The sequence below is a fragment of the Amblyomma maculatum genome, chromosome 9, assembly GCF_055883805.1.
Source record: "Amblyomma maculatum isolate TAMU_Amacu chromosome 9, ASM5588380v1, whole genome shotgun sequence".
NCBI lineage: Eukaryota > Metazoa > Arthropoda > Arachnida > Ixodida > Ixodidae > Amblyomma > Amblyomma maculatum.
Genome location: NC_139352.1, coordinates 80,026,710 through 80,098,798, shown reverse-complemented (window position 1 = coordinate 80,098,798; position 72,089 = coordinate 80,026,710). Strand labels below are relative to the sequence as shown.

General features: G+C 43.9%; 1 protein-coding gene across 1 annotated transcript; it reads left to right on the top strand.

Moving 5' to 3' along the window:
• The first annotated feature begins 36,079 nt into the window (after positions 1-36,079).
• Positions 36,080-50,462, top strand: LOC146179548 (uncharacterized). The gene is made up of 5 exons (XM_084580208.1): positions 36,080-36,098; positions 37,445-37,664; positions 40,622-40,767; positions 43,867-44,002; positions 44,868-50,462. The coding sequence occupies exons 1-5, from the start codon at positions 36,080-36,082 to the stop codon at positions 45,106-45,108; spliced, it is 762 nt and encodes a 253-aa protein (XP_084436334.1). The 3' UTR covers positions 45,109-50,462.
• Positions 50,463-72,089: the final 21,627 nt, after the last annotated feature.

Below are 72,089 nucleotides of genomic sequence, written 5' to 3'. Positions count from 1 at the left end.
TCCATATCAGTTCGGGTTTTTTAAAATCAATAACAATCTCTGGGATTCCGTCCATACGCACTCAGAAAAATAAGAGAGCTGCCAGGAGTGGCTGCGGCAGCGCTTACGCTGACTGGCCGCGATATCAAAGGACTGAGCCGTCTTCGCCCTCCACAGAGCGTAATACTTCGGATTACGATGGTTCTGCTTGGGGATCTTAGTGCTGCCTTGTGTTTTTTCTTTAATAACGTTTTTTATTACCACCGGGCATACAGAAATATGTAGAAAGAAAACTATACGGGCAATAAAATTCTTGACAGAACTTCACGCTGCGCGAGCCCCGTATGCAATTGCGTCTGAGCGGTTTCCATAGCAACGCGCCATCGGCCCGAACCATTCGTTGCACAGGCGCTGACCATCGGTTCAAGATAAGCAGAGTGGCGTTTCTGAATGCGTTTGTAGCCTTATCGCGGGGCTCCACCGGTGATTATACGCGGCACGATTACTCAAAATTTTCTTCGTTCGAGGCTTGATAACGCGCCCGGCTGCGCTACCTGTGGTTTCGATGGAAATGAGAACATACCAGAGTCGGTCGGTTTAAAGCTTTCAAAATAAAACGTTTTTTTTCCTATGATCAAGCAAGGGAAGAAAAAATGCCCCCTCAAGCCTGATCTGAGGTGCAGTGATATCAATGTCATTAGAAATAATAACAGTTCTATCCATTTTGACAATATGCTCTGTCTACGAGAATCGTCGTAATGGTTGGATACGGTATGCCCGCCACTTACCGCGCTTCCATAAGCCACTGCGTGCTCCACTTCAGTTATATGGAAATTACAGAGTGACGCCAGCGCTAAAATTCTGCACAAGATGTCCCTGTAAAAACGATTAACCGGCGAACCCATCAACATAGGTACAGAGAACGACGAAGTATACATAAAGCAACTAAAACAAAATAGTTTGCTTCCCGGCAGGCGTGTGAGTACAATGGGCAATTAAACAGCTGAGTCCTAAGTAAAATTAACAGCGCACACAAGACAGAGACAAGAAAGACAACACCACCCTGTCTTGTGTGCGCTGTAAATTTTCTCGGATGCTTTACCAACTAGCTCGTATGTCAGTTTTTCTAAATAAAAACTATTTTTCCACTCGCGATGTATTTATTGCCTATTTTTTTTTTTTTACCTGCACCAATACCTAATTCCATGCATCCGTGTCACCTCTACAGAGGTGACTGGTTTCTTCAGCTTACACTGTCTTTATTTACGTTAATGACACACATTCTTAATCTGTATTTTCTATCGATTCCCCTTGCTATTGATAGTTTTGCTGTCTTTTCGCTTATAATTTTGTTTATTTCGGTTTGTCCTATTGCCCCGTGTTTCCCGCTAAATTCAGTAACCTTCAAAGCGATGCGTGTGCAGCTGAAACGCAGTAAAGGCTATCCCCCGGCACGTCCCCCGTTTTTGCTCTGACTTCGGGATGCTCTCTCTTCTTGTTTTCCTTGTGATTATTATTATGCTTAGTTATTCATCTGTTTATATGCTGTACGGTCGAATGCTCTCTGTAGCGGTGACGAAACGCGAAATTTGTTCCAGCAGAAGAATAGCTTCTCTTTCCAGCGTGTACGTGATCACTGAGATAATGAGGAAAGCTTAGCAGTCAGTGTTTCGTACTTAATCTGAGGGTCCCCCTCCGTGTTGTTTTTCCTTTCTTGTTTTTTTTTTTTTTTTGCAGACAAAAAAGAAAAAAAGAAAACAAACTCCTACGTCAAGGCGAGCACAAGTTTTAGTAAATATCTTAGCCCGAAGACCCGTGTGCCCCTTGTAACCCAAAAAGTCATTACAAATGCTACATGATTGGTTAGCGAAGTTAATTTCGGAATCGAAAAATGCTGCGTTAGCGGATACTGTTTCTGAAAACTGGGTTGCTTTCTGTTTAGCGTCCTGGGGCGCAGTACTGTAGTTGATCTCAGTATTTAACTTAGCGAAAAAGAAACCTTATATTCGACAGAAATGAGCAAATATATTTATACCTATGCGGCAGCACTTCCCAAATGTGATAATTATTTCCCATCAACAAATATTACCATATAGCACCTGTTTGTGAAGCGCTCAACTTTAGGAAATACGTACAACAGTTGGGAGAGAAAACTCTCTCTCCAAGACGCAAAATCATATAGCCGCCGTTATTTCCTCGTTTAAACGTTGGCGACTGCCACTTATTAATATTGCATAGCATGCATCATGACATACCCCACGACGCCTACAGTAACATGCCAAACAGATCTACCGGCGCGAGATGTACCGTTCGTAAGACTTGTCACAACTTAACCCAGAATGAAGTTTAATCTATATTTCTGAATTTGGAATAAATTCACGATGGATGTATTCTATTGAAACCAAGGTCTACATTGAACTCTTCTTGTGAACATTTTGTGCAAAAAAAAAAAATTCCCAAAAAAGCCATGGCTTTTTAAGAACAGCATGGTGTATCTTTGTTGAGTCAGAGTCTCATAGTCTGGCTTACACCTCGGGTGGGAAGTGTGCATCTGAGGAGCACGTTTGGTTTCTAGTTCAAAACGTTTCTGTTAAAACCATTTCTTTTTTGAAGGGCACTTTTACATTAAATTGGTATTCCATGATTAGCTCATAAAATTAATTTTGAACCGAGTACTCATTTATGCACTTGATTTCCACAGTACGACAGAGTTCACTGACTGTGGCTTCACCAGTCAACTCTAAAGCATACAGTGAAGCAATTCATATGACTATCGCTCTTCGTAAACCAAAATGTTGGCACCGAAGGCCGATGCGTCTAGTTTTTTTCTCACTGTTTATTTTAGCTGGAAGGAGTGAAGTCGCTTTTCTCAAGCCGGAAAAAATTCTCAGCCCTTCCCATTGACTAACACAAGGTCTGAATCGAGCTGCTCTTTTTAGCTTCCCAGCTGGTTCACTTTCACCATCGCCGTGCTCACCGAGATCCAGAATGCCATGATTAACGTTTCATCTGATACCACAATGCTTTAAAGCTGCCTTCTTTGTGTTAATATGACAAGCTTTGCGTATGTATTTGACAAACTTTGTGTATATGACAACTAATATGTATTTGCAGCCGGGAAAGCCTTTCCTCTGGGTAGCAGGCATCGCATCACGCTCTAATAGAAGCCTCTAAAGGCGCTGGTGCGAGTTAAGGAGCAATAGAACTCGTTGCGGTAACGGTATCGTTGTCGAAAACTTTTAAACTTGAAAAAGTGAGAACCTAGTAGAGGATTTACGCTCTTATTGTTAGTCGTTTCCATTGTGCCTCATATGCGGGCTTTTTTATATACGCCACTATTGTTTCCCAGGAGATGTATAAAAGCGGAGGGCGGCACTTCTCAAAAAGAATATGAAACAAAATATTCAAATAAAACTATCATGAGCTACGTCACTAAAACCTATCATGAGCTAAAACCGAGCGTGTAAAAGCCACGCCAGGCTATCCAATACCAAGTTAAGAAGAAGACCATGATAAAGGAGCCCTCATAACTTCATTTAATAGTCACATGTATCCATAAGAGCTTCAAACATGCTGTAAGCAGAATTGTTGTACTAACTTTTGTCGAACCACGATGTATCATCGCCCATATAGCGCATTGAAAGCACAGAGCTCTGTTATTTTGCTTGTAAAACAATGAACATTTCAAGATATGCATAACTTTGGGTCTAGGTTCACACTGTTTCGTATTTAACGTTGTCCTGACAGATATTAGAAACTTGGAGAAAAAGTTGTCCAAAATCATAAAGTCGAGAGTCATATGCTACGGTCTGCTCCAAGAAGCTTACAGCTCCCTCTGGTCCTTTCTGTTTTGAAAGCAAAAGCGTCTGCAATGTGCACGAAAGCCTCAGACAAAAAGTTTGTTCGTTCCAAAGCAGACGCACGTAGCGCCGGTGGAGAGGATTATGAAAATGCGCGGACACGTGTGCTCCTTTCTCCAAGACAGAAGTGATTACTTCTGACCTGTCGCCTGCGTTTGCCGTATCTGTCAACAACCAGTTGCTTCTCTTTTTGGCTCCATGCATAATGAAGTAGAGGGCCTCTATATCACGTGGCTCGCGTTTCATCTGATTGAAAGCTCAGGAGAGCGCGCAAAGCTCTCTAGCATAAACACCGTCGTTTCTGGCGCTAGTCAGGTCTGCCTTGTCTCTGGAGCCCCGCGTTTGCAAGTCACTGCATATTCAAAGGCTTCCGACACAGCCCAGGGCTGTTCCATGGTTGTTGCAATTCACCCCCGTACGCGTTGAGGCTGTAGAACATCAGACGCTACATTCTTAAATGTTGGAAATGGTACAGTAATGCTTTTATATAAAACTGGAGGTATGCTGGCCGCTTGAGCATATAAAAATAATCTATATTCTCTCTTTCCCCAGGCTCGCTGCTTTAATATTAGTACGAAATGTCTACTATCCATGTACAACCTGTCACTGACTCGGGGCATTATTGAAAGAAAACCACCATCAAAACTAGGACACACCTCAAAACTAACAATGTACCTAAATGTACAGTGGTTTATAGAAAAAAAATGTGCAAACAGCACCACATTTCTCAGTAGACCTGAATCGCGCCTTAAGGAAAGGGAGAAAGGTGGAAAAGAAAGAAGGGAGAGATAGAAAGAGGGGCTGTAGTAAAGGACTCCGGAGTAATTTCGACCACGCGGAAGTTAATGTGCACTGACACCGCACAGTAGACAGACACCATTGTGTTTGGCATCCATCGAAATGCGGTCGCCACTGCAGGGTTCGAACCTGGGTGTTCCTGTTCAGTAGCGGAGCGCCTGAACAGCTGAACCACCGCGAAGGGCTCTTTCGCTCACTGTAGCAAGGTATAAACAGGTTTAAGTAGCGATGAACCTCCTCCTCATTTCTTTGTTTGTTTTTTATTTGGTTACTTTGTGATACAATCATGAGCTCTGCTAAGCAGTGCGCCTCATTTGATCCGACCACTTCTTTTTTAGGCGCTGATCCAGTCAGACTCAACCTGGTCGTGAAGGAAAGCCGGCGTTTGGTATTGCGTTGCGGACGTTGTCACAGGTGGTAGAACCACCTGCCACGAATGAAAAGTTGCCAAATTGAAAAAAAAAAAAAGATGCCCTTCTCCCCTTGCAAAATAGTAGGAGGAGGTGCCGGAACGTTGCGAAACGTCGCAAATATTATTGTAGAATCTATAATGATTGAAAATGACTGATTATGACTGTGTAAGTAACAAACCACTGTTTCTCCTCTGTTTGATGAGCGAATGTTGGCAACGAACGTGTGACGGGAGGGGGGGGGGGGGGGGGAGTGTGGAAGAGTATTAACAAACTGTAAGACGTGACAAGAAATTTAAGGAAAGTATTTACAAGCCACGACTGATTGTAATGTTCACTTATTGCCATCACGCATTATGGTATTAAGCGCATCGATCATTCTCTTAACTGGTCTCTGCAGTTTGAGTCACAAGAGAGGCCAGCGTTTTTTCCGAGATCACAGTGATCATCTTGTTGGTGCGGAGCGCATAAAACCAGTTTGCATTAGGCTAGACGGCTTGGATGCAGATAATTTTCAGTCAGTCACACACTTACAGTCATAATTTTTTTGTATGCTCACAAAAAAGAAAACTGCAATAAATTGGACCTTAATGAGAGCAAACCAGTGAAAAAAAAGAAAGCGGTTCTTGAATGCGGCAACATATTTCTCTTTTTGCCCTTGCGTTTGCGTACTTTAAACAAAATCTCGGTTTCCATTGTTTCTCTGGTAATTGTCTATTATTGTTGTATAGTCCTGCAGATATTATTCCTAGCAATTATTTCCATTGCATTTCCGTTATTCTGAATGTCACCCTGTAATGCATGCAACCCCTGGATAGTCAGCTCTTCGAGCTGAAAAGTCCTCGCGCGCCCATTGCGTCCTTGCACAACCCGAAGAAAAACGAAAACATGCGCAGTTGCTCTCCTGCTTCAGAAACGACAAGCACGACACACTGGTAGCTACTGCTGTGAATATGCGAGCTGCAGACTCCACCCAGCATGTGTAGGGCCAACGGCAACAGTAGCAGCACAACCAAGCAGCTATGCCTGACGGTGCTAACTCTGCACGCACCCTCTGTCTTCTGGAGCAAGCTCTTATTTATGACGCTGCTCTTCCCCGCTGAGATTTGCTTTTGTTTCACTCTTTTACGCTACTTCGCTCCATATTTCTCTCCCTCTCTCACTGCTAGATGCCTTCGATTCGTTTGCTTTCTGCACCTTTGCCGCGCATCGTGTGACCGCATTTCTTTTACATCTGCGTGTGCCTGTGGATAGGCAAAATAGAGCTTGCAAGAGGTGTATTGTTTTCAGTTTCTTATCAAATATCCTCAACTTAACTCTTCTTTTCCTGGATACTGAAACTGACGGGGCTAAACAATACGCATGCTTCCACCCATGACCGGGAAGTACCTTTCAGTTTCAATGCATTACCACGAGCACAAGCTCTTTGTTTTCTTTGCCTAATATTCCACACACTGGACCTCATAGATTTGTCACTGAATGAACGATACTGGTCAGCATATGTTAGCTCGTATGCTTACGTGATCGTGCTTTCTGCTGCGCGAAGACGTACGTCTGCAGAGGATGCATTTTCACCGTCTTTTTTTTGCCATTGTGTCTGATAATTATTTGCGGGCGTTTGCCGGGTACGCAGAATAAAACGACAAATGGGCACGTCGTTGGAGAAAAACTTGCTGGTGTTCTACCCGGCTGAACCAGGTTTGCAGAGTGGAAGCTCGATTAAGCATGGCCAGACATGGTTAGCTGTGGTTTAACGCCTCCATGGCACTCTGCGAATGTCGAAGGCACCACAGCCGGGTATAGACGGCATGATTGTGTCGACGACATTTTTAAGGTAGGGTGTCCCAGGAGGGGCGAACGAGATTGACAGCCTAGGCGCGGAAGGAAAGGGAAGGCAGGGAACGGAAGACTGTGTGGCATCGCGTCAGGTATTATTGAATATTTGCGGAGATATGCACCGATACGAATAGTTTGGCAGGTGAGTTAATGAGAAGAAGAAGCAATTGCAGCAGGTGTGCGAAGTAGACGAAGCGAAGCAGAGGAAGAAGCCAATGGCGCCGGCTCCTAACGCTGCACCTGAGGTCAAATACCCGCGCCAGATGGCCTTCACGAAAGACAGCTGATGAGCTAAGGCTTCTCGCTTAAGGACCGCTTTTGCGATTGCAATACAATGTTTTTCGAAAGAAATGAAATTTTCTTACATTACCTATGACGATGGATAGATTTCCATCGCTTATATAAGCCTGCCATGAAGAGCTGACCATTGAACGCGAGGTATTTGTGACCTCACGTATTTTGACAGTACATAACTTTTCGTACGCCTTTATTTATTTGTTTATTTTATTTGCAATGTACTGGAAGGCCTTTCGTGGGTCCTAGGAGGAGGGGCGACAATAGCAATATTACACACAAAATCAAAGAAAAAATATTTCTACACAGAACACAATAATCACAGAAGCCAGGGATTGAATAACCGAACACGTTCAGCAATAATCGCAGGAAATACGTTAAGGGATACAGCAGTGGAAGAAAAAAAAAATTCTTTGTTTCAAACACACAGGAATACCATTTAAAACATCAACATTCCAGCTGGTTAGTCCCATAATTTACGATTCAGTTAGATCAATCAAGTCGATACTATTTCTTAGGCGAGGTGACAGTCGGTGCCATTCTTCTATTGCGCAAGGAAAGAAGGAATATTTAGATGCATCTACTCTGGAATTGTAAGGAGTTGACGTTCGTGGCGATTCCTTGTTGGACGGCTGGTAAATGGTTTCAGATAGGGCGCGTAGTTAGTTTACAATTTATTGTGCTTCAGAAAGAACAAAAGTTTAAATCTCTGAATCATTATTCGTATTTGGGGTGTTCGGATGTTATGTTGCTTCAATATTTCGGTTGGTGTTTTCGTTACTGGATATTTGAAAGAAAAAATAATATAATGAACACATCTACGCAGAAATGTTTCGATTGCGTGTGTGTTGGGTTTTGTGTACGTGTTCCAAGCAGTGGAGGCCTATCCAAGATTGGGTGTTATGATTTATGAGTATGCTAACAGTTTTATATTAGGCAAGGCTTGCTTCAGCAGACAGTAGGCAGTGATCTAGAGGAACATACAGGCTAGGACATTCCCAAACCTAGAAAAGTATCACAATCTGGCCCGAAAAATTCAAAAAGAACACATGCACTGCATGCGGTGAAGTCTCGGACATCCTTCACCTTATATGGAACTGCAAAGAGCAATTAGAGAAATATAAAGCTCGAGTGCTCAGCCAAGCTGAGTGGGAGGCAAAGCTGGCCCACACGGGTCTCTCTGAGCAGCGCAGCCTGTTCACCAGGGCCCGGGAGACAGCCCAGGCCAATGGTATCCTGGACTGAGGAAACAACCCACGCTATTCTGGTAAACAATTAAAGTTTACTCTGTCTTTCTTGCTTTAGTTTGTATCGTAAAAGAAGAAGCTTCTAAAATGAGGATGCGCATATGTTACAAACATGCCAGTTTCAATTAGGTTTATTAGTTGTAGCGGCTGCCAACGTATTTGTATACGTTGACTTTAGTTAAAGGCTGCGACGGAAGGCTTTACTGAAATGAATCTGTGATTAGCCTGCTTGTTATTTTTATGAACACGGTTTTATCTATGTTCAGCTTCATACCCCATTCACTGCATCATTCGTGAATTCTACTGAGGCTGTAGCTAGGCTACGGCGATTAATGTCATGAAAAAGAACGCAATTGTCTGGAAAGAGCCATATTAGAACTGAGTCAGCTATTGCATTGATAATATTTATTGTTAATGCATATCAGGAACAACATAGAGCCTAGCACACTACCCTATGTCACTCCTGATATTACTGGAACTGGGTGAGATAAATGATCACCAATATATAAAAACTTGAGTTTGGTTAATCACATTTGAAGACCTCCAGCTAATTATGAAGTTAGAAATGCAATTCAGATGAAATTTTTGAATTAGCTTACGGTGTGAAAGTAGGTAAAATGGCTTACTAAATTCTAAAAATATAACATAAATATGGCCTGGTTTATTAAAAACGCTTGCAAACCTATACACAATAAAATCAGTTTAGATAGCAGAAAAACATTTCCTTAATCTGTGATGAGAAAAAGAAAGGACATTACTTTCACTTAGCAATTTATTAATTAAATTGGCGATAATGTGTTCAATTACTCTGCAGCAACTCTTGAAGTAATGGAAATCGACGCAAGATTCGCGCACTCAAATTGTTTCAGCGCAAAGCTGTTCGTTTGATCTTTCCAATTATCGGAAAACGGGCTCACCAAACGAAATAATGAAGAAACTTATCACACCAACACTCTAATCACGTTGAAATATTAACACATAAAAAAAGGCAGAACTAAAGTGCGTAATGAAGACAAAACACAGGCGATGTGTTTCGTCCTGTGTGTTTCTTTTGGTTGATGTGTGTTTTGGGCTAATCAATAATATGCAATGATTGAAAGCTAGCTAGCCGCTCAGTGAACTTTTTTGAAATAAATTATGATGTAGTGATTACAATGCGAAATATTGTTAGAGTATTCCTTATAAATTACCATTGGGGCACTTACATTTACATGTATTGTGCAATAGTACGTGTTAATTAATTGAAATATCGCAGTGTTAAAAAAGATTTGAAACCATATACTGGAGTGATGACAATAACATAACGAGCAGTAACTAGTGTTATTTTATATTTGTAGTAAAATTATACTTCCCATCAGCAATGGAGGGAAGGAATAATATAAAGCTTTCGAATGAGTTTCTCCCGATGCCTAGAATTCTCACCTCCGAAGAGATATTTTCTACTGCTTCGTTATTTCGGACCTTTTCTGTTCTCGAGAAAAAAAAGAGATAAAGGAACCACAAGAATGGTAACACTAAAATAGTGTAAAAAAGATAGAAGCAGTAAACTTGATCGATTGAAGCTTCATTGCAAAAAACAAACAATTTTAATGGAGTTTTTACCACTGCAGTCTCTATATCTGAATACACGCATTGCTCCAAAAGCTTCGCCTTGGAATGAGCTGCGGTTCAGGTTTTTACACGTTAATACCTTTTTTTTTTTCTTCGATTGCTTACGCTGGCTATAAAGAGTTCAAACACCTTCGCGCACACGTGTCATCCCACAAGCTGGACCTTAGCAGTTATTCCAGAAAGATAATTTCAGGATTCGGGGCAAGATGTTCGGGACAAGATGACTAGCGCCATTATGACAAGACAGCGCACATTCTGCTGCGCGCATATACATCCATCTAGGCTCCGAACTCCTTTTGCGTGTGGATCCATTGACCCTTGAATCACGGCGCAAGTTCCAGTAAAGATGGAGGGAAGCACCTCGCTGATAAAACGGTGATAGAGGCTTTGCAGATGTTTCGAGGATGTTTGGGTGATGAAAAAAGGGCCTGGGTAATGACCGAAGCGATGAGCGCACAACCTATGCCCGATTTCGGGAGTAATAAGCGGTATTTGGAATGTCCATAATGGCCCAAAAGAAGAACATTGCCGGCTGGTTTAGCCATGCGTAGCACGTGCGCATAACGACGGAGTGAATGGTTTCAGTGGCTTGACCATTAACCACACGCGTGTCTTTGCATCAACAAATGCTATTCGCTAACACGAAGGATCTGCGGGCTTTATGATTCTAAAATACAGCAATGGCGCAGGAACGAGAGTGCCACCGATAAAAAGGTTTATGATGATTTCACGTGTGGGTCGATACGCTTTGTGGAATCACCCGCTTTGCATACTTTCGTGCAGTGAGAAATATTTCTCTCCGTTTGCGAGAGGAGAATGTGTTGGCACTTCGCAAGGTGAATGTTCTCTCTTGAGTGGCACGAACTGTTTATTTCCTATTCAAATTAGGTGCTCCAAAGAAAAAAACATTCTGCCAGTTAAGTGAGCAGAGAATTATTTCAATTCGTATTGCTTATATTGGTACACCAGCTGAACGCCATATAAGAATTGCGTTGAGTGCGTTGATCAATCACTTCGGTACCTTATTTCAACGAATTGTTTCTATATCTTCATAAAAATTAGTGTCTGGTTTATTCAGCTCTGTCTAGTTTTAAATAATCGCGCTATGACAACCCTCGTAATTTCGAAAAACAAAATCTTTATACATTCTAGCGTGCAACATATTTGTTTAGCGCACAACACCGCATGTCATCAATACAAACATGTCTTGTAACTACAAGAGCATCTACACAAACAGTGCCACTCCCTGTTCGTGCGCAGTACTGTGGAGCTCAGTCCTCTGTGATCTTACATCTTTGCTAATTGTCCTGCCCGAATAAAGCTCAGTTTACTTTATTCTCTGTCAAACAGAAAGGTGACAGAACACGGCTGACACTTAATGATTATGACCCTGTCTACGTATTTAATGGTTCCCGTTGGCCGACTCCTCTTGCGGAAACTCGTTCGCCAACGTGTACCTTGCTTATCGATAAATAACTAATACCTTCATTAGATACCCTATATACTTTAAGCATACAACCACAAGCTATCACAATTTGTGAAGGCAACCAATTCATGCGATCGTGCGAGCGTGGCCTACGAGTAGCCTGTCTGACTCGGTATTCAAGGGTCCTGGGCGGTTCCATTATTTTCACATCTTATTTCAAAGCAGCAGCAGCTATCTTTGTCACGTCACATAGTCTCGTGACGTCACACAACCCGCCGACCAATCAGCGCCGAGCTCCTGATTTTTCGCTCATGCCGACAACGCCGACACCGGACTTCCTGCGGAACGGGGCCTTTAATGTAGTTGCGTTAAAGCAGGAAGCTCAAAGCCTTTAAGAAATATATAAAACATCTAAGCATCGGCATAACAGACTGGCGATCGACGACGTTTGGGGCTTTAAGTTTTAAGAAATCACCTGCTCAACAATGCGCTGTTTTTACGCCTATGAACACTGATAATATGTATTCTGCTTTCCTCTTATTTTGAAGCTCCTTCTATGCTGCACCTTATAGTGGTTACAAACCAGAGTGTCGTTATACATAGTCTTTTTAATCGTTGTTTTTTTGGCTCCGTAAACGCCGCTATAAATGTCTTCCGGCAGAGAGTGTTTATGAGTATTGGGAGCCGCTTATCCAGCAATCTTTAACGAGGTTTCTCCGTTTCGTTATATATTTTCGTAGCCGCACTTAAGAACATGCCATCATCCCAACTCTCGTAAAATTTCTCTTTCTCCGTTAATTGTAACGCACCAAATTGTGTTTTGTTTTGAATGATAGTTGTTAGATAGCCTTGTTTACATGCATTGCTTTCTGTCTGGTGTTTTTCAGTGGCTGTTCTTCTTTACAATTGTGTTTTTGTGTGTTGCGCATTTATTCAGGTTTTATGTTTCTGATTTTTTGAGCCTGAAAGCATCCTTAAACACGTAATATCCACATGGATAAAGAATTTCGCATGGAGTGATTAGCAGCTCTATGCACGACATCCCGCTATCATGACTCCCTCATTTCAAATGCTCTCAGATTCCCGACATGCCCAACTCGCTTCTTGGTTCAATTCTGCGATGTCACGCTTCTATCTTCCACCAAAGAAGAAACACAGGCTGCCTGCTCTGAAAAAAAAAAAAAAAAAAAAAAAAACTCAATGCCGGTTCTGTTCGGTGAGTTTTAATAAGCTGAGCGAAAAGAAGCGGCATTGAGTTTTTTTAGCATCTATCAACGTCCATAGCGAGGACTTGACACCCCGAGATTTCCTGCCAGCTTTAGGGCGTCGTGCGAAAATCCTTCTCACGTGATTATCTTCTATGCTTTCAGCATCACGTGGCTGCCATGAGGGAATCACTTCAAAGATGAGAAATGTGAAACTAATGGCCTGAAGCATCCAGGAAATATGCGTCGGGCCCGCTTTAGAGCGAGATTACAGACAAGTTAAGCCAAGCTATTTACTTAGTGAATACTTATCAAATCCCCTCTTCTATTTTTTGTCGTTCTGTTTCCAATCCTGTTCTTGAAATAATTTCTCTTATATCCCTATCGAAGGGAATTGAGGAGGAATATCATATTTTCAGCATTAGATCTTAATATTTAGGAAATGGATGATTTTAGCTCGCATCCTTCGGCGTTTCTTTCGCAAGTTTGAACTAAAACTTGCCTCATACTCCATGTTTCGGTCGCTGATGAAACTGTTTTCCGATGTTTCTTAAAACGTCTCTTGGAGGATTGTTTTCGTTCGAGAACCTGCTCATGCCTGGCCGGCTTCCGCTAAATACTGCCCCGATTTCTAGAAACAGTTTTTCCCCACGCGATAATCCTTCATAAGAAGTGCATGCTTAAGTTTCCAGAGATGCTTAACACCGGATTTGCTTATGTACTGAGTAGCTGTGTTTTTGTTGTCACTCACAAGTGCTCGATCTGCTAAATCTACAGCTGTTGCAGGTTTCTTGGCCGAACGGCAGAGCGAACACTGATATCTTATTTTATTCTAGCAAGACACGCAGGGCAGGGCTTAGGCGCTTTAGGCAGCGCTTGGGCGTAAGGGCAAACTGCGTATGTACTTCACTACGCTGCACTGTTGATGCCGGCGTCAGATTCCCGCTTCAATGAAGTGAAGCTCAGTGGGTGGTTTTCATTGGAACTTGAGTGCAATTTACGATACCTGCGGGGTGACGTAGAGGTTAAAGACATAGGCAAATGCACAACACCGGATAACGAGTAGCCTGCTCTTTAATATATACTAATAACAGGCTGCCCCGCCGTGTTGATATAATGGTTAGGGCGCTCAATTTCTTAGCTCAAGGATGCAGGATCGAATCAAGGCCGCGGAGGCCGCTTTTCTCTTGGAGTGAAACAAAGAGGCGTCCGGTACTGTGTGATGTGAGTGCACGTTAAAGAACCCCAGGGGGTCGAATTTTCCGGAGCCCTCCACTCATAGCCTGAGTCTCTCATAGCCTGAGTTGCTTGGGGACGTTAAACCCCACAAACCAAACCAAACTAATGACAAGCTGATGTGTACACTGTTCTTTCTTTCTTTAGACCGAGGAAAACAAAATTAGCCAGGCTTCATTTCGTTTAAACTGATTGAGGCGTGTCGAATGGATGTTTGACTAGGTTTCGCATTATGTTTCTTAGCGGTTGTTAGCATTGAGAGATTGCCTCAAAGTTTGGTAATGTATTGCACACCGTGACTGAAAAAAAAAAAGTAAATTGATTTATAGGAAAGCGAAGGCGCAATAATAATAATAATAATAATAATAATAATAATAATAATAATAATAATAATAATAATAATAATAATAATAATAATAATAATAATAATAATAATAATAATAATAATAATAATAATAATAATTGGTTCACAGGAAGGGAAAGGCGCAGTATCTGTCACACTTGATCTGTGGACACCTGAACTGCGCCGTAAGGGAAGGGAGGGAGGTGGGAGAGAAAGTGGAAAGAGAGAAAGGGGGCCATAGTGGAGGGGTACGGAGTAATTTCGACCACCTGGGGATCTTTATAGGGCAACTCCGGGGGTTTTTTGATATTCGAATATTGTAGTGAAACTTTTACCACAGGTTCTTCTCTCCGTCCTGACGCATTCTACAAAATTTGGGTGCCGTACGATAATTCGTTCACGCGCAATACGGCTTTAAAATATGCCGTTTTCATAGCTTAAGTTGAGAGTATTTCTGCGGGCAACACTGAGTTTCTGACGTCACAAACAGTATACAGACGTTAATGCCTACTTCCCGCGTGATTATGAAATGGTGAGGTTTATATTGAACTACCTCAGACATTTTATGCAGTGCGGCATGATTTCCATACTTTATTTTCACCATCCAACGCACGTACGAGTGTTTTTCTAATACTGAGTGTGACGTCACCATTTCGTCAAATGTGACGTCATTTCTGGCCGTGAAATCAGTTTCGGTTTCGATTTGCTGTTTTTCTTTTTTAAAAATACTTCTAATTGGAATTTTGGAAAACGGTTTTTTGTGTTGGAGTCAGGACGTGCCGAGGAATGTAATTCAATTAAAAACACAAAATGATGAAAAAACCACCGGAGTTGCCCTTTAACGTGCGCTGACATCGCACAGCACACGGACGCCACTTCGTTTCGCCTCCATCGAAGGCGCAGTAGCTGTCACAATTCTGGGTGGACGCCTAAACTGCGCCGTGAGGAAAGGGCGGAAGGAGGGAATGAAAGGATAAAAAGAGGAAGAGGTGCCGAATTGCGGAACAATTTCACCGTCTAGAGATCCTTAATGTGGACTGACATAGCACAGCAGACGGACGCATTTTCGTGTCCCTCCAACGAAACGCGGCTGCCGCGGTCGAATTCGAACATGGGTACTCCAGTTCAGTTGCCAAGCGTTTAAGCCATCCTGGCAGGTTTGGTTGGTTTAGGTTTTAGGGAAAGGAAAGCGCAGTATCAGCCTCACTTCTCTGTAGATACCTGCACTTATAATGAACAGCATACAATTGAGGGTACAAATATGTCGTCGGTTCGAATCCTTACGACTAACTAGCATCCAACATGACTAGCAGATTGAGCTTAAATGGGGAGCGGAATGCTATGACACCATCCTTCCTGAACGCTGTATAAAGAAAGGTTGCATCAAATTTTTGACGCGAAATCACATGCATCATTTTTCTCATGCGTCTTCTTTTTTTGGTTCCTATATATGGCGACCACGACGCCATTTCGACCGAATGAGTTGTCTGGGCTATTACGAAAAAACGAATTGTGCAAACTCCGCATGAACGTATTCAAGTGCAAAAATAATGCTTCACGCGAAGGATAACAAGATGCACATAGAGAAAACAGCACATGAGAAACTCCGTGATGATGCTAAAAGGCAGAACCTGGCAGTGCCTCATGCCTTAGAGTGCACGCCGCGGTGAGGCGTGCAGGCGGTATTTTTTACCACAGCTCCAGAAGTTTCCAGATGTTCGGCGGCTCCTAGCCTATTGCGCATGAGATGTTCTTAGGAACACAAATTTAAATATAGAGAGTACAAAGAAAGGCTGGGAAAAGTAGCAGATTAATGGCGAAAAAAAGGTGTGTCATGAAAGCGGTACAAGGAGAACGATGCACAAGAGGTCAGACCACGCTCCTGATCGATCCATCTATCGGTTTCTTCCTTTGATTTTCTTGGAAATTGCCTGTGTTTCTCTCTAAGATGATCGAGCTATCGTGTGCGTGAAGCGAAACATCCAAGGTTATGCTGAAGCGACGTTTGGTGCAACGAAGGGAAAAACGGATTCGGCGGCCGATGTATAGCCTCACTTGGCGGAGAAGCGTGAAACAAAATTAAACAACTGTCAGAAGCACTGGACGCTGTGGCCTTGTGTGAGAAGAAACACCTGTCAGACGTTGTGCTGCGTTGCGATAGCTTACTTCAAGATTACTGCAGTCATCAACTAGCGGTAATTATCGAAAGATTTCACAAGGTTTTGAGACAGACAAGCTAAAACTAAGCTCGGGTGAAAAGAAGTGGCAGCGCAAGCACGAACACTGTAGTGTTGAGCACAGCGGTGGGGAGTAGTGTTGTTTGACCTTTCGTGTTGTTCCTCCTTTGTAATTTTGCGTCCCAAAATGATCTCGGCAACGGAGAATGAGCGTACCTGATGTCAAATTAGAAATTTATGGAAGCGGGTCGTAAGTTTTCAAACACAGCCGAAACTAAACTAATAACGTCTTTCGCAGGAAGAAGCCGACCGTGAACTTGTCCGTTCGCAAACTTGAGTGCCACCGCCGCGTTTTCAGACCGTTGTGTAAAGCCATATATGCAGAGCATACGTGTGTGCCGTAGTGTCTTAGTGAAAAAGCTCGCGCGTACGTAAATATATAAAATCACTACAATACAAAATACCAAAGGCTATCCAGAAGCGAGGCACAGAAGAAGACTCGGGAGAAAATTTTGAAGTTACATTTCGGTGTCCATGAGGCACCGTTGTGCATACTAAAGTCTTCAAGCACGGAACACTGCATAACCTAGACATCCTGCGTGTAGCGGCTACAGATTCCCAGTGTTGCAATTCAGGACGTGCACTGTCCGCATACCAACGAGTCGATATACACTCACTATGTTGCATTCTATTCTTCTCTAAGCATACCGGCTGTGTGTAGCCGTTAGTGCAGCCTCCAAGTGCTTTCCAAAACATGCGCCCTTTCTGAACTACTTGATTCCTACGAACACTCGATTGAACTTTCGAAGTTTTAAGACACATCGATAAGTATAAATGATAATTGACCACGCGCGGTCACAAGCACAGCATATGGTACAGTTTTCTTTTTTAGGGTGGCTACCTTGTTTAGCACTGTTCAAAGCTCAATATCAAGCCTTTTCGTGAGTATCCTAGCTTAGGAAGTCGACTTTGTGCCAACATACTAGGCACCCTAATCCTAGGCATGGGTTCTCTTTACGGGTTTGGTCACCGGTGAGTCACGTTTCAGAGACCGAATTGGACCACGCGTGTTTATTTCGCCATCCTACCTCGGCGTTGCTTCCTGTGATGCGTTTGTCTTCATTTGGGCAATGAGCTCGAGACCTCCTAGTCGGGAGTGCTACAGTAGCGTGTTTGCGTCGTTAGCTCTAGGCGATTACCGCAATGATTTCCTAATCGGCAAATAAATAGTCAATAGACATGGACCGCAGATGCCTCTTAGGGAGTGCGAGAGCAATTTTAGCCGTCTGTGAGAGAATGCGGATGTGACATCGTTGGATAAAGTGACACTACTTCACCAGTACTATCCTGCGGGACGCTGAAGGAGCGAGCGAACATGGGAAATAAAGAAAATGTTAATAGCGCAAAAAGACACTCACAAATAGACATACAGGATCGGCGCCGGTCCTGTGTGTCTATTTGTGCCTATTTGTGAGTGTCTTTTCGCGCTATTAACCTTTCTTTAATGTGACTATGCACCAACTATCCCAGCAATCAGTTTTAATGGGAAATAAAATCTGTGCCGTACCAGGGGAGCATTCTTACTCTAAACCTTGCATATGAGTTTCAAGTACGGAATTGAGGGAATGATTGTTGTAATATATTGATACGTGGCAATGTTAGTCCAGGATGGCACAGCACACAAAACACAGAAACACAGCAGCGTCGACCTTCTAGCATCGACCGTTGCTACCACTTCGTTTTCTTCTGTGTCACTGTTGCTGATCGTTGTCTTCTTCAACGTCCAGCGATGCAGGTCATATATGTCACAATATTTAAAGTATTTATGACGCTCCGTGCTCTCAGTTAACTTGCACCATAACTTCCATATCATTTGAATCTTTTATTTCAGGTTGATCTTGAGATACCGAAGTACTAGGTGAGGATGAAAATGCTTTACTATAGTTGTCAAGATGCGTGTAAGCAAGCTTTACTCTCCAGCCGTATATTTAAATAACAGTTACAACAGCTTTTCCGTATGCATCAGAAGTTTGTCCTTGGTGCAGTCGATTGCGGACTGATGTTTTTGTCATGCAATAGAGCTTTTATTGCGTCGCAGATGCCAAAAATGTCCATCCGTTAGATGAGTTCGCGTCTGCTTCTTCCCCCTTGCGACATGCTCCTCCCATGCTAAAGTTAAATCTTGTGGGTTAAAGAACTATAGACTCCTAATTCTTGGATTTCTGTTTTATCATTTGTAATAATGCCTACGACATTACTGTGCAAAGATTACCACGTCACATTCGTAAACCACTGCTGAATAATTTATAATCGAATTTCTTTTCTCACCTGTTTAGGTTTCGTTTTCAACTGCCGAGCGATGGCTGTGACGTCACAGTCAAATCTAGGTCACACGAGGGAAGAAAATACAGCAACATAATCAGTGCTGTGTCATTTTAATTCACTACAATGATGAAGCCAGCCTGCCTCAAGAAAACGAATCCCTACAAGTTAAGAATGAGCGATTATATTGAGGTGTTTTCATGCCGTGCATCAAGACATTACTGTGACGTCACAGCCATCTCTCGGGTGTCGAAACCGAAGCTGGTGAGGAAAGAAAATCCAATTATAAATCATTTAGTGGTCGTAGGCGAAAACTGCGTGTGGATTGATATACGGCAATAACTTACGCATCATTAACAAGAAGAAAAATGCCACCAAAATTTGGTGTCTACAGTCCTTTAAAACATTTATGCGACGTGCTACTATTTGCTCAAAGTCTTCGACGACCTCCAGTGCTGCATGGTTATACACAAACACATTACACACACAAGAAAATTAAACCAAGACGTTCACACAGATGATGCGCTCGCTACCAACTGCCTGTTTTTGTAGTACGAAGAAGAATGCATCACAAAAAACGTAGGTTTAGAATAAGAAGAAGAAGTAAACAAAAGATTCAGAAACAAAAATGCGAAGAAATTCAGAATGAAAAATTTAAATGAAAATAAAACGAAAATAATGAGAAATTACGTCTAACAATTCTTGTCACATTGTCTAAGCGGAGAAGTATCACCTCCTTGCTGTTGAGCGCCACCGACGGAACACTCACGCGTTCCCCTTTTTCCTCCGAAATCGTATTGAATGCTTCGATAATCTGTCTTTTAAAATTGTCTTTTGCGCCTGCCAGCACCTTGGTTTCGGTGAACCTTGGTACACAATGGGTGCCCCTCAAGTCTTGTTGATCGTCTTCCGTTTTACAATGAGAGCAATGGGTCCACAGGTTTCCTGGAGCAGACAATGCGGCACACGAATTTCTGTGTTCCCTTAGCCTTTCATTGGTGCATCGCTCTGTTTGCCCCCCATAGGCCTTCCCACATATCAGGGGATCTTGTACACGACACCCGTACGACATTTGACAAAGCGTTCCCTGTGCAGTACTCCGCATCCTTCCTTAGTCTCTCTCGTTCAGCACAACCATTAGTGCTGGAAGCATGGAAAGTAAAAGCAGCCTTCTTAATCAGTAAGATCTAGCGTCGGCTTTGTGTGGTCGCTACACTACCGAGAATGACGACGGCAAGTCTAACTCGAAACCTGAAGAGCCAACGGTAGCCCAAGTAGCCTACAGCAAGGCAGAACAACGCCGTACAAAATTTCAATAAAACTATAACATAAAACCACAACCAAAACCATAACAAAAATTATAACGAAAACTAAGACAGTCCAGTTAACATTGCTTTTTTTTTTCTCTGCCGGAAAGACCATTTTTGAAGTTTTATGCTCACAAATGTCTCGTACTAACAGAAAACTAAAAAAAAAAAATTACGAGGGATTTTAGCAACGAAGTAGTGAAAGGCGAAAGCCATAGTGCCGCATTCTGTTACGCAACTGGTACTAAGTAGTAATTATTAGTCATTATTTAAGTAGTAACTGAGAATACAATTACTCAATTGATTAGTTAATTAATGAATTACTTAACTAGTCATTAATTATTACTTGATAATTGATTGGCATATGGCCATATAAGACACACATTCGCGCAAACTGTGGTGGTGCTCTGTGATTGGTCGAGACCTCTATGACGTCATCTCGCCTCGGCCAATCAGAACTGCCGCAAAACCGGGACACATTTTGTCCACGATAGCATGAGACGTTAAAGGCTTTCGCCTTAAAAAGAAGCGCTGATATTTGCCACAAAGAGGCGCATCGCGACAGTGGATTGCATTCGTCTCACGTTCTCGAAAGACAATATTGACTTTCCGCCGTCTATAAAGCAGTCCGCCGGTCAGAAAGGGTTGATGCGTGCTTCTTTAATTCCGCGAACGATGAGAGGCGAAGAAACCACTTTGCAAGTATAAGCTCGGGCTTAAGTATCGCAAGCAGTGCGGCACAACAGGCGAGAGGCTGGAATAAGCTGTCGCTTAATCTTGGCGTTTTGGCCGACTCAGGCCATCACGGGAAGAAAAATAAACCCAGGAAAAGCCAGACACTCGGCGCTTGAGGGAAACAATCAGTGTGCGCTAGTATACTCTACATTTTCGAGTTTAGGAGTTGTTTTTGTGTATATCAAGTACTGGGCACTTAACTCGCAGTAACCCACACTTTAACACTCCTGAAATCAATAAATATAAAATGACGTTTTGACAGTAGTTTAAACCAATTAACTCACACAGTCTAGTCCTTTATTTTACTTTAATTTTTTATGATGTAATCATGTGCAGTGTGACCGGATAACGAATAAAGTTTGCGGCAAGCTCACCGCAGTAGTGATTATGTTTCTCTGTAGAAAATGATAGGTATCACAAATGTCTTTACTGGCTCTCCCTGGAGTACGCCTTGCTAAAAAAAAGGGGGGAAAAAGTATGGAACAATCAAGCATCTGATGTGAGAAGTCCGTTAATCTCAATGCTTAATCAAATGTTTTTGCCCTAACAAAAGCTTTTACTCCACACTGAGGCTTCATAGGCGCAACATAATTTTTCTGAATGTTGAAGAAGGTTGGCGGAGGTAGACCGAAGGTCGTGGTAGTTGAATGGGTTTAGGTAAGAGAATGATGTGATGGCAGCTACCCCTACTATTGCGTCTTTGAATTCGATTTAGTCGTCGCTTATAATGAGGTAGAATTATTAGCGTCGTGAAAGCGAAAACTGTCCTGCGCTAGGAATCTCTGTGAAGCTTCCACCTGGCAACCTTGATAAGCGGTGTTTAGGGAGACTCCACAATTCCACCAGGCAGGTGGAGGATGGGAAACGCTAACAGTGTAGGTTATTAGCAGCGTCTTTGGAAGGCGTTAAATGCGTCAGTTTTCGGCTCCCCATATATCAAGACTTATATACCTCATGTTACACACGAGGATCTGCCTTATTTTTTCCGTGCAAACTGAAGAAAAAGAAATGAAGTTACTAAACCGGCACTTGAACGCAGCAACAACGCGTACTTAAACAACAACTAGGGTACAGTTTACCACGGTCGAGCTCGAGTAAATGCCTGGTGTCGTCACCAGTGACATCATTTCATTTGGAGCTGTTAGCTATTACAATTTGGCAAATTACACTTGCGCGTTATTTTCTCGTCATGTGTGAAGTCAGCATATTGTCGTGACGCTGGGGCTATGTCGACCCGGCCTTCACTTGGTAGCGTGCAGAGACTCGGGGTTGAAGAAGGACTGAATCTTCGAAGTTGGTAAAATATATTCAAGCAGGTTTAATGGCACTTTGAGAAAACTTATTTACAAGATTATTTACACGAAAAAGAAGGGTACATCAGCAATATGGCAAGCGTTAATAGTTCATAGCGAGAAGCGACTGGATGAGCCGTTTACCCAGGGCCCAGAGCGACATTTCGTGCTCTGCAGCGTCCTTAAAACCCCCTATGTCCAGCCCCTCTCTGAAGATGCTGACCAACCAAATCCAGGGCACGCCCCTCAGGTATCGGCATCCAATCGAACACATCACTGCACTGATGGTCTGAAGCACTGACTGGTCCGGCATTCATTCGTTGGGCGTGATCACTTGTTGGCGGGAAAAGCTTGGGAACGGCGAGGAGAGGAGGTACATTTCTATTCTTCAGCAAAGAAACCACAGGCTGGTTCTGACAAGTGGTTTTACTTCTCAGAAACCCGAGTGCACGTGGCGCCGCATCCGCTCCCAGCATTGTCCGTTTTCGACAATTGCAAATCTTTCCTGCATTCCTGGGAAATCACTTAATGGCTGTATGCGTCATGCTCCTTTCTTGTCCTGCACGTCAGCGGACATGTCACTCTGTCGTCTCCTTTGGAAAGTAGGCATTCCTCACTGGACGATAGGGCTTATCGACTGGAAGGGTGAACAAAAGAAAGAAAGCACTTCCTGCATTTCCCGCAGGGGGACGTTTCTTTGTGCTTTTCCAGACGTTCTCTTGGCAGGGTCAATTTGGCATTTGCAGAGTGTCCACAAAGCAAAACAGGCTTACAAAACAGGATTCCTGGAAATAGGCTCACTTAGAGCCATTGGACCATCACCACATATTCACAGCACTTATCCATGCCCACAGGCGAACAATAGAGCGCGCAAATGCGGATGCTTGGTCGTAACAGCCTCCTCCCCCGCCAGAAGAGTCTCGGAGGGCAGCAGTCGCAGCTGCTGCATGAAGAGACGACTTAATGGCCTGCACGTGAACGCTTGAAGCTCGCGGTTGCTTGTCGCGTTGTCTTGATTGTTGTAGGCCAAATTGCTCGAGCTGTCTGAAACTCAACCACATGTCTAAACAAGCACTCGGCTCCCGTCTGAAGAGACCAGGTCAAAAGAAAACTGCCATTGTTGTTCGAGAAAAGCCCACTCTCAAGACGTTCAGGACCCACGTATTCCTAGAAAACCAAACGTGCTGCTTTACATAGTCACACATATACAAGCGCACGAGAAAAAAAAAAAAAAAAAAAAAAAAAACCTGATTATCAATTTGGATACATGGTGAGGAACATCTCGGACCGCTTAGAAAGAGTGGCTAAGCGCGTCCGCATTCCCATTTAACTTCCCCTTTTTGTATCTTATTTCAAAATTGTACTGCTGTAAAATCAAGCTCCACCTAAGAAGGCGACTGTTCTTCGATGTCGCAGTTTGCAGCCAAGCCAGGGGACAATGGTCCGTCTCTACGGTGAATTTGGCCCCTCCAAGATAGCACTGCAATTTTTGAATGGCCCATACAATGCAAGCGCACTCTTTCTCTGACGCGCAATAAGCCCTCTCTCTAGAACTCAGTTTTCTGCTCAAGTAGAGCACGGGGTGCTCATTACCGTCGTCATCTCTCTGGCAGAGAACAGCACCTAGCCCTCGATCACTGGCATCACACTGGACCGTGAATTCTCGGTCATTGTCTGGAGCTCGCAATACCGGACGGCTAATCAGCACAGCCTTCAGGTTTACGAAGGAGGCTTCCTTTTGTTCGTCCCAGACTACATTTGTCGGTTCTGTCTTGCGGAGAGCGTCGGTCAGAGGGCTAGCCAAAGCTGAATAGTTAGGGATGTAGTGATTGTAGTACCCAGTCAGACCTAGGAATGCTCGAATTTCCGTCTTCGTGCTCGGCCGCGGATAGTCTGCTACCGCAGAAATCTTAATCTCGCTGGGTTTCCTGAAACTTTGACCTACATTGTGACCCAAGTAGTCCACGGTCGCCCTTGCCAGGCAACATTTCTCGTCCTTTACAGTTAGTCCAGCTTGACGCAAAAGGCTCAGTACAGCTCTTAGATGTACCATATGGTCCGCCCATGAGTCGGAAAAAACCGCAATGTCGTCTAAATAAGGCACCGCGAATGTTTCACACCCCTTTAAAACCCTATCCATGAGTCGGGAAAAACAAAATGGAGCATTTTTGAGCCCGAAACTCATCATTGTTGGCTGGTAGCTGCCCGTCGGAGTGACGAAAGCCGCGTATCTGCTGGCGCGTTCAGTGAGCGGTACTTGCCAGTATCCTCGAGTAAGGTCCAGCGTAGTCACATATGCCGCTCTACTGACCTGTTCTACTCTCTCCTCAATATTCGGAATAGGATACACTTGATCCCTGGTGAGAGAATTTAGCTTTCGGTAGTCTACCACAGGCCTAGGGTCTTTACCTGGAGCTTCTACTAAGATCATAGGCGAAGCATAATCGCTTTCCGAGGGTTTTATTACTCCCAATTCCAGCATGCGAGTTACTTCCCTATCCAGAATTTCTCTTTGCCTTGGAGAAAATCGGTAGCACCTTGATCGCACTGGCACGTCTGAAGTCAGCTCAATATCGTGCTCAGTCAAATCAGTTCTGCCTGGCCTGTCCACGAAGCAGGCCTCAAACTCTGTTATTATTTCGCCCAGATCGGACAGCTGGGATTTCTTTAGTTCTCCTCTCTGCTCCGTCTTTTTGTGAAGCTCCTGAGCGTTGCTTCCTTTTCCGCTGAGGCAAATCAAGTTATCCCCAGTCTCCTCAGGAAGGTTTAACGTTAGATTTACCATGGTTTCCCTCTGCTCATAGGGCTTCATAAGATTGCAATGATAAATGCGCACTGCTTTACGCCTATCGGGGATTTTCACTGCGTAGTTAGTGTCAGAAAGCTTTGCAACGACTTCAGCAGGTCCTTCCCACTGTACTTCGAGCTTATTCCTGGGACCATTGGCTTGCTCCATAGCTAAGTCCTCTCGGGTTCCACTTAGAAGTCTCGTGAGATTACTAGACACCGGCGGCAAGAGGTTACTCCCAAGGACGTCCTCATTCCGCGTCTCATCAAGCTCACTTTCAAGTTGACTTATTTGAGATGCCTTGCTCTCAAAGCTTTCTGACCCACTGTCTTCCGCATCGACCACTGTTTTAGCTGTCGTTTCCTCCGCGGTTGATTTTTCTGGAATTAGCAGTGTAGCTAGTTCTCGCGCCTTTGAACGTGTTAAGGCTGGCACAACTCTGTCTCCGAAAAGGATGCCCCTCTTTCGCAGTAGCATGTCCGATTTGTTGGAGAACAAATACGGATAGCACTTAGGAAGCTTTCCTGAAACGGCAGCCTCGGTTGTCAACTTGCCGAAAGGGCCCTCGATGACCACGTTCGCGATTGGCAAGCACACACTCTGTTCCTCCACTACCTGGCGGATCCACGCACACTGTCCTGTATAGTCGGAAGGCGACACATCCACCGGATGGACAATATCCATCGTTGCGGCCGAATCGCGCAGTACCTTGCAAGGCTTCCCGTTGACTACTAGGTCATGCATGTAAGGTTCCAAAAGCTGCATATTTTCATCGCAGTCACTGACATACGAGAAAACAAACTTTTCTTTCCGGCAGTTGACGGCAATGTGACCCTGCTCATTACACCTAAAGCATGTGAGCGGCTTCCTAGCCCCAAGCTTGTTCTTTGTGTTCTGCGCGTTGGTCACTTCCCCACTTTTCTCACTGCCGTCCTTTCTAGGGCGTTTGCCTGAAGAAGCCTTCCTTTCTTCGTTTGCAAATCTAGCAAAGTGCCTTTTCTGACGGTTATTTACACTCAACTTGGGATTGCGGAGCCTATCCACTGCTGGGTTGCTGAATTGTCGGCGCGAAGCGTACTCCTCAATGACTTCGGCAGCTTCAGTTGCCGACTTAATGTCGCCTCGGTCCTGTAACCAATTTCTTTCTTTTTCTGGGAGGCAGCTATAAAACTGCTCCAAAAGAATTCGCTCGACTACAGCGTCCCTATCACTGTAGCAATCTGTGCTCTTTAGCCACTCGCCCAAATTTACTCTTAAATTGTACAGGAATTCAGGGTAACTCTCGTCCCTGGACTTAGTAGCGTTCCGAAAACGTTGTCTGAACGCCTCGGCGCTAAGCCTATACTTTCTCAGAAGGCAAGCTTTGACCTTCTCGTAGTTGTCCGCGTCCTCCTTGCTTAGCCGCGCGACAACCTCCGCTGCCTCGCAGGGCAGAACCGTCAATAATCTCTGAGACCAAGTGTCTCGCTGGAAGGACAGTTTTTCGCAGGTTCGCTCAAAGTTAGCCAGATACAGACCGATATCCCCTGATATCACATATGGCTGCATGTACTTTGACATCTTGAAATCTGCCTCCTTGTTGAGACGAGGTACCGCTAGCTGGGGACAATCGCCCGACCTCTTGCTCAACTCTAGTTCTAATTTCCGGAGCTCAATGTCTAGCTTCTTTTCCTCTCTTTCCCTCTCACGTTCGCGCTCCCTTTCCTCTTTTTCCCTCTCACGTTCGCGCTCCCTTTCCTCTTTTTCCCTCTCAAGTTCGCGCTCACGCCTCTTTTCTTCTTTTTCCCGCTCTTTCTGCTGTCTGAGCTGCTCCTCCTTTTTTTGGGCGATGAGGTTCCATGCTTCACTGAGCTCCTCATCATCGGCTCCCAAATCTGTGATTGCCTTTATAATCAAAGGTTTTCGTGCCAAACCACTTGTATCAATTCCCAATTCCTCACACAATAGCAACAGGTCCGGTTTCTGCAGCTTTTGTAGGTCCATGATCGCTCCGAGTGTCGGCTACTTCCAAAACAACAGTGCAAACTACCAAACCTAAAGGCGTTTCAACACTTTTTACCAGTTCTAAAATCTAACCCTGTTCTAGAACCTGGTCCACATCAGAAGAAAAGCCAAGCACTCACCCACACATGCGATCGATGTTCCGAGCTGCCCTCTTGTTGGCCGATTGTTGCTCCTGCTTGTTGCTTGAGATGCCACCTCCGATCACAAGATGTGGCTTGTAGATTCTGATCCACCTCGAATCACCAGATGTTGTAGCTTGTAGATCCAGATCCCACCTCCAGTCATCAGATGTTGTGGCTTGTAGATTCAGATCCCACCGCTGCCACCAGTTGTCGTGACGCTGGGGCTATGTCGACCCGGCCTTCACTTGGTAGCGTGCAGAGACTCGGGGTTGAAGAAGGACTGAATCTTCGAAGTTGGTAAAATATATTCAAGCAGGTTTAATGGCACTTTGAGAAAACTTATTTACAAGATTATTTACACGAAAAAGAAGGGTACATCAGCAATATGGCAAGCGTTAATAGTTCATAGCGAGAAGCGACTGGATGAGCCGTTTACCCAGGGCCCAGAGCGACATTTCGTGCTCTGCAGCGTCCTTAAAACCCCCTATGTCCAGCCCCTCTCTGAAGATGCTGACCAACCAAATCCAGGGCACGCCCCTCAGGTATCGGCATCCAATCGAACACATCACTGCACTGATGGTCTGAAGCACTGACTGGTCCGGCATTCATTCGTTGGGCGTGATCACTTGTTGGCGGGAAAAGCTTGGGAACGGCGAGGAGAGGAGGTACATTTCTATTCTTCAGCAAAGAAACCACAGGCTGGTTCTGACAAGTGGTTTTACTTCTCAGAAACCCGAGTGCACGTGGCGCCGCATCAGCTCCCAGCATTGTCCGTTTTCGACAATTGCAAATCTTTCCTGCATTCCTGGGAAATCACTTAATGGCTGTATGCGTCATGCTCCTTTCTTGTCCTGCACGTCAGCGGACATGTCACTCTGTCGTCTCCTTTGGAAAGTAGGCATTCCTCACTGGACGATAGGGCTTATCGACTGGAAGGGTGAACAAAAGAAAGAAAGCACTTCCTGCATTTCCCGCAGGGGGACGTTTCTTTGTGCTTTTCCAGACGTTCTCTTGGCAGGGTCAATTTGGCATTTGCAGAGTGTCCACAAAGCAAAACAGGCTTACAAAACAGGATTCCTGGAAATAGGCTCACTTAGAGCCATTGGACCATCACCACATATTCACAGCACTTATCCATGCCCACAGGCGAACAATAGAGCGCGCAAATGCGGATGCTTGGTCGTAACAATATATACGGAGAGTGTCCATAACGCCTTTCAACTGCTCTGTTGCGTCAACTACAACGACGCACCACAAACAAACAAACAAACAAACAAACAAACAAACAAACAAACAAACAAACAAACAAACAAACAAACAAACAAAACAACAACAACAACAAAAAGCTTTCTGATAACTACTTGTGTTTCAAAAGACTAGAGCAGACTTCTGTCGTAGCTTCCTTTGTTGCCGAAGCGGCCAGAATGCACCGCATTTTTGGAGTAGCGAACCAGTGTTTTCAAACCTATTTATTCCATTTGACATAATTCTCCACTACTGTTCTCTCTGCTAAAAAAAATATGACAAAATGTCTCGAAATCGACGCTACTGCGCCAACTGCTCGTTCGGCCGGTGATTTGTGCACACTCGTGAATACCTAACAAAGTTTCGGCGGTGTGCGTAAGCTTGGCTCCGCGGAATTCCGAGCATTAACGCTCGTCAGTGAGGAATCTTCTGGCACGTTCTCAGCTGTCGTCGGGCGTGTAAGAAAGAAGCAATGGCCGGGCAAACGGCGGATGATTTTTCACGAGAACGGAGCCGTTCTTTCGAGGATACGAGTGCGACTATCCTTTCGGTGCGAGCGACTGAAGCCGTCTGGCTCGAGAGCAGCGCTTTCATTGTACTTTCTTGACGACCATTACAAGCGCGACGGGCCTTTGCGGGGTGCATGCATAAGAAGCTTCGGTGTGTGCGCTCTCGATGGATCGCTTAGTGCAAATTTAATGCAGGAGAAAAACGTGCAAGAAAAGCCTGTTCCACTCTGCAAGCAGGGATCGCCCTTACTACTACTACAGCAGAGGGTAGCTATTGTTAATGTCCTACAAGAATGAGGAAAAGATGGATGGATGGAAACAACTTTATTTAATAAAAAAAAAGTCTTCCTGGGTGGTCCCCTACTAGTCCAGGAGTCCACGGGCTTTTGCTTCACATAGAGCCCGATCTACCAGCCATTTCCAGGAGGACCAGAATAATGTCCTCCTGTTTGCAAGCAGGGGCTGCCCTTTATATTTCCACAGCTGAAAGGAAACTATCGCTAATGTCCTCTTCGTTGATGAACACCTGTGCCTTGAAGAAACATCTACAGTGTTCGTTAGCACACTTGTGAGTTGTTTCTCTGTATTTCTTCCGTTCTACCTTTTTACTTTGATTTCTGGGTTTAGCTTTCTATTTTTTGTTACCGATGACCCCTGCAGTTTGCTTGCGTTGTTTGTAACAAAAAAAAAAAAAAAAAAATATATATATATATATATATATATATATATATATATATATATATATATATATATATATATATACGCGCCGGTAACCAGCACAGTAAAATCAAGGGAACAAGTTCCTGATGAAATAAACTGAGATAAGGTGCACTGAAAAAACAAAAGGAGGGGGAGGGGGGGGGGGGGTCGCACCCGGGAAAACAAAACTCCCAGTAAAAACAGGGTGTAGAAAATCCGCCCCACCGCCAAAGAAAAGAAAGAGCCGGTCTTATTGACATTACAGTCAAGAGGATTGGAGGATAGTTCGAGTCTCCCCTCTGTTCCACCGTTTGCGCTTCGTCGCTGCCTGTGATTGGTGTCCCCGCCATCTAAAAGTAGAAAAAGGTTCTGTCCGTTAAGCTACTGGCTTAGAAAGACGGAACCAAAAGGATCTCCCGCTAAGACAGCAGGCCCTTTCACGTGCACGACGAATCATTCTTGGTTAGTCCTGGACTCACGGGTGGATTTACTCCGTAGATAGAAAGAATAAAACAAAACTGTTTCGTGAGTACTGCATGGATTAAACTGAGTTTTTTGTTCTCTTTCCAGAAGTGAAAGGCGTCTAGGCAGTACTCGACAGCAGGAAGGAAAGCCTGTCAGCTTGAATGTAGCTTTGCGTCTTACTCCGGAGCGTGCAGAATTCCTAAAGATATTCAGAGCTAGCTTCTCCGAGTCAGGTCACTGTTTTTCACAGTTGCTATTGCTGATAACTCGCCGCCATTTATTTTTATACGTTTACTTTTGCTCGATTTTATCACCATTGAAGTCGGCCGAATGGCTCAGTAACAGTTTGAATTCGGATTTTAGCTTGCTGAAGAAATGTCATTCCGTTGCAGATCGCGGTCACGTCACAACAGTATCTAAAAAATTAAAAGAAAATAATATTCAGGTATAGAATAAAAAATCCACGGGAGCATGAGTGGCTCTCCTGAATGAAGACATCACAATAAATCCAAATAATGTAACAACTCATTCACATTGCGCTGTGATTTTCTTGTCTGGTTTTGCCAAATCATAACAAGAGAGATATGGTTACTCGTATACTCCGGAAGAAGTAAATATGTTCGAACTTTTTTCGGGTTTTTAAATTTAGGAATAAGCTCAATTGCAGTGGAAGTATTAACCCAGTTGTTTCTGCCCCTTCTACTGTCCCCGCGCAGCCTTCCGCATCATCGTTTTGAGCGTGGAGTCAGACCGAGACCGCTTGAAATTACCCCTAATATCTCGCGCTATAAAAGCAGGAATGGAGCAGATTTTACTTAATCGGGCAGTCAGGACTTGCGCACACCACAGCGATCTAGGCGCTCACTCGTGTGTAGAAAATCTCAAAGCATTCAAGCATGTGAAATATAATGCTGTATTTATTTCACTCTCAGCGGTTCTTGCTTTTCTTTGCGTTGACTTTCCTGATGGCTCGATTGCATGATGGATTTTTTACTTAGGACGTTGGATTTTCTTTGCCAAAAAAAAAAAAGAAAAAAAAAACCATTCGCATTATTGTGAAGGCATTGGAAATGGAGCTCCTACTGCTTTACGAGTTTCGTGTCCAGGTTACATAGTCTCTTTAACAATTTTTTAAAATAATCTGCCTTCCATTCTGTATATACTTTTCTTCCTGTCCTTTCTTCATACTTCACTTGTGTGGAAGTCTTTTTTTGTGTGTGTGCTTTATTGGGCATATGACGATATATGCAGCGCCATTAGCTCAAAAATCTTCCTTCTTTTTTCATCACGGTCTTGCAAGAGTAGGTTGACGCTTAGTCGAAGTAGGCAGGTAAATCACTCATCTAGGGGTCTCAGTGGGCGTTAAGACGATACAGCGCTGTCTCAAAAGTCTTAATTAAGGCAGGACGCCGCCGACTGCTGGCGCCGGTGAGCAACGCCCAGAGAAAGCCTTATTAGGCGCTTAAGTGTAGCGGAAAGCCCTCGTCTTTCGCCGAAGACGGTGCGTCCAGGCGTCAAACGTGGCTGCGCAATCCAGGGCTGAGAAATATCGGAGGAAATTAGAGCAAACTAACCTTCTCATCTTATTTACTGTTCCCTCTCAACGGCTTGATGCTCCGTTCGGACGCAAATGGTAAATGAAGGTTCGCTTCAGGTTGCGGGTTCATCTTCTCCGCTTGTACGAGTGTTTCAGACAAACTATTGCGTAGTCAGTAGTGTTGAAGCGCAGCTTTAGGAAACGTTTGATTGGAGAGGGAAGAATTCTTGGTTGGCGGTCGAGGAGACCAGTTGCTTACAAACTTGATCGGGGGTGATATCGTGTTTTTCTATAAGAATTGAGAGTGGACAGAGAGGTTTCGGCACAAGCAGTCGCAGCAGCCACCCTGTTTTTAGTGAAATATTTGAGAAGTGTTTAGACTTAGATGTATTAAGTTCGACATTCCTTTTTCCCAGGCGATTATAGGGAAGAAGTGTGAAGAGGCGAAGACCTTAACATGATCCAAGATGAGAAAAAAGGAAGTGGGGAACATCGATGCTTCTACAAGTTACAACTATGCCTTCTGTGAGAGCTTGATGATGATGATGATTCTGATGATGATATACTTTTATGTAGAGATTTTTGCGCTTACGGCTCGGCTGACTGCGCTACATTCGCAAAACTAGTGAGGCAACAATATTCTGCGGCTGCAGTTCATTATGTGCTCAAGAGGACGGAGATAGCTCGATATAATGTCGTTATTTGTTCACGCGTTTTGATTTGACATTACTGTCAAGTATGAATAAGCTAGCTAAAGACGGCGCCCTTCGAAATATTTCATGCTATTAGCGAGAGCGAAATAAATATCCTAGACAAGAAATTACAGCCTGAATATAAGTACAGCTGCTTGGGTTGCCGTCGGCAGGGAGCGTTTATTTTTTCTCGCTATGGGGGGGGGGGGGGGGGGCTCGACCATTGCAGATGTAGCAATCAGGAAGGGAAACAGTTTACTAGTTAAACAGGCCAAGTTTCTGGTATCTGGAGTAAACCGTCCACAGGCTCTGCATTGTTTGCAGAGTACTTGTTGTAAAATGGCTCCGGAATAATTTCGACCGTGAGATGTTCGATACCGTGCATGGACATTGCACAAAACATGGGCGTTTTGGCACCTAATCTCCTTTCGAATGCTGCGTCCGCTGTAGACACAAACGTAGCACAGATAAGTGTGTAAAATGTGCGTGGTATGAAGAACAAAGTCCAGCCTATCCTGTTTTGAGTCGATGTCAACCCGGAACTCGAGATAAGACGTAGAAGTTCGAAAACGTAGAGTGGAAAGTTCTACCGGGTAGTTAGTAAAACAATTTACAGGTCAGCATAGGAAGAAGCGTTGATGGGGAAGGCAGGATCGGAAAGTTGTCGGACAAGATGCATGACGCCGGGCCTATTATATCATCGGACTCTACAGTGCACCCTAATTATGCCTATTCTGAGAGCGGTCTCTCTTCATGTGTTTAATACAGACGCTGCTAGAAATTTTAAACAGGGAAAAATGAGTGCCATTGGACTTATATCCTCAGCATCCTAAGAGTAAAGTTTCTCGTGAATTTAGGACTATTACTATTCCCACAACTTTCAAACAGTTTAGGAAGGCCCAAAGTGACACGAAAATGGAATGGTTGTGTGTCTTGGATGAGCTACTCTGAAGTAAATACAGGAGGCAATAGGGCTCATATAGCAGGGTAATTCGTGTAAGAAAAAGCTGCATAATATCTGTTTATCACGTGACGAATTAACTTTCGCGAATTATTTTCCTCAGCAACTACTGTAGAGGCAGGCAACAAACAGCAATACCTAAAAATCACATATGAAAGCAAGGAAGCTCCTATGAAACTCTGAATTCAATTGGGCTCCACTGAGGTGGCTCAGTAACTATGGCGCTCAAATACTGAGTCGGGAGACCAGAGTTTCATCCTGGCCTCGGTGGCCTCATTTCTATGAAGGCAAACTTCATGACGCCCCAGTGCTTGGTGATGTCAGTGCTTGCAAAAATGAAAGGACGCAGGGTGTCATAATTATCCGGAGTCCTCATATACGGCGTCTCTCATAGTCTGAGCCGCTTTGGGACATTGACACCATAAATAACACTAAAATAGACGCACTTGGATTGATGTCAGTGATAACCATACACTCAATCATATCTTGCGACGTGCATACCTCTCTGTGTCGGTGCTAGAGCTGGCTTGGCTTAGGCTTATTGGGTTTAACGACCCAAAGCGACTCAGGCTATGATAGACGCCGAACAGAGTCAGAACCCTTGCCGAAATTAGAGGAGTACATTTTTGGGGTGCCACGCAAGAGTGTTTTTTCTCTCGGACCAGGTTTGCTTTTCCTTCAACTCGTGGCGCCGCTTGTGTTTGGTGAGCAGTTTCTCGGAATTTTAACCTGTCATATGTTTACTATAGCAGGCGATTGCCGTCTTCAATAACGTTTTTCCTCCTTGTAGCTTCAACAACAAAAAAAAAAAAATTGCACGTAAAAATTTATAATTACGTTTTATTGAAAGTCAAGTAGCTGCTCCAGAATGATAAACAACAAGCAGGCACTTTGGAAACGCGATCTGCGAGTCCATCCAATTACGTATCGGGTTTAGAAGAAGCGTCTATACTTTTTCGTATAATGTTTTTTTTTTTTTTTTTTTTTTTTTTTTTTTTTTTTTAACAAACATGACAACACGCATCTATGTTTCGGAGGACGGCGCTAGCAGCATGCATTACATAATTTGTTTGACAAATGCCGACTTCGTCTTCCTATCTGAGTTATCATGAGGTGAAGTACAACTTTAGACGTTTAAAGTGGATGACATCGGGGTATTCCTTCTCTGGAGGCATCAGCAAAAGCGAAATTTGTTTTGTAGTTGGTCTGTTCCCGCATGGTTGCTTCATCGTAAACAACGGGCTTCCCGTTCAAACGTAAAGTCTAAATCAAATGTGAACGTTAAAATCAGCGATGTCTAGCGGAAACAATTTTATTGCCCCTATAAACAGTATGAACACTGCTTGCTGGAATTCGTTTCCTTTCCAAAATCTTCGACTGCAGAAAGCTTGGTGCGTAGCCTCGACGTAAATAAAAGTGTTACGACGCATACAAAGGAAGCGGCTCAGATCTTGTGGGTAATACGACCGTCACTAGGGCAAGTAACATCTGCCGATATAAAGCTTGTTGTCTTACAATGTTTTCTTTGCAAAGAAGTATTAGTATTTCCTCGTGTGCTAGGCACGTGGGGGTGTTCTGAATAGGAAGCGTCCAGGAGCGATCGAGCACATGAGGGGAAAAACATTAGGTAGCAGTGATTAGGCACAGAAAGATGGCAAAAAAAAAAAAAAAGAAGATAAGCAGAGTTTGATTTCAGTTTTTTTCTCTTTTTCCCTTATGAACTTACTCTTGGCAGCCATTGTATGATTTCGGAAGAGATGGGATAAAAGCACTGTGGTGGTGACAGGAGCTGGTACTCGCAGGGCAGTAAAAACTATATATCTTCCTTTAGTAATGATCATTTGATGAAACTCTCTTTTTCCGCCTGAAATAAGTGTTCTGCGTTACATACTCATTGTTTGAGCAAGAACCTACCTAATTGGTTTCACGTTAGCGGAAGCTGAAAAGGTGCAACAATCGCGTGGTCAAGACCGATTACTTCAAATAAGAGTGATCAGCACACAGTGGTAGACGGGATGGGATGTAACGTGGGTCAATTTGTGCTATGAATTAATCCGTCTTATTACCAGTAAACGGGCCCAAAGCAAACGCCGGTAAAGAATGCGCCTGATTTTGATGCGTAGCGCATAGAGTCTCTCATTACTATCTGGAGGGGAAAAGGGCGGCATTGTTTATGCGAGTTTCTTAAATAGCACTTCATTCATCGCAGGAAGGTTCTTTATATGTCTTGACTATTGTTTGACCAGAAAGCTGAATTCTGGCAAAGAGGTCGGTGGCTGATGTTCAATGCTCTCCTCTGGGAGTAGAAGAAATTGTTTTCGTATGGGGGGGGGGGGGGGGGGGGGGGGGATATTTCACTTATTCAATATAAGGGTGGTATTTAATCTTTGGCAGCCTTTCTTCGAGGCTTAACTGCTGTGGTTTAATTCATAGTTCATGCTCGACATTAGTCAAGGCAAATATGAACCCCACATTTCCCAGCCATCCTACGCCTCTTCATGGCAGGTGAAATACAATGCTGCCAGCTTTCCTTTCTTGAAGAGAAAGCTTGAATATGCCGTGTAAAGCCAAGATCACCATGCTGGGCGCAAGCCGCAACTGCTCATGCACCCCGTCTTATTCCTCCCTTCTTCTGTCTCCTTCTTCTTGTTGTTGTTGTTGTCCAAATAACTTATGGCACATACCCACAGAGTGGGATCGGCCAAGAATTTGGTAGCAACGAATTTGTTTTTCTTTTTTTTAATTTTTATCATTTTTTAAAATTTTTTAAGTATACTTGCATAAAAAAATAATTTGAGGGGTAGAGGAAAGGACACAAAACGGGAAATAAGTGAAATTAAAATCAAAAGTGGTGACACTCACGGGAAATTGACACTACAATTGTAGAACAAGTGATGTTTAAATATTTAGCAAGGCAAACGATTTGAGTCCAGTAAAAAATTTTGCGCTTGTTTTCTTCCGAATCTTCTTGCTCCACATATGACCGGCCTCTTCTTCTGTAAGTAAAGAGCTTTACCACGTGAAGCCATTACTAATAAGGCTATCGCTTACACGCTAGGTTTAATCAAGCTGAACCATCAGCAATGTGTTATAAAGTGAAGAATATGTATGGTGTCGACATCCAGGCGAAAAGGGACAGGTTAACTACTGCTAGGCAACGGGAGATCTACGCGGTTCCTCTACGTCGAGACGGGTTCTATATTTTCCTGCGAAAGCCTGAAATGGGTACATGGTCTGTACAGGATCTGAACACAATATCGTGCCAGTAGTAGGCTGTGATAGGCCGTGAACAAGTCTGCGAAACGTAGACTAAACCTCAGAAAATGCAGCAGCGGTCCGCACGAGCTACACAGCAGTTGAGCAAGAAATTGAGCAATGCGGTTGGATGGGAGATCATAAATCAAGCACGCGGACGCCTTGACTACGCCTACACCGAAAAGCGGTCGCCGAGGCCGGGATTTGAATCCCGCGTCTTTGGGAACAGTTGTCGAGCGCCGTAACCACTGCGCCAGCTACACCTGTTGACTGGCTAATGCCATTTCGGGCTTGTTATGCGACCACATGACATGCCCGAAATGGCACTTGCCAGTCAACTCGTCAAGCCTGAATCTAACGACCAGCTAGAGTACGGCTGTGTCACCTGCTAACCTCCACGTGCCAACCGGCACCTGCCAAACGCATGCAGGGGTTTACTCTTATATATATATATATATATATATATATATATATATATATAGACATGGATTGCTTGTTACTAATGGGCCAGAGTTAAATTCAAACAGGTTGTCACACAACTTTCCCGAACGGTGGACCGTCCTTCTTCAAGGTAGAATTGAATACTCAATTCTACCTTGAAGAAGGACGGTCCACCGTCCGAAACTGTTGGAATAAAATAGATAATCGGGAAAGTTGTGTGACACCCTGTTTGAATTTAACTCTGGCCCATTAGTAACGAGCAATCCATGTCTATATATATATATATATATATATTAGTTCCGCAATAAAGCATCGCTTTTAACGCGACAAGCGTATATATATATATATATATATATATATATATATATATATATATATAAACATGGTGTCACACAACTTTCCCGATTATCTATTTTATATATATATATATATATATATATATATATATATATATATATATATATATATATATATATATATATATATATATATATATATATATATATATATATACGCTTACGCTTGTCGCGTTAAAAGCGATGCTTTATTGCGGAACTAATATAGTGCATCAATTTCTCTCGGCTCTTCGCGGGATTGAATGTTGTAGAGCTTGCTTTTGAGCTAACGTTTCGATATCTCGTGTTGCAGGTGTGGCGCTGCTGTGCTGTTGCCAGTGGGATGGCGGCGCGTGCTGGGCTGCTTCCACGGCGACGCCGAGCGCATCGCGCCCTGCTCGAGCGAACGGCGCAAGAGGCGGCTCGTGCCAGAACGAGGAGGTCACTGAGTGCGTGGGCAAGCTGGACCTGCTGTCGCAGAACAAAAGCCTCGCCTTCGCCACCACCGAGGCAGAACTGAAGCGAATTTGCGAGTTAGTACACAATACCTTCTAATCAGCCTCTGTTCGGCATGACTGCAAGTGCTGCGTACGGCGTAATGGACGTATTTAACTATCACCGTTTCCACGAACCTCTGCGTCAGCAGTGGATAATGTGCAGCATCTATAATTTTACAGTAGCAGTTGTACTTTTCGAACCCCTCTTGGCCTAAGGCATCAGTGATCATCCGCTGGCGTTGAATGCCGAGTTACACATCGCATTTGTACGTTCCGTCCTGCGTTATGCTGCCATACATGTGGAAGCGCCCTGGAAGGTTTCATTTTTACCAACGCGACTTCCGGTCGCTTTGGAAGAACACATAGACCTCATTGGATATCAAGAGGTGGATGGGTCATTGTCAAGCCACTGTACGAGTTAAGCAAAGTAGATGTTTTTCACTGGCGCTCTGAGTTGCACTTATGAAACGCGAGGCGTGACTTCTAGGTTAATGACTTAAATATATGTGCACAATAACGAATAACGAACAGTCTGCTCTTAAATATATTCGAATATCATGCTAATGCGCGAGTTGTCCCTTCCTTCTTTCTTTCGCTTGTGTAAAATAAATTAGCCGAGCTTTAACTCTGCGTAAACAAATTAAGATGTTCGAAAGCACTATTGCTTCATGGGCTAGCATATCTGTGTTAACTTAATAACATTGAGGGACTGGAACAGAGTTTGGCCAAGTGTTAAATTTTATGGGTTGCTGCGTCTCACTTCTCGGCAAAGAACTTCACTTACAATTAACGGCATGTTGACGATCTGAATTTTTATCGCGTAAGCCTCCACTTTGACTAGCAGATGGATGCTAAATATGAAGCGAAATACTATTACATCGTCCTAAACGCTGCGGAAACAGCAGTTGCGACACAGTTTTGATAGGAAATCATGCGACACTTTGGTTGTCACATCCCGTCCACACCCTGCTCACGCCTTTCACGACGCAAGTAATGTTTTTGCCCTAATAAATCAAAGGAGCCTCATTGATTTCCCCTTTCCTAAAAAAAAATGAGAAGGGTTCAACGCTGCTGAACCGAATGCAGAGTAAAAGCATTAGCTGCGGGTGACCGAGCAATCTTCTTCCTCGGTGTCTTCTTCGTCTCCTTCTTCTGCTTGTTCTTCTTTCTCTTCTTCTTCTTTGTCTTCTTTCTTCTCTTTCGTTTTTCTTCTGTATTTTTCTTTTTTTTTTTCATTTTAGTTTTCCTTTTTCTTTTTCTCCTACTCATCATCATCATCATCATCATCATCATCATCATCATCTTCTTCTTCTTCTTCTTCTTCTTCTTCTTCTTCTTCTTCTTCTTCTTCTTCTTCTTCTTCTTCTTCTTCTTCTTCTTCTTCTTCTCGTAGCTACGCCTCTTCACGAAGTAGCTGCGGCCACGCGAGGTTTCTCTTTGGCCGTCGTAGTGTTTTTTTCGCACCAAAAACAACCATCACAGCACGTGTACTAAATGAAGAGCAGTGGTTATTATCACCCAGTCAAATGTCGCCACGAGAATAGATTGGGCGCGTTTTGCGCAAATTCTACGAAGAGATACAAAACGGTGGCTGCAGTAATCAAGGCTGCCACCAAGCCATTACGCCGAAAACAGGGGAAAATCAGTTCACAGCTACCACTCACTGAGAGAACGGCCCAGAACAGAGCTTGAGAAACCCCATGGCTTCTCTATAAGATGCCAAGAGAAAACGGCACGTCAAGGAAACATGATAGGGGTTTCTATCATTTTATTGCTGGGATTTCTTTATTATTCGCATCCTTGTTATTTGTTCCAAAGAACATCTGCATGCCACTTGGACTATTTTGAAACTGATTTTTTTTTTTAAGTCCACCTTTACCTAGCTTTTAGAGAAAGTGAGCGAGAACAAACTTCATTAGGATAGATTCTTCTCTGCACCTGGATGTCAATAGCGGATAATTTAGACTTTTTTTCTCTGAAGGTGAAGAAAAGTAATGGAAGAGGCTCGACTTATTCTTTCGCTATAAACTGCAGCTCCCGATGCAGCTGGGAGGATGAGGTCATGTTTTAGTTTAGCTTTGAGTTTAATGCGATGTAATGAGTTCTAGGCTAGCAAGCTACGTTTCACCGAGGCCGTGTGGCAGAGATGTGTGTGCATTGGAATTTTAAAAGGTCGCGAAAATGTTGTCACGATCGAAAGTATTTCTCAGGACCGCAGTACCTATTATTAAGTAGGCCGTGGTCTTTCTTAGATCGTCAGCTTTGATTTCTATCTTGGCTGTTTTTATTTATTTATTCACACCTTAAATGCCCTGTGTAGGGGTTTCACATGAGTATTCATACAAACTTTGTGTAATCAATGCTTGAGGAACATCGCAGAGTTCGTCTGGCTGAAGCATTGATGGTCATTAGAAGATAAAGATAGGATGTTTTTGTGTTACATTATACAATTTAATTTCACTTATATAGCCAAAGACAAAGACAACAAAGAGATATTTTTGTAAAAAGCAGTAGGACGCATATTAAGGTACTATTCATTCTTACCTAAAAAGAGTCTGAAGATGGCTAACAAATCATGAATGATTAATCTTAACAGGATATCGGAATAGAACGGGCTTCGCGTGACGTGGTATGCTTGTCAGATGAAGAAAATTTCTGATCTGTTGTCGCGTCGTTTTTAGAGATGTAGTGCCCTCGTTTATGCTCAGTTTGTGATCACTTTCTGCCAAGTAACTAAGTATGTTGCAAGCTTTGCGATCGCGTCTTCTGTTTGCCTTTCCGCATCAATCCAGCTTTCAAAAATGTATGCCTGTGCTACTACTGCCTCTAGCATCAAAAAGTGGCTGGCAGTGTTGAATAAATAAAATGAAAAAAAAAAAAAAATCTCCGAAGCACTCTATTCGTGGAACCAAGCTGATAATAATATGTGGTCTTGCAAAGTTAAGCGCTGATAGTAGATCCCATCATCTTGCCTTTTTTTTACTGTCTCGCAGCCACCTGACGAGTGCCATGGACTGCGTGAATGCATTCACTCTGAGATGCTTCAACGAGAAGCAGCGGGAGATCTACAAACGACTCACCAGCGGGGCGGCCCAGCTCATCGAGGACTTTTGCAAGGAAGGTTCCCGCTTCAGGCTTAGTGAGTGCCCTGTTTAGTTGCTTTAAATGTGAGAGATAGTTTTCATCATGAGCTTGACACCCCCCCCCCCCCCCCCCCCCCCCACGAATTTGGGTGACCAGAATTATTACTCAGCGGTTTTCGAAAATTGAAATTATAAAACTGAGTTGACCTAAGTTCAAAGCCATCTTAGCCGACCCTCGAAATGTGCCTAGACCGCCACCAAAGTTAGATTGGAAAGTTCTTAAAGTGAAATATGGCTGGACGCTAGACATTTAGATTCTGTCGAGTGATACTACGTTGGTTGCGGAGCCAAGCCGTCCGTCATTTTTTCACCTCTAAAATTAGATCAGAGAGTCCTCAGCTATAGATGGACGCTCGATATATAGACCCTTAGAACGATACTACGTCGTTTGTGGAGTCAAGCCTTCTGTCATTTTTTTTACCTCTATGTTCCGAAACCAGCTTCGTCATAAGCAGGTCACGAAGTATGAGGGTCATTAATAGAACGGAGAAACAAAGGTAAACATTGACAATTCGTGGATGTCATGCTACCCCGTTCTCCGGCAAGACCGACTGAAATACGGACCTGCACAGAAAACGGGGTCCTATGGGACCTCGTGCGCCAACTTTCGTTATCCTTCTCGCCGTTCAGGGCGCTCGGTTGACCTGTTCGTCTGTCCTTTTCATCATCATCAAATCACAAATTAATATAAACAAACTGTATCCAAATTGAAAAAAAAAAGATATTTGCCCGAGTTATACTTCGAAAATTTTGCCTTTTTGTATTTTAGCGGAGAGTGTTTACTTTTACAACTTTTTTCTCTCGCCAGAAGACATACAGCGATTCCGCTTTGTGCAACAGCACTGCAGTTACTCGCTGCACATGCGCAGAACAGGTGTTTGTGCTTTACAGCGTGGACATATAATTAAACTATAACGACGAAGAAAGATGACAGAACTAATAGACCCTTCTTATTAACAGGTGTACAGTAGCGCTGGGCTACCCGTAGTGTTCGTTTCCTAGCGGCGAAGGCTATGAACTAGAAGGTACGCGCAGGGGCAGTGCTATTTGTGCAGGTCTGTATTTCAGTCAGTCTTGTTCTCCGGTGTTGCAGTGCGTGCCATTATGGCGTGGTGAGGAGAGGAGAAGAAGGGGATTTTGTTGAAAGGGAATGTAGGCAATGGGAGTAGGTGAAAGGGATTTCGAAAGAGCGGAGAGTCGAAGGCCGGGGAGGTAGCGCGCTAGTAATATTGCGGTAAAATAGCGAACGGGGTCTTGACACTGACCTGGTTCCTCCTGTACACCCCGTGGAGCAAGTTAACTCTGGGGACACAGGCAATGGCAACTTCGCAGTTAGTAGCGGATTTGCCGTCATTTTAGAGGCGGGACGCATAAAGCAAATTTTTTTTTTCTGTAAAGATTAATAAATATAGATGAACAATAAGCCAAGTGCCAAAATCTTCAGATATTTTTGCAATACATGCGCGAACACGTGAAGGAAGAAAACGACTATAAAGCTTGTGACAGATTATGCCATGGACAACATAGAAAAGCAAGATATGATGTACATCAGAAAGCCCGCAAAACGAAATCAAAGCACTTCACTGCGTATCGAACGAAAACCGAATAAAATATTCTTTGTTTGAATGGAGAGCTGGGAAGTGCAACACGGTGAGAATAGCGCTATGTTTTAATACAAGCGCCATTCCATTTGATGCTAGATCAGGTTACCTTAGACCCAGCCAGTATAACGTCAACGAACACGGGAATTGTATTTATATAGCATTCGGAAGCAATGAGGAATGTAGTCAGTATATTTTGGTAGACTTTATATCTATGCATTCATTACCAAAGAGCCAGTGATGAGCTTTGCAGTACGTTTGCTTTTCAGGGGTTGTGAAACCTAAGTTATCACATCAGCACTTCAGACGATCAAAGCAAGGGGAAACTGAAGACGTTTCTTAGACCGTCATAGAAATAAAAAAGTTCGTAGCTTAAAACAAAATGAAATACGCTTGAACTAGGAAACAACATATACATATCATTAAAAGTATAAGAAGGACCAACATTGAAGAGTACTGCGAAGCAGCCATTTGTTCTTACATTTACTTTGCAAACCGGCACTGGTCAGCATCGCACTCAATGGGGATGCCAGTGCCAGCTACTTGCTTGCCTAATCTGTCTGGCTTTCCGCCAGTCTGTGTCTACCTACCCAATTTGTTTGCGTACACGCCTATCTACAAATGCATAAATATAGGTATGCATAGATCGACATATATGCCTGCGTCTTTCTATGTATATATCTGTTTTTCTGTCGGTCTATCTGTTCGTCTGTGCCGCAGATATGTGAGCACTAGAATGCAGAAAGTGTAGGAAATTGAAATAAAGCGTATCTTCACACTAGCTGTTTTTGCAGCGCAGTCCGCTACGGTGAATGGACAATTTCAAGCATAATAAAAGATAGACATACTTTTCGCCTATTTTTCTGCATCGAAAACGAAATGGCGAATTGTAAAGCTGCGTATATCGCAATAAATAAATAAATAAATAAATAAATAAATAAATAAATAAATAAATAAATAAATAAATAAATAAATAAATAAATAAATAAATTAAATAATTAAATAAATAAATAAATAAATAAATAAACAAACAAATAAATAAATAAATAAATAAATAAATAAATAAATAAATAAATAAATAAATAAATAAATAAATAAATAAATAAATAAATAAATCATGGGATTCATTACTGTACATTCGCCTGCCCTTAAGCTGAAAATGGTCCTGCGTGAAATCACACAGTAAAAAAAAAGAGTTGTTAAGTGACATTTTTTGAATAGCTGTAGGAAACGCATGCTGTCTTCCTCGCCATCACTTAGGTCACTCCCAACGAAATCACGATGAAAAATTAGCTCTAGAACGCTTTTTTTGAACGTGTGGAAGGAGCACAGGCTGTCTTATTCACCAATTTTCAGATGACTTTCTGCCGAACAAACCTCAACTTGCTCTTACTGAATGACGTTTTTGTCGCAGGAATATTTGACTCATTTTCAATAATTTCTTTAAGAACCAATGTGTTTACGTGTGATGAGCGTGCTTGCGTGCATGTGCAGCCTACCTGAAGCATTCCAAGTGCTACAAGGAGTTGCAGGACGACTACAACCAGTGCGCCTCGGTCTACATGGCTCAGCGGGCAGAGACACAAGGACAAGTGCTGAGCGCCCAAGACAGGATACGACACTCCTGCTGGTGGGCTTTAATCGCAACTCCATGCGTTCATTTGAAATTGCATGGCTGTCTTTTTGTGCTGCACAACGTGTCAGAAGAGCAGGAAGGCGCATTCAGAACGGCAGTACTAGGTGGGCTGATGGTACCAGGAAGGGGAGGAAGGGCTCGCTGATGCCCGAGATCCGAAATGGAGGTCCTTTTTTTGTAGCATTATAGTACTCTGCATTCTTAAAGAAATCATTGTTATCTGAATACAGTTTTTGAAAGAGTCCATTGGTTCGAAGGCTTGCAAGGAGTCTAAATTCCTTCGTCCTCTGACGGCATTCTAGCCCCGTGCGTAAACTGAAGGAAGCAACGTAGAAGCTTTTCCTGCTTTCCTGCGAACTACCTTGTTTGGTATGACTGCCATGATAATTTGAGCAACCGTTCGAATGACACATATAAGACGCGGGGCAGCCACGTATGGGCTCCTTATTTTGCTAGCACCTTATACGTGGCTCTTCTTGCCGACAACTGCGTGCTCGTCTTCTCCGTGCTGTTCAGCATTTGGCGCGACCGCAGTGCAAAACATACCAAGTATAAATTACAGGTTCTCTACAACCTGTGATGAGGGTGCAGCTGCTGTAAGCTTCGGCATGAGCATGGGGACATCTAGTAAAGAGAAGGGGAAGTTGAGCGAGTTGTAGGCAGTTCATGATGAATAAGTGGGTGCAGACGATTACGAAGATATCGAAAATTAGAAGCGGAGAAAGAGAAAAGAAGGTGCCCGTACCGTGCTTTCGTCTCTGTCTCCGTTATCATTCGCTCCCACTTAATTACCATGGATGGCTATTGGATATGCTTCTTTATTCTATTGTCCTACTTACTGCCAACGTTTTCACTGCAGTCAAATGGACGGCTACAAACAATGTGCCAAGACGGCTGTACTGCTGCGCTGCGACGTGGAAGCTGCGGAGCTAGCGGAGGACATCATCGTCAAGGCCGGTGGCTACCTTGTGTCGACACACTGCTCGGGATACCGCATCGACGAGCCCAGCTGCAGTGGTTGCTCGGCAAAAGCGGCCCTCGTTTTGCCGCTGATTCTGGCGCTGGCGGCTTGGTCGAGCTTCTTCTCCAAAGGACCGTAGCTGCCGTTCTTTGTTGGTGTCCCATTCGGTGAGAGGAATTGCGTGTGACGCGATTCCCAGTCGCCCTGAGCGGTAGCTGAGAGAGACAAAAGACAATGGCTGATGTGCCGAGATTTCTGTGATGAGCGGTGTTGAACTGTCAGCTTGTTCCGCTCATTTTCTCGTTGGCTTTCTTAGGACGATCAAAGCCCGTGCCCTCGCGACGATGTTGCCCGCCGGACCGGATGTGCTGCGAGTACGAGAGCTTTTGGAACGGCGGAATAGGCGTTACAAAGTGTGGAGGAAACTACAGCAATGGAACTTGCCAAGGAGTCGAGAAGTTTCAACCTTCAAGCACATCGGACAGTGCGCGCTGCGGACGTCACCGAAGTGTGTGTGTTTTTTTTTGTGGCGTTTCGCTGAGTAGATGGTGGCGCTGGAAGCCTTTGTATAGACTACCGCTTTCCTGGTGACCACACACCTGTCACGTTTCATTAGTCATCACTGTTTGGAGGGCGTATGGGAGCAGACGCCACATGCATGGTCTGTTGTCATAGAACAGCCACTAAAATATCACGTTCTAGTAAACCTGCAGCTTTCGTTTGGCGTATGGTTACTTGTTACATGGACCGTTGAGTTGTTGACACCATAACACCAAGTGGAGCACAGGCGATACTGAATTAAATAATATTAATGAACCAAATACGAGGGATGTTTCAAAAGTAAATTTCGTCATTTATTTCCACGAGGAGACTTTATTGCCCCCGAAAATGCACCATAGAATTATGAAATGTATATCCTGCTCTATTTTTTGACATTGTCACAATCGACATTCAGAGATTTTTCATAGCGTGCTATGTGTTTGAAGAACTCAATCTGGTAAAACTCGGTTCCTTGCTATGATACACCAAAGCCGTACACACCAAGGCTGAAAGATCAAATTCGTCGCTTCGGATGGGAGAGACTGGATCACCCGGCCTACAGCCCAGATCTTGCCCCTTCGGACTTTCACCTGTTTTCTGCATTGAAAGCCGTACTCTCCGGGCGTCGCTACCAAAGCAAGCTGGAGCAGGCTTTGCGACAATTATTCGCATCGCAAGGCACCAAAGTTTACCAGAGTGGGATCTTCAAACTCATTGCACACTGTGACAAATATCTTAATATCGGTAGCGATAACTCTGTCTAAAAATCACACAAAGTATACATTTCATGATGCAATGGTATATATGTTTGGGCAAAAAAGTTTTGCATGTGAAAATAAATGACAAAACTTACTTTCGGAACGTCCCTCGTGCAAGAGGAAAAGGAGGGTTGGGAGTGCGCCGTTACAGATAAAAAACCTCAAAGAAAATCTATCGTCCCAACACCTATAGCCGAATTCAACTCAAATTTGAGTAAATATGTCTTGACTTCCTGTGAACACCTGTATCAGAATTTTAAATCCAGTGTCTTTCTGTCAATATCCGCAAAGTTCTTTTTTATAAAGCTGTGATGAACACTACAAAGTGGTAAACGAAGGCAGAATGTACTCCATGAGGGGTCTTAGGTTAAGGTCTTGGTACTCGTGAAATGATTACCTTATTTGTATTGCTCAACCGCCTCTCTAACATTTAGTTTCATCGTACAACACTATATGACGGAACTGGCGCATCCAGTATTATATTCGAACGCACATTTCTAACTTGTAAATAGGCATTGTGACTGGAATATCGAAAGTGGAATGTGGCGCGTTATGCGAATCCGAAACACGCCTTTTCTTTTTCTTTCCTTTTTTTATCATCGCATTGTTTAGCGTGCATGTTTCCACATTTGATATTTTGAACTAAAATGCTGGTAAGAAGTCATAAAATTTCCTTGAAAATGCCGCGTTGTTGTATCCTTCGCTGCTTTTCAAAGAAATTTTTACGCACACAAAAAGGCAGCGTGTATACTTCGTCAAAATAACGTGTCTTCTCTACTGACACCAAAATGAGAGGCTTAGGGAGTTCAGTCATGTGTACTTGCCACAGAAAAAATAAAAAATAAAAAATGTTTTGTGCAATGCACTAGCAGGTCTTATGAATACATAAAAAATATTTCCGAGCTTAGCGGAGTGAGCATTACTTTCTTGTTTCTTTTGAAAATTTTATGGCTGCAAATGCAAAATTGATCTCTTTTTTTGAAGTTTCTGCGGACAGCTTATAAAATACTTTCTTTCTATATTCGAGCTTCATAAGAATATGCAACAGCAGTTGTGTGCTGCTTTGGGTATGCTACAGTTCAGAGCTTATATTTTAGGGCTTCAATCGATACTTATTCTTATAAGTAGCAGCTGAAAAGAAACCGCACGAGAAACCGTACAAAAAAAGATTTCATTATTATGTAACCATGCATATGAACACACGGTAAGAATAAATGTTCTTAATACAGTCCTTAACATTGACAAAAAAAAGACAGCTGAACAAATGAAAACTATTTGGTCACCTAACACTCTTCATGATTTGTGCTCGATTGAGAAGGTCAAAAAGGACGCGCAGAAAAAAAAAAGAAAAGAAAAACGGGGTAAAATGCTTTCAAAGCTTTATAGAAGTGCTACATACAATGAGATTTGAGAATAGTGAATCATGCTATCGGGCTGAGCTTGTAATACATCTAGATGCTTAAAACCCTAAATGTGTTGTTTTCTTGAGACTGTCTCAGTGCCACACATATACTTTATACCCTGCACTAGGCAACGGTGCACTCAAGTGGTAGGTTAATGCGATTCAGTCGTGAACAAAAGTGGTATACAACACTCAGTCGCTGACACTGCTAATAAAAACTAAGGCTCCTCTATTTTTTTAAAGGTAGCGACAACTACCCGAGCGCCCTCTCGAGGGGTCCAGGGGCAGCGCTAGCAGACGACGCGTGGCACTCTTTCCAGCGTATACCGCGTACTCATGAAGCCGCGCTCGGTGCACACATAAACCGATGAATTCAACAGATTTGTGTCTTCTGCTGCTCAGGCAACTGCAAAAGACAGGAATAATAACTTAAACATGCGTGTGCTGCATAAACGTCACAAAAAAAAAAAAAAGAAACGCGTGCGTTAACAAGCCAGCTCATTCTTCTGAACCATTCTCGACTCAGTAAAGCGGCTAGGAAACTGTTAATAATTATGATTTGAAATTAGTAGCGAACTTTAAGTAGAAACGATATTTCAGTAAACTTATTGGGCTCGTATCCTTACCAAAGAATAAGTAGACAGCGAGTTTGCAACTTTTGGGAACGTCGTTGCGCACAGAGCTCTGATGAAATAAAAGCGTCATTGCGTTTGTAACTGTTCGGGTATACTCCGTTGTACACATGTTTTTGGCTCGAGTTTATTTCATTTACATTATTCCAATAGGTTTATTTTGGAGAAAAAGTCAGTTTTTTTTCAGCTGTGCATTACCAAGGCATGTATATCTTCCAACAAATACAAAAAAAAAAATCTGGTATGATGTGACACAAAGCTCGCGGATAATGTTTTCTGACTTTCTATTCTTTATTTGCTTTATATTCTTTTCCTAATAGCCTGTCGGGCAATAATGTCACCAGTAATCTTGGATGTCGCCTCTTGAAACTTGACGAGTCACTGTACGCGTTCAGCGGAATATGTTTGCATTCGATGCAATGCAACGAGACTCCTCCGCTAAGACAATGGCTCTATAGCGTTTCACACTCACGGTTGTTTTTCCACTTTTTATGGTACAAAGTTTTGTTTTTATTTTTTAATTTTATATACCGATATTTAGCATAGGCAAATTTTGACTTTCCATTTCGATCACTTTGGCACATTCGCACCCTCCTTTTTTCCAATGTTTCATTTTTCATTAATATCAATTAACTGATCAATTGCACGGACTGAATTTTCGTAATAAACATAATCAAGCATTGAATTTTCATTGTGAGCATTTTGACAGCATTGATTTCACGCGTTATATTGCAGTCCTGATCTGTTCGGGAAAGTAAGGAGGCTCGAAACGGCAGTGACTTTTCACTAGACATCCACAGTACAAGTAATGACTACATAGTCATAGCGTTCTTGATATTTTGCTCATGCAATAGCATATGCCCAAACAAAGGCCATCCCGGGTAAGCGAACGGTTTTTTAAGCAGACAGAAATCTCTTCGCATAGTCGGGTGTTCTCCGTGGCCATGAAAATTTTACGCCCGATTTCATGAGGCCATAGCATTCTTCTGTTGCTATTATCGTCACCGCGAAGAATGTTTTTTGCGTCTTCCGCACTGTTCCGCCAGCCGAAAGCACAGCAGCCCGACGCAGCCGCATGTCACGCGCACTCTTCAAGATTTGAGTTAAGTGATGTAATTCTTGCGTCCGCTTAAACATTAAGTACTACATATATACACTCCTAAACATGCAATAGACGCATGTGAAGTTCTTTTTGCTTAACTAATCGGCCAATATCACGCTGGCAAGCGCAGACCGCCATGCATTTCAGCGGCGCAGCGAGCTCCGCTGGACCCTTTGGGCGGAGCTTGGCGGCGAAGAGGTCACGTGCAGCCAACCGGCCTATCGGAGGGAGGGGCGGCTTGATCAAGACCTGTCGCTACCTTTAAAAAATAGAGGAGCCTTAATAAAAACTTCCTTGAAATGCCATCTAGTGACAGCGTCAGGGACAGCGATAGCCACACATGCATGTGGATAAAATGGGGCACCATCACTATTGCCTCAATCTCAGATAGCTGTTAGATGAACTTGGAATACAGATTTGCGGAGCTCCGCCACCGACTGAGTGTTGTATACCACTTTTGCACACGACTGTACGTACCTTGGAGATATGCAGCTGTACCTTAAAAATTAAATCACCTCATATGCAGCTCGATGTGTGAATAGCCAGGAAGTGTAGGCTCCAAAACAGCAATCATATAATGGCCTTTGCTTGCCAAGTCGATGGCAAATGCGCAACATTCCGCAAAAAGTACAGGAGATCTTGTGCAGTCCTTTACACACAACTGAGGAGCTCCTTGTCGCATTTCAGCAACAGTTGTTGCTTTCAGCAGGCCGTGTATCGTGTTACCGCTCCCGTTACCGTAGTACGGGTAGCTTGACTACGCATGCGCACACGGGTAGAGTAAAAAATAGTGGTCTAGTCGGGGCCATGCCTAGATCACCCCACTACGCGTATCTCTATACGCGTTCATTCTCTCCAAGTCTTCATCTTACATACATATAAGGAAAGCTGTAACTAAATGAAAGTTTATACACTTGTTCCGTTTCGTCACGTGTATTCACCCATTGATGACGTAGTGTGTATGGCACTCCTTAGAATCATCGCCTATTGTTTGGTTTCTCGGCGCGAAAATTTGTTTGTAATTGAAATTACTATAATATTGTTTTTAATAAAATTTCCACAAAGCCTAGAAGAGTATGTCTGTGTCCAAACTGAATTTTTTTAAAACACCTTGGCAGAATAAAAATGGGTGTCTTATACATAATAAAGACCTCTGATAGAATCCAACTTATATATTGCGTAGGTCTCTGGCTAGACCAGATCCACCCACCACCCACCAGACACCTCACCGCCTCCCATATTCGCGACTTTTATACCTACTGAATCATGGCAATTGCAACTTTCTCTGTGGTGTGACCCGAGCAATCAATACCGACCTCTACATCGAATAGATCCCACTTGCGTCTTTCGAATTCGTCACAATTTGAACAGGTGACATCGTAACTGTCTACGCCGAATCCGCTTGAATATGTCATACACAAACTACTTCTTACATAAAATAGGTATAGCCAGCCGCCCTCTGAGCTCTACATGTGATGTGTGTGAAGGTTTCCAACCTTCTGTCAAATGTTTAATGCACATTGCATGACACTGCGTAATAATTTAGGCTTAGCTAAAGACACAACCTTGCGCCTTGAACAAGTCCTGGATCCTTGGTGAGACGGGTCGTCGGCTGCGCGAGCTACAAATGCCTTATTCAGTTTTCTCAAGGACACAGGGTTGATCGAGACCCTTTAAAGCGCATCTCTGTGTTATTATGGGCATGTGAAAGTATGCGACAGTGATTCTTTTTTGTTCATTCATTTTCCCCTCCCCTCCCACACTTTATCACCCTCATCCCTCACCCCTCATCAGGAGTAGTGTGCTGGGCTCACCACCAGGTAGATATTTCCTGTATATATATATATATATATATATATATATATATATATATATATGAAGGAAAGAAGCCAACAGTCGACGAGGCCAAGGAAAGCATTGGGGATGGTACTTTGTCTTTTTTTTTTAATGTTTACTTGGACAATCACAGAAATTAGTAATGTCGACTGTTTAGGGGAAATATAACTAAACACAAAGTAGAAGAAAAAACAACGTGCCGATGGTGGGAACCGAACCCACGACCTCCGAATAACGCGTCCGGTGCTCTTCCAACTGAGCTATATCGGCCGCTGTCCCCCCTGCTACTTTCTTGGGTATTTATGTTGTCTGTATACGAACCTTGAGAGTGTTCAGCAGTGCACTCTCAAGGTTCGTATACAGACGACATACCCAAGAAAGTAGCAGGTGGGACAGCGGCCGATGTAGCTCAGTTCGAAGAGCACCGGACGCGTTATTCGGAGGTCGTGGGTTCGGCTCCCACCATCGGCACGTTTTTTTTTTTTCTACTTTGTGTTTAATTATCTTTCCCCTAAACAGTCGACATTACTAACTTCTGTGATTGTCCAAGGAAACATTAAAAAAAAAGACAAAGTACCATCCCCAATGCTTTCCTTGGCCTCGCCGACTGTTGGCTTCTTTCCTTCATGTATTACAACGAGCACCCTCATTTCCCCTTAATTGATCTGTATATATATATATATATATATATATATATATATATATATATATATATATATATATATATATATATATATATATATATATATATATATATATATATCTGGCTAGAACTCGATAACTTAGGGTAATATAGCTGGCAACGCCTTTGAGCTTAACACTCTAGTGGGTACTTCGGAAAAGAGGTGGTGTCAAATGCCGGCCATATTATCTGGAGGCCCTCAAAGTGGTGCGCATAATATCTATAGTACCCAAATTTCATTTCAAAATGACAGCTTATTCCAGAATATTCCAGAAGGACTGACCCAAATAAAAAATTACGGCCAATTTGCATAGTTAAACAAATGTAAAGTACACGCGTAGCACTGCATATCTCTGCTACACCTTTCCATCGCGTGCAGTGGCGCAGCCAGTGGTCCATGGAGTTTCTACCGCACGTTTGTTCCTTTCACTTCGGCATCCGTTTCACGACGACGCTCAGTGTCTTGAGCGGTTTCCTGAGTTCGCTCGGCACGTTTCCTCTTTCTTTCTGCTTCTGATTCTTGCACCGTTTAGCTGTAATATCAGAATCGGTAGACTCATGATCTTACTACTTTCGTAACCGTTGTACTTCAGCACGTCGAGCACGGCGAACCTGCAGTGCCAGGCGGTCCGCCTTTATCCATTGCGACACGAAGCAAACGCTTTCCTTACACCATATTCAGAAATGAAAGAAAGCAGGCACAATGTACCCCTTTACAATGCACTGTTCTGCGGCCGAAAGGTCTGGGGTGGGATCATGGGGGGAGAGAAAGAGAGAAGGAAACGCGCTTGAAGGCGAGCGTCAGTTAAGGCATGGAGGTGAGCACAGGCTGCTTCACGACGCGAAAAGCGGCTAGGAACCGAGATCCAGGGAGCACCGCGCATGCACATCGGCTGTCCGTGAAGGCAGCGGAGTGACTGATGCGAGGGGAGAGACGCCGAAGTTGAGGACGCGCGAGCAACGCGCGATCGCTCACTCCGGAGTAACACATGCTTGTGCAACGCTGCGCAGTGACGGCCGCCACGTCCGCAACTGACGCGCCCCTCTCTCACTGGGTGCATCTATGCTCCGCACTCCCCCCCCCCCCCCCAGGATGCGGGTGTTGCCTCTTTCACTTCCTCTTCTTCAAGTTCACGGAGAGACGGAAGGACAAAGAGAAAGAGAGAGAGGCTGTTGCTGCATCTGTGCGGCCGCTCCGCTTCCTCATTGTGGAGCCGCGCGACGAGCGCGTCGCCACCTTCTCTTTCTCCACTTCAAGTTCACGAAGAGAGAGAGAGAGAGAGTGAGCGGCTTCGGACAGACATCGGCGAAATCCGTGATTGCGGCTAGTAGTGCTACGCACTAAAATCACCGAGACACAGGCACCAATATTATGGGCTATAATGTACCAGCTTGCCCGAGCCCGCACCTTTACGCAGTTGTTGGCTTGTTCCTGAGGTTTTGTCCATCTTATGAACTCAAGTCGGATGGTTTGCTAGCATCCCCACTGTCACTGCATTTGCATCGTTGACAAAATCAAAGCGAAGATGCAGCTGATTACCAATGATTTAGGATGTGTCCCCCTCCCTGAATGAGGCCCTTCTCAACTTGTGCTCTTCATTGTTTTCACAATCAAGCTGTTCAAAAGTCGGCCCCACGCGAAACAAAAAAAAAGGGATTAGTTAATCCACATTTAAGGGTTGGCGGCACAGCGTTAAGGGCTTCCGTGCGCAGCCCTTTGTTACTTGCTCAATAAATCTTTTAATTTTTGCCCCTATTATCTGGCAAATACTCTCTATCATAAAATCGTAAGCTATCAGATTATGTGAAAGCCACCCGACATAGATAAAAGGCGCTGCTATCACCAAGCTGTACTGACAGGCCTGCGTGGCCTATACGCGCAAGCATGACTCGCAAGGTTCAATTTCGCTCCCCTTCCGATCTGAATTGAGCGGTTGAAGTTGCAAGCTCTTCCCAAATCGGCCATGTCACATGGTGCATGACGTCACACATCCCTACGACCAATGAGCGCCAGGCTTCATCAATCGCCACCTACGACCTATTAGAGCCATCCCTGCGATTTTTCGCTGACAACGCGGGCGCCAATCCGGTAATGCTGAGACCGGATTTTCCGGAGGAAGGGGCCTTTACTGTTATCGTGCTAAATGTGAATCTAAAAAGGTAAACTAGTTTTCTATCTTCACAGAGTGTTATGAAGCATTGTTATGAAAGAGGCCAGAACGTTCGAACTTGGGCTTCGTATCTCTCGTTGGCGTGCTAGCAATGTTCAATGCTCGCAGTAAGGAAGATGTTGGCTGGTTTAGCGTGCATGCTATTTGTAATCTATTCCCTAGGCCAGGCGGGAGTTTGTCTCGTCTTCTATTTCTACGCTGAACTGTGGAATGACCGTTTCTGCACTGAGCGTGGAAGCGAAAGAGGATTCTACAAGTAGCGAAAGAAAAATTCGAAATATCAAGCGAGGCAGTCTATACACCTTATTCTTTCTCCCACATCCCTCTCCCTTTCTCACTATGCTTAAATCTCAAATAAAAAGTAGCGAAAGAAATCATTATGGGCAAGTATAAAAGTACCTGACGCGAATTTCGGCTGCCTCCTTTTCTTGGACCCTTATAAATAATACTACCTCGATTGATAAAATTGACTGAGCTAATAATGAAAGCATTTTTTTTCCCTGCGGCGTGTATTTGGCCCTTTTAAGCGCTGCTCTCAATACGTCTTCAGAATTTGCACTATATATAGATAAAAACAAACACCAGGATTCGTTTTATGTGTACTGAAATGATCCAACAATCCGTATTATTTATTTCATAGATGCGCATGAGAATAGGGAAGCTACCAGCATGGCTTTTTGAGAAATACTCCAACTTAAATCTAACCTAAGTCATATATAAATTATTGGCCATCTTGCGAGAAAACGTGATAGCGCGTACTATATTGTATGTCATGAGAAAAAAAATGACAGTTTCTAATATAAGCCAACTAAGGTGCAATAGGGAAAATTGCTGGCCAGGTCTCACAATGTGAATCAGTGGGGAATAATTAACACCAAGGTTGCTACAGCCACTAATGGGTTTCTGAACAAGCGAATTTAGCCGCAATAACCAACTCTATTCTAACACTATGCCGTACAAAAAAGTGCTAACCTCCTTTTCCCCATTGACTATATGATTTAAAGACACAGCATATTTGGAGTAAACGTGTTCAGCTCATCTGAAACAAATAAAGCGCTGGAAACGGTTGTATACAGAAAGAAAATCTCTGCTTTTGCAAAATACCCTTGGGGAGTAAAGGAAAGAAGAGTTGTGGGGCAGAGTATGTTAAGCGGCAACTTTTATCAATACCCGGTGGCATAGCGTGAACGCGTGTAATTTCTCGCATCTTGTCACATTTTTTAATAAGAACGACACGAAGTGAGGTGAGCCTACAGCAAGACAAAAAGCCAGCCCCGCCGGGGTGGTGCAGTGGTAAGACGCCCGACTACTGTGCCGGAGTTCCCGGGATCGGATCCCGGCCTCGGCGGCTGCGTTTCGATGGAGGCGAAACGAAGTGGCGTCCGTGTGCTGTGCGATGTCAGCGCACGTTAAAGATCCCCAGGTGGTCGAAATTACTCCGTAGCCCTCCACTACGGCTCCTCTTTCTCTCTTTCTACTTTCATTCCCACCTTCCTCCCTTCCCTTACGGCGCGGTTCGGGTGTCCACAGAGCAAGTGTGACAGTTACTGCGCCTTTCCCTTCCTGTGAACCAATTTAACTTTAACTTAACAAAAAGCGCCACTGCCTCCGACACGGGCGACCTCTCCCCTGATTGCGTCGATCGTCGCGCCCTCTTGGGAACGAGATGCGGCGTCCCTTTAGTTTCTAACCACAGCAGAAAGAACCTCGTGCGTGGTCACGTAGTGTTTCGCCCTGCGGGGCGCCTTTCTGGGCCACTCGCGACCCCTCTTTGATCCAAGGAACATCTTCGTGGGAAAACGTGACGAGGTTGTTCGTCGTTCGACCATCTACTCATGCAGTTCCTCTATTATGCAAAACTCATCACTCCACTCTTGGGACGTGCCGAATACTCATTCTGCTTTCACATCGCTTGCGGCTCAACATTTCTCCTTGACAGCAATATCTGTTGTATATAAATCAACCAAATGTTTCTAAGGCACGTTGCCGTAGTCATCCGTGCACCCTGCACCTCCAGACCTCTCTCTCACCCGCAGGCCTCTCCTCTACCGTACATTTGGCCAAACTCAAACACCATGGCTCCTTACTCTACCCAAATACTCCAGAACTCCCCGTAAAAGGAATTCGGGAGCTTACCAAGGGGGCAGCGCCCAAGAGACACTGAAGCCTATTGCCTGGCAGTACCACTTCGCGTATCCTTAGTTGCCACTGATATCAGTGCGAGTTACGGCGCATAGCATAGAAACAAGCCCGTCGTTTGTCGTAATAATGACCAAACAGTGAATTATGCGCCCTTCAGCACTTTCTGGCTTATACTCATCCTCATGAACGCCAGCCCGTCTATATTTACAGGAAGAAAAAAGCCCTTTTCATATTCCTGCAATTAACCCGGTTATATGTGCTAGTCGAACCCACTTCTCCTCAGCACACTTCCTAATCTTATCCGGCCATTTAACTATCTGCCGCCCTTTGCTACGCTCGCCTTCCTTTGGAATCCAATTCTTTACCCTTAGAGACCATAGGTTATCATTGCTTAGGAACACGTGAGCTATACTACATTTGCGTATTTTGCGTTTCATGTAGACGCTGCCTGAAATGTTTTCTTTTGCGCTGGCATTGCTGCCCCCCTCTACCCTCCTTTTTTCTTTTCAGATTGGCCTGGTCTCGCAATGAATGATGTCATGTGATAAGTGCGGTAATCGTCTCGGTCATCATCAAAATCAATGCTCGCTATTGCTGATGGTGCCACCTATGGGAGGATCGTGTCAGTGTCATCGCCGTGATTCCTGTGCAGTTGGCAGGCGTATGCATACATAATCAAGACAAATTTTCTTCCTTAACGGATGGCATTCCTTAATGTCGGATGGCATTAAAATTCATGCGTGTAAGCAGGTAACCCATTTTGCAGGTGCCATATACGTATACCATCCTATATTAAATAGGCTTTTGGAAGGCGCTTATTTTTTTTTTTTCGAAGAGGAAACTATTTGAAGCTCGCGCCTACAGTTTCGTTAAGAGACAAATAAGCACATTGCTTAAGGGTAAGAGAAGGGGTGAGTTGCCCGCCCAAGGTCGAGTAAGGATGAAGCAAGGGGGGTGGGGAAGTAAATGTGGACATCCCACCTGCCCAGTCTTCGTAGCCTCAGTCAGCATTACATGCAGGTGGCCACACCAGACCCACCTTTTACGCGAAAAATCCACTTCACCCGAAGTCAAGAAGTCTTCTTGAATAACCTCATCGCCCATGCGGCTTACACGCAACGTATTATGGCCCGCTGGCGTCAGTGTACAGAGGAAATGATTACGTGCCCCCACTGTACTACTCTAACGCCTGGCGGCATATCTTATCTAATCTGGGATTGCCCTGCTTTTTCTACTGGACGCTCCGAGATCGAACCCTACCGCCTGAACTACCGTTCCCTTCTCGGAACTGATGCTAACACACAAATAATATTTGTCAAGTATGGCTCCCTTAGTCGCCTTATCAGAGCAATATGATTTCAGTGACGACCTGTGCAACCAATGAAGATTCTGCCTATTCCCCTTTACCCCCATACATGGTCATGAGCCTTCCTATTCAATAAGAGACGTTCAATAAATCAATCACATTGCTAATCGGAGTAATTTGGAATCGTTTGCATGTTTGAGATAAGAATTTATTTATTCGCACCGCAGGCTCACTAGTGCAGTAGTGCCCCATAAAGAAAACAACATAAAATATAAATACCAAGCATAGCAGTAAATCGTAAAACACATAATTTGAATTCATGTCATATAGTTCATAATAACATAAGAAATGTCAATAGCAAGCATACATTTATCTACTGGTAAAAAAGGAACCGAGCTAGGCAATAAATTTCAATGTTCAATGGCACGCAAGAAAAAAATACTATATTTAATGATGTTCTGCATATCTTCTGCATAAATTTTATTCACAAGCCATTTATACAGATCTGTTTTTTGCTAGTTCTTCTATGCTTTCTTTTCTTCTCTTCAGCCTCTGCTTTTTTGCAGCAGGCACTACCTCTTTCCCATTGCTTGTACGTCCTTGCTCTCGAATAGTCCTCTATGCTTAACAGAAACGAAACACCATTGCGCATAATCTTCTACCCTTCCTTCACATATCTGCAAGCAGATAATCTGGTCTCTGGTATATTGCTTAGTAAAAGGGCCTAACTGATCTCGTTTTTTTGGTGTTACTGTGCGAAAGGCCGACTCTTTAGCGCTCTACAGAAAAAAAATACTGAACACGATTCGTAAAAGGAGCTATTTTGGCTTTTACTGTCCCTACGTGCAGGGAGCGAAAAAGCGCAGTTCCTATGACGCAGGACGGTCTACTAAAAAAAAAAATATCTACAGCAGAAGAAGCAAAGGTGCTGAGTAAAACCTGTCGCTTTTTGTTATGCACTTTTCCTTTGCTTTGAGAGGTACCAGAAAACTTTAAATTGCAGACGAAGGCACGCTAAACCAGCAGACGTCCGAATTGACCACAAGATTGCCCACAGAAAACGGTGGAAACACCAATCGTGCAATCTGTGCAGAATAAATCTACTGTCCTGCCAGACGCCCTGCTTTCGTCATGTACCTCTGGAGAGGTTTGTGTTGACGTTGTGCCTTCGGAGTTCAGATGAGCATGCTCGAAGCAGACTGACAGCGCCTCGTCGTGTATTCGGTGCTAGTGTCTCCCTTTCTCCTGCCGTTGCTAGGCAAACTCAAGTTTCATCATGCGCGGCTGAATATTTCAAGGCTGGGCGCAATCTGTTTTTCTGGCCCCCAGACGCGTTTGCATTCGGCACAACAGCACTTCTGCACAGACTCATTGCTTAACCCCCCTTTTGCATTTGCCGCATTTAGATTTTACATTTGTTAGCCGACTGCTACTGAATACTTCTGCAAGGCTTCTCTCAACATGTACCGCCGGGTAGCCAACGAGCACAGTTTTTGTTTTTTGCGTCGATATCCAAGAGACGCAGATGTCAAGTCTACAGCGTGAACACGTAGCAGTAAAGAAATGCAATCATGTCTCGTCTAAAGTGGTTCAGTGCAAATCTGTAGACGAGCCTGCTTACACCAGCACGACTCGCACCAGGGATGATTTGCGCCCCGAAAGAAAAGAAATAACTCAGCGAAGTCTCACAAGCCCCAATAAATTTGCGTTCTTCCTTTCAAGCTTCGCCTTGCATTATTCCTTTCAAACTTCGCCTTTAAGCTTAAGCTTCGCCTTTAAGGGTACAGCGCGAAATAATAATTAGGTCCCGTTCTAATCCCATACTCAACACTCACACAGCGGCTTGCTTCTCATCCCACAAATCCCTAATTTCGCATAACTCCCAGTTGCCTATTAGTATACACATATTTATTCATGAACGCATCAGCACACGTCTCCTAGACATTTCAACAAGCTAGAGACCATCACGCATTCAGTGAGGTTCATCTTTTCTCAGCTCTAATCAATGAGCCTTCGTTTCCTACGGGTAGAATGCCCGTCTTCCGACTCGAAGGCCCTGGTGTCAGTCCCCAATCAAAGCCAAACTAATTCCTTACCTGCACAGTTACTTTCCTTTGTTTGAAAAATCCTCCCTGCAAAATTTGTCGTCAGCCCGAGATTCTTTTACGTGTTCCCGAACTTTTTAACTATTTACGTTCATTGCGATTTCTTTTCTCACCGCCAACGGCGCGGCCGACATCGATAACGACGATTTTTGAATCAAGAGCGTTATATGGCCCGCACTACTGAAAACTCAGTGTCATCATATACTTGCCGCGAGCGAGATATCACGAGCATACATTTTGGAGGTGATCGTTGACACACGACAAGAGAGGGCACTAATTGGTCGGCCGGTTATGTGACGTCCCGAGGACACGTGACATGGCAGATTTTGGATGGAAGGGCAAGATGGACATAGAATCAAGAAGCATTTGCGTTCCTGGTCAGACACGTTCTACCTACCCTGGTGGCAGCTCAAGACTCTTTGCTAACGCTGCAGTTTGACTAACTGTTTGAGATAGTAGAGGTATGAACAAAGAATTGGTCTGGTTTAGAGGATTTAACATCCGAAAGCAACCCCGACAATGAAGAATGCCGCAGTGGAGGGGTCGGGAAACTTGAACCACGTGGGGTTCTTAATGTGATCTGGCATCGCGCAGTACACGGGCGCCATGCGTTTCGCCTTCGTCGAAACGCGGCCGCCACGGGGGCATTGAATCAGCGTCACTGGGATCAGTATCTGACTGCCGTCTTAACGGCTGAGCCAGTTTAGCGAGTGAACTTTAAGCAATGAGTGGTCAGAATACACAAGCTCAACATGTTATTAAACAACGCAGATATTAAATAGATATATACATAGTTTAATATGAGTTACCGTTTGTGGGCTTCCTCGAATTGATTTTTTTCTTATTCTTTTTACTTTACTTAATACTAAACAAATGATACAAGGGTACCCATAGCTTTAAAACCATGACTCGATCCCTGGGAAAATAAATCAATCAATGAATAAGTAAAAAATCTAGTCAGTGGATTTCTCCATCAGTCCGTGCACCGATCAATTGATTTCAGTGTACTTCTTGCCCACGGTTTAATCTGCACATATAAAATGTTTGTAGAAGATTGGTAGAACAGGCCTTTTAAAAAAGGCTGCTAATAATTGCCGCTGTGTAAGAAAGAAAAAGGCCATTGGGGCTAGAGCAAAAGGAACGTACCCAGAGGATGGGCTGTCGTCTCTAGTCATGTGTGTGTCGGTTCTTTTGAGCATGAAATTCTTTTAGCTCCCGCTGTCGGCCAAAACCGAGAACTAACTTCCGGGCAATGATTTCACGTCCTTCGGGAGTGAAACAATTCTGGGGGCGAAAGCCTTCGGGCTAATTCTACTGTCGCGCTTATTTGACCAAACCCGTCGATGACTCAGGGCAGCAGGAGAGCGGCTTCTTGCGTGCTGTATACAAGCTGAGTGGCTCCACTTGGTGACAATGGCGCACGCTCGTTGCGTCGCTTGGTTTCTATAGCTGGCGGCAGATGGCGTGCGTCATGCTCGCAACTGTTGACAGTGGACAGCCGTGGGGTGCGGACGTGTGTTCCATCGCTCCTCCGATTGCACGTGGCTACCGGAAACGGACGGACTGGCGACAGCGGGAGCTTCCGAACGCGTCAAATAGATGAGTTCTTTCTTTTATTAACTTTATTTCGTTTTCAGCTAGTTAAGTTAGGTGCAGCCTAAAGAATACACTTTAGCTCTTTGTCCTAGCGGCCTGGTTTTTCGTGCCGGCAGCTAGGTTTTCTAGGCGTTCATTGCACTTTGACTCTGTAGATGAAGCGGAAGGCAGTGACTTTTTGTGTCGGTGTTGCGTGCTGAGTGCGCGCCTAGACAGATTTGAAAGAGTAAAGGGCAGTTTAGTGTCTCGTGTGGATGATTTAGAAAGTGAAGTAGGTTTGTTAAAGGCAGAAAATCATAAAATCAGAATCAGGGACCAGCACTGGCATGGAACGCATAAGCAAAGTAGATCAGGTGGATTTTGCCCTTGGAAACAACGAGGACGATCATTCCAGTGCGGGCCGCGTGGCTGGGTCCAGCACTGGCATGGAAGGCATAAGCAAAACAGGCGGATCCGAACCGACAGGTATTTAGAAGCAGCTAAGAAGCCGGAAAAAAATGAAGAAGTAAGGAAGAATGAAAATCAGAGATATAAGGACACAGATAACCGAAAGCAGTAGCCAACAGTTGGGAGAGGGAAAGAGAAGGCCCAGGTGCTTATCGCCGCAGGTTCAAACATGAGCAGGTGCAAGCGACATATCTTGGAACGTGTAAAGGGTGATAAGCGAGTGTTAGTTGGAGCCTTCCCAGTGATGACAATGAAGGCAGTACTGAAAGAGAGTAAAAATAGGCCGTTGAAAAATTCCGCTGAGCGCAATATGGTGATAGTAGCCGCGGGGCTAAACGATGTCCTAAATGGTGACGCTGTAGGAGGGGCGGAAAGTTTAGCTAAGGAAGTTGACGATATCAGGGTGATAACACAGCAAGCGCAGATAGTTGTATGCACAGTGCCGGAGGTGCTAAGATCGAACGGAAAACTGGAAAAGGACGTGATGACAGTTAATCAGGACATAAGAAAGTTAAGCCCGGAGAAGCGTTTCAAAGTTATTTAGATAAACAGGGAGGTGCATAAAGCAGGTTTTGGCAGGGCTTTTCAGCGAGATGGCATTCATTGTAACAGAGGGGTGGGAGCAGAGATCGGCTGGCGCCTGGCAGGCAGGACTGTAGCTTTTTTAGGGGGTCCGCGAGGGCTCCGTGCACAGAGGTAGTTAGAAGTGAAGCGGAAGAAAGCGTAATAACGGAGGCTGAGCCCCAAAACATGCCAGGGAGGAGGTCGAGAAAGAAATGTACAAAAAAGAGATTTAACGCTAGGATCAGCTACATAAACATGCAAGCAGGTAGAAAAAGAGCGAAATGGCTAGAGAAACTAGCAGTTCAAGGAGGGCAAAATAGGTATGTACGCTCTATGCGAGACTCATCTCATGGATCTAGAAGATCCGCCGTTTATTTAAGGCTACGTCTGGGAAGGGTGCAGCAGAACGAGAACGGAAAAAGGGCGCAGGGCTAGGTATGTTGATAAACCAGGGAACAAATTGGCAAAGAATAACATCATCTTGTAAAGAACATACCTGGGTATCAGGAACAATTACCGGCATAAGAGCATGGCTAAGGGTAACTTATTTAGGAACAAGACACCAATGCAGGCAAGAAAACAAGGATCTTGTTGAATGTCTCAGTAACGATATAAGCCAGTTTGGAGACGAGGCCGATATTATTCTGCTGGGGGACATGAACGGCCACATCGACGACCTGGATGGATGCACTGACTGTAACGGGAAACTAACGCTAGATTTCTGTGAGCGACACGATCTAGTATAGTAAATAGAAAAACAAAATGCGAAGGACAAATTACATGGGAATTCCGCAACAGACAGACGACCATTGACTGGTGTCTAACGTCGCAGGAATTTATAGCGAGGTCACAAAAATGGAAACAGACGAAGAAGGGGAGTGTAGTCTGGGAAGTGATCATAAACGTATTAGTCTGCAGATAGGGCCCTTGATGAAAAGAGAAATCGAACTTAGACAAAAATAAAACGCAAAATTAAACGACGGAAAATAGCGCAAATAGCAGCAGACATAGAGGAAGCAGTAGAGAAGAGCCCCATGGAAGACTGGGATTATGAACAGGTAGAACTACTCATAAGGAGGAAAATTAAGGAGGTTAAAGTAGCAGACCGCTGGAATGGAAAGAGGAAGGCACGGAGCTGGTGGAATAAGGAAATCAAGGAAGCCATTGAACAACGACGGGCTGCTTGAAAGGAACACCAAGAGGCAAAGAAAGCACAGGTATCTCAGAAGGAAATCGACCGGAAATAGGAATCATTTCGACAAAAAAAAACAACAAAAATTTAATGTACAGGCCATCGTCCAAAGTAAAATAAAACAGTCCACCGATCGCTTGATGGCTGACATAGACGATGCCTCTACAGGCGGACCAAGAAAATTCTGGAACCATATAAGCTGGCCAGGTAAAAAGAATCCCCGGATTCAAGATAACAAGGGAAATTGTTTATAGGGAGACAACGCAGTGAACTACATTAGATCAGTTATAACCGAGTTATTTAAGAGCCACGATAGAGTAATCTCCGTAAATCAGGAAGAAACACAAGATAGCAGAATACAAAGCAGCTTAGAACTGACCAATCGAAACTGGAAAACGGCAGGAAAAATAATTCCTAAAAACACCTCTGCAGGAATAGATGGAAATCAGATTAAGCTGATTAACGAACATGGTCCAAGAAGTAAGGAAACGTTGTTAAAATATTTGTAAACAGTCATAACGAATAAGAAAATTCCGGACAGCTGGCGGCAGAGTAAATTGAATTTGATTTATAATGGGAAAGGAGAAAGGAAAGGAGAAACATCTGCTATGTACAGGTTGGCCATGCAGGCGGTGAAATAAAAGGTGCAATCATGGGTAGAAAGTAGCAAGATACTCGGAGAACTTCAGAACCGCTTTAGAAATGGTAGGTACTTAGATGATAGCCTGTTCGTGCTTACCCAATGCATCGAAATATCTAGAGTGGAAAATAGACCTTTGTATTTGGCCTTCCTGGACATAAACGGGGCGTACAACAACGTAAGCAGAGAACTCCTGTGGAACATAATAAAAGAAGAAGGTATCAGTTATGAGATAATAGAGTGCCTACAGGAAATATACCGGGATAACAAAGTAGAAATTGCGTGGGAAGAGATAAGAAGTACGGAGGATGTCAAAGTATGCAAAAGATTAAGACAAGGCTGTCCTCTATCACCGGTGCAGTTCATGCTTTATATGATAAACCTGGAACGGAGGATACAAGACAGTAACCTAGGTTTTAACCTGTCATATAGATTAGGTGGAAAGGTGGTGGTAGAGCAGCGCCTCCCCGGTTTGATGTATGCAGACGATATTCTGCTGCTAGCTGAGAGTCTGGAAGAATTGCAAACTCTAGTTAAGTATTGCGGAGACGAAGGGGACGCTCTAGGCTTCAGTTTTGGCGCAGTTAAGTCGGGTCTGATAATTTTAAACGGTTCAGCTGATCTGGGTCTTGAAATACCCAGACAAGCAGAATATAAATATCTCGGGGTAGGGGTAAACGAAGGATTGGCATACATTGGAAAGCATGAGCAATCACTTAAGGCCAAAAAGCGAAGAAATGCTGGGATAATGAAGCATAGGGCATTGTGGGAATACAACAGGTATGAAGTTTGGAGGGGTATTTGGAAAGGTATTATGGTGCCCGGGCTTAGTTTCGGAAATGCGGTTTTGTGCCTAAAATCAGAGGTACAGTCGACATTAGAAATTAAACAGAGAGCCGTCGGACGATTAGCACTAGGTGCCCACGGTAAAACTACAAATGAGGCGGTACAGGGAGATATGGGTTGGACATCTTTCGAAATACGGGAAGCTCAGAGTAAATTATTATATGAAGAATGCCTGAGGAAATTGGACGGAAACAGATGGGCAGCTAAAGTATTTAAATACCTATACCTAAAAAGCGTTGACTCACAATGGAGGAAAAGAACTAGGAAACTAACCAGTAAGTATGCTAGTCCCAAGTGCGAAGAAATAAAGAGCGTTAAGCAACAGGAATGGAAGCAACAGGTTAAGAGCGCAGAAGGTAAAAATTGGATAAATTCGTTGGAAAAGAAACAGAGTGTGGAATTATACCGAAAGTGGAAAAGACAGATAAGAAAGGAAGCTTTCTTTGACAACTCAAGAGGCAGTGCCCTACTTTTTGATGCTAGATCAGGGTGCCTTAGAACACGCAGCTACAAAAAGAAATTTAACAATGAAGATGACGCATGTGCTGTATGTGGTAACTCCAGTGAAACAATTGACATATTATACTCGAATGTAATGGTATCCATCCGTAAGTCGATGCAGGCGCAGTCACTGTTCCTGTAGCTCTGGGGCTTAGAGATACCAGTGGCCGGGTGAATAAACCGGCTGTGGAAGCTAGCAAAAACGATTGTATGATTGGTAGCTTAAAAGCTGAAAAGTGACATAATGTTAGTAATGTAGAAAAAAAAATCAATGAATAGAATGATGGTATAGTTAACCAATATAAAACAATAATTAAGATATAGGGAGAAAAATGAGCGTGATAGCTACTGCTACCACCTTGTTTCAAATGGGAGGCTCGTATATTCCATCCATCCATGCATTGGAGGCGGGGGTGAAGCCTGTATAGCCTACAAGTTGCGCCCCCTACGTTGTCATAGAGACAGCAGGAATGCTGCTAGACAACAATTATGTTTCTCCAGTACCCAGCTTGTTGTAGTCAATAAAGATTAATAAAATGACTCCAACGTGGCGTAGTTGGTTAGCACGCTCGGCTGGTCATCGGAGGGGGTAGGAGTCCAATTTTTTTCTGATGTTTTTCTTAAATGTTAAACAGCCCATGAGCCAGACAGCAGAGGCGGACACCTCCTGCCCATAAGTCTTTTGCACACTCATGAAGCAAGAAAGACTTTCGCCTTGAAAGGGATCATCTTCATTTCATGCTTGCATCTGCTTTCGTTAATGGGAGAGATAGTAATTTTCTGATTTAGCTACAATTTCCAGATTCAGTAAACAACTAACCCATTTAAGAGCTTTGGGAATAGCCTACTTGGCTGTCCCTATAGCTGTCCTGACGTAACACGCACAGAGAGCAGCGACATTCTACATGTAATCAGAGGCCTTATAGTGCACGCTTTGCATGATGAGCTCTCGTTGTGGCACGCATGGGGCATTCAGAAAAGTGCTCTACATCTCGGTTTGTGTATAGAGGTATTTTCGAATTTATTTGATTTACATTCACTTCCTGCGTTACGCCATAAAGAGCCTCCTTTAGTTTATATTGACCGCTACGAATATTTCCCAAGTATGGGTGATAAATAAGAATTGCACAGAAATTTTCTTCCTTTCTTTTAGTAATCTATCTCGGTAAACAGACAAAGAATATTTATTTATTTCCAATTTTTTCACAGAACTGAAAATACATTTTTATGGTTATTGTTGGCTGAATGTTTCCTTTATTGCGCTTCTAGTCGTATTGTACGGACACTGAGAGGAGACTGGTTTTATCTCCGTGGGTAAAAAATGATTCAACTTGTTAAGTGACTACGTGAACGTTAGGCTAATATGCCAACTTCTCTAGCGCAAGAAAAATTAAGCAGCAAAAGCATAAAAACGTCAAATAAAGGCTGGATAACGCACCAAGCCGCATATTGCGGCACGTTCGCAGCCCCATCTGCCGTGCCGTGGTCCCATCGCTTTCTAAGCCAATGAGAAACAAAAATGGATGCTTATCTATACGCTCAAGGCTGCGATGTACCCTGGGGCATTCTCCCTGGAGGTGCGAAAAACCTACGAGGGAAAAACAAATATTCCATAGGCAGAGGCCAGAATAGATATATAGAGCGATCCACATTACAGCAGCACGTTTGCTTTGCTCTTTTGATGGCCACGGCGTCAGACTTGTTTCTACTGCCTCGAGGAGGAAACTTACTCGGCGTGTATTCTCTATAACATTTCCTCCCTCTTTTTCCAATTTTTTTTTTCGAACAGTTACCATGACAACGTGTTGATATCGATGATTTGTTGCTCCCCAGGGTGTCCATTCGTCTTACGCCTGCAGTGACCTTTCCGCAGTGTGCTGTGGCGCATCGCTAGGGGGTCCAAGTTTATCTGCGAACCTTTTCAGTGCAGTTTGTGTGTGTGTGTGTGTGTGTGTGTGTGTGTGTGTGTGTGTGTGTGTGTGTGTGTGTGTGTGTGTGTGTGTGTGTGTGTGTGTGTGTGTGTGTGTGTGTGTGTGTGTGTGTGTGTGTGTGTGTGTGTGTGTGTGTGTGTGTGTGTGTGTGTGTGTGTGTGTGTGTGTGTGTGTGTGTGTGTGTGTGTGTGTGTGTGTGTGTGTGTGTGTGTGTGTGTGTGTGTGTGTGTGTGTGTGTGTGTGTGTGTGTGTGTGTGTGTGTGTGTGTGTGTGTGTGTGTGTGTGTGTGTGTGTGTGTGTGTGTGTGTGTGTGTGTGTGTGTGTGTGTGTGTGTGTGTGTGTGTGTGTGTGTGTGTGTGTGTGTGTGTGTGTGTGTGTGTGTGTGTGTGTGTGTGTGTGTGTGTGTGTGTGTGTGTGTGTGTGTGTGTGTGTGTGTGTGTGTGTGTGTGTGTGTGTGTGTGTGTGTGTGTGTGTGTGTGTGTGTGTGTGTGTGTGTGTGTGTGTGTGTGTGTGTGTGTGTGTGTGTGTGTGTGTGTGTGTGTGTGTGTGTGTGTGTGTGTGTGTGTGTGTGTGTGTGTGTGTGTGTGTGTGTGTGTGTGTGTGTGTGTGTGTGTGTGTGTGTGTGTGTGTGTGTGTGTGTGTGTGTGTGTGTGTGTGTGTGTGTGTGTGTGTGTGTGTGTGTGTGTGTGTGTGTGTGTGTGTGTGTGTGTGTGTGTGTGTGTGTGTGTGTGTGTGTGTGTGTGTGTGTGTGTGTGTGTGCGCGTGTGCGTGTGTGTGTGTGTGTTGGGGGTGGGGGGAAGGGGGTCCTTTCTCCATTCATTGCACTCCCGTTGCTTCGACGCGAACCAAACTAAACTGTAACGTTTAGCAGGAAACAAAGTAAACGGGATTTTCTGTTGTGATGTGATATCAAAACATAAAAAAGTGGTCAGTTAATATTTTCATCATATTATTTATCCACCAATAAGACTTATGTTAGAATGCCGATACAATTACCTTAATTCCCTGCCTCATACTGTGTAGAGACTTGATTATTCCATGCAATTGTCAAAAGTCCTCCGCTTGAGGATTCTTTGCGATTCATTGTTATTTTATTACATTCTGCGGCTGGAAGGCTGTGTCGCGAGGTGTTGGTTGTAAATATTTAAACGACGTTTAGTTATCATTAATTGAGGGATTAGCCTTTTGTGTTATTACCAGCATCGTCCTCATCATGCCGTAATATGCACTATGGTGATGCCGGTAAATATTCAACTCTCAAGAAGCAAGTCAATGAATAACCAGAATAAAGTGAATAACTTAGAAAGTACTACGATTCTTAGAATTACAAGGCAGACAAAGTTAACTTGGATGGATAGGAAGGGCGAAGCTCATTATCTTAAGTTTCCAGTCTTCAAGTTCTGTCCGTATCAATTAACTTCGTTCTGTCTGGTCGTAATTCTAAGCCCTGGAGCACTGTATAATCACGCTTCGATGAGGGTGATCCCAAGCACCTCTTAAAAGTAAGAACTTATACTTCCATGACGTTTATAAGAGTATAGTGGTTCGTGTTGTAACGAGATTAAATTTTAAACGTAAGAATTGTTTGAGCATTTAGTAGCTTAAAGTACATACATACATACACACATATATACATGTATGTATGTATGTATGTATGTATGTATGTATGTATGTATGTATGTATGTATGTATGTATGTATGTATGTATGTATGTATGTATGTATGTATGTATGTATGTATGTATGTATGTAGTCTTGAAGGGAGTAAGGTAGCTCAAGGTAGAAACTGAGAACCTATGCGGTGTAAGGAAGGGACTGAAAAAGAAAAATAAACTATTCGTTTGGCAGCACCTAACACGTGCTTTAAAATGTTCTACGACAGCCTTCTGGTAGCTTCGTTAACAGCCAAAACGCGAACCAGTAACTAACGTTATCTTATGCTCAAGAAAGTTTTGTAGCTGCGTTACATAAAAAGTTTGGTTCGGTTTATGGTATTCAACGCCCCAAAGATACTTATGTTGTGAGAGATGCCGTATTAGAGGATTCCAGAAATCTTGACCGCCTGGGATTGTTTAGCGTGCACTGACATCTTACAGAACATGGGCGCCTTGGTTTTCGTCGCAATCGATAAGAGGCCGTCTCAGCTGAGCTTCGATACCGCGTCAGCCGAGCGCCCTAACCCCTGAGCCACCGCGCCGGGCTCATACAGTAAATATGAGACGAGTCTGTATGCTAGCTGATGATAATGAATACTGTATTGAGATACTCTATATGCATGTGTACCCACGGAACATGTCATATTGACAGCTCTACTCTTTGTTATCTTATTTTGAGCGTTAACACAAACATTTCACGTGATGCTTTAAGTTGTTTAACGGCAGGGTACGAATCAGAGTGGCGCATTCTTACTATCAAGTGCAATCTAACTGTATTAGTGAAGAGGCCGTGTGCCGATTAGACAGGTTAATGAAAATGACCTCACACCTGTGCCCTTGGGAAATTCCCACGGCAAGGCCTTGTATGTGCCGTCCTTGCTTTCTCGTTCATTTAGCGAGGATGCATACTCCGCAAGTTTCCGACAAAATAAAAAAAAAATGGTAGGCTAGTTACAATTCATATCACCTATGTTCAGCGCTAGCAGGCGCGGGGATATAGGAGATAGCGATAGAAAGCTAATCAGTTTCAGTGGGACAGCGAGAGGGGGAGATAGGGAGAAACAACTCATATGGATTCGCAAAAACGCATTATATTTACTTAAAGCTTGGTACCACTGCATGCTGACCAACCAGAGTGCCGAATGCATGGTGCACTGCATGCTGGCCAACCAGAGTCGGCTTACCCGCGTTCTCGATACTGCCCCGAGCGTCAGCTTACACACACACACACACACACACACACACACACACACACACACACACACACACACACACACACACACACACACACACACACACACACACACACACACACACACACACACACACACACACACACACACACACACACACACACACACACACACACACACACACACACACACACACACACACACACACACACACACACACACACACACACACACACACACACACACACACACACACACACACACACACACACACACACACACACACACACACACACACACACACACACACACACACACACACACACACACACACACACACACACACACACACACACACACACACACACACACACACACACACACACACACACACACACACACACACACACACACACACACACACACACACACACACACACACACACACACACACACACACACACACACACACACACACACACACACACACACACACACACACACACACACACACACACACACACACACACACACACACACACACACACACACACACACACACACACACACACACACACACACACACACACACACACACACACACACACACACACACACACACACACACACACACACACACACACACACACACACACACACACACACACACACACACACACACACACACACACACACACACACACACACACACACACACACACACACACACACACACACACACACACACACACACACACACACACACACACACACACACACACACACACACACACACACACACACACACACACACACACACACACACACACATATATATATATATATATATATATATATATATATATATATTGTGAGCCTTCCGTGGATGTTCTTTAATTTGTACATGCCATGATCTTCCTCTTTCATTTGTACATACCATCATCATCGTCCCGCGGCGCCGGCTCCAGCACACGCCTGGGTTTTGTCATCGGATTAAAACGCTAGACAAGGCATCGCTGGCCTTGCCGTCACGACCTTGCCGTCTCAACCTAGCCTTCTTTCACAAGTGGTGGAGGTCGAGTTCGATCCCCTTGCTGCCTCTCACTGGAGCTACGTTCCGGTCGTCGTTTGGCAACTACCACCATAATCATGTCCACCGAGAGCAATCCCGACCCGGCCGGACCCTCTACCTCAGCTGCACCGACGCCTCCGACTCTGCCCACACGTCAACGCGACCCACCGCTGTTCGATGGTCGTCGTGACGAAGACGTGGACGACTGGCTCGACACATATGAACGCTGCAGTGCCTATAACCGGTGGGACGATGCTTTAAAATTTCTCAACGTTTCGTTCTATCTAATTGAGGTCGCCAGAAACTGGTTCATTAATCGCGAACCCCACACTACTAACTGGACCACTTTCAAACAGCAATTCCGACAATACTTCGCCGACCCGGCAGCTCGGACTGAGATTGCGAGAAACAAGCTCGCTTCCCGCCTTCAAGGTCCCGACGAATCATATGCGTCTTACATACAGGCTGTTCTTGCACTTTGTCGGCGCACTAGTCCCACCATGACGGAACCTGAACGTGTGCACCACGTCCTAAAAGGGATCAATGCTATGGCATATCACACCTTAGTTGCCCAGAATCCTTCAAGTGTCGATTCAATTATTACGACCTGTCAACGCCTCGACCAGCTGCAGTCCTCTCGACTACAGCCCGGCTTCGCAACTGGTCCGACCTCTGCTGACCTTGATCTGCGGGCAATGATTCGAGCAATCATCCGCGAGGAGCTCCAAGCCCTCAATCCTTTCTGTCGACATGGGTGCGATCATTCTTCCGCATCTCCTAATGACGCCGTTCTCCGCAACATGATTAA

Excerpts from the sequence above, each read along its gene's own strand:
- LOC146179548 (XM_084580208.1), top strand. Across the intron at positions 37,665-40,621 it reads GAACTGAAGCGAATTTGCGA|CCACCTGACGAGTGCCATGG; the intron begins GTTAGTACACAA and ends ACTGTCTCGCAG. Across the intron at positions 44,003-44,867 it reads AGGATACGACACTCCTGCTG|TCAAATGGACGGCTACAAAC; the intron begins GTGGGCTTTAAT and ends TTTTCACTGCAG.